We start from the raw sequence: 72,089 nt of genomic DNA, 5'->3' as shown, positions 1-72,089 counted from the left end.
CGTGCGACGGCTGAAGTCAGGGACCGTGTTACGATTTTCCGCAGTGAAACAGTTTCGGAACACTGAATTCAGTATTTCTTCCTTTCTTCGGTCGTCCTCTGTTTCGGTGCCATCGTGTCAACGAGTGACTGAATAGGGGATTTAGATCCGCTTACCGATTTTACATATGACCAAAACTTTTTAGGGTTCTTGTTTAGATTGTTTGCCAATGTTTTATGTTCGAATTCGTTGAATGCTTTTCTCATTGCTCTCTTTACGCTCTTTTTCGCTTCGTTCAGCTTTTCCTTATCAGCTATGATTCGACTACTCTTAAACCTATGATGAAGCTTTCTTTGTTTCCGTAGTACTTTTCGTACATGATTGTTATACCACGGTGGATCTTTCCCCTCGCTTTGGACCTTAGTCGGTACGAACTTATCTAAGGCGTACTGGACGATGTTTCTGAATTTTTTCCATTTTTGTTCCACATCCTCTTCCTCAGAAATGAACGTTTGATGGTGGTCACTCAGATATTCTGCGATTTGTGCCCTATCACTCTTGTTAAGCAAATATATTTTCCTTCCTTTCTTGGCATTTCTTATTACACTTGTAGTCATTGATGCAACCACTGACTTATGATCACTGATACCCTCTTCTACATTCACGGAGTCGAAAAGTTCCGGTCTATTTGTTGCTATGAGGTCTAAAACGTTAGCTTCACGAGTTGGTTCTCTAACTATCTGCTCGAAGTAATTCTCGGACAAGGCAGTCAGGATAATGTCACAAGAGTCTCTGTCCCTGGCTCCAGTTCTGATTGTGTGACTATCCCATTCTATACCTGGTAGATTGAAGTCTCCCCCTATTACAATAGTATGATCACGAAACTTCTTCACGACGTTCTGCAGGTTCTCTCTGAGGCGCTCAACTACTACGGTTGCTGATGCAGGTGGTCTATAGAAGCATCCGACTATCATATCTGACCCACCTTTGATACTTAACTTAACCCAGATTATTTCACATTCGCATTCGCTAATAACTTCACTGGATATTATTGAATTCTTTACTGCTATAAATACTCCTCCACCATTGGCGTTTATCCTATCCTTGCGGTATATATTCCATTCTGTGTCTAGGATTTCGTTACTGTTCACTTCCGGTTTTAACCAACTTTCCGTTCCTAATACTATATGCGCACTATTTCCTTCAATAAGAGATACTAATTCAGGAACCTTGCCCTGGATACTCCTGCAGTTTACCAATATTACGTTAACTTTTCCTGTTTTTGGTCTCTGAGGATGGACGATCTTTATCAACGATGATAATGTTCTCTCTGGTAAGCCGTCAGGTATTTTATCGTTTCGCCCAAGGGGGGGTCCCTCTAACCTAAAAAACCCCCGTGTGCACGCCACACGTACTCTGCTACCCTAGTAGCTGCTTCCGGTGTGTAGTGCACGCCTGACCTGTCTAGGGGGGCCCTACAGTTCTCCACCCAATAACGGAGGTCGATGAATTTGCAACCATTATAGTCGCAGAGTCGTCTGAGCCTCTGGTTTAGACCCTCCACACGGCTCCAAACCAGAGGACCGCGATCGACTCTGGGCACTATGCTGCAGATATTAAGCTCAGCTTGCACTCCGCGTGCGATGCTGGTTGTCTTCACCAAATCAGCCAGCCGCCGAAAGGAACCAAGGATGGCCTCAGAACCCAAGCGGCAGGCGTCATTCGTTCCGACATGTGCTACTATCTGCAGCCGGTCACACCCAGTGCGTTCAATAGCTGCCGGAAGGGCCTCCTCCACATTACGGACGAGACCCCCCGGCAAGCACACCGAGTGCACACTGGCATTCTTCCCCGACCTACCCGCTATTTTCCTGAGGGGCTCCATAACCCGCCTAACGTTGGAGCTCCCTATAACTAATAGGCCCGCCCTCTGTGACTGTCGGGACCTTGCCGGAGAATCGGCCACTGGCCCAACAGGCGAGGCATCCTGTAGTGGCTCGGAAACGATGTCATCACCACTAGGAAGCACCCCGTACCTGTTGGAATGCCTATACGGACCATTGGCACCAGTGCATCATACACAGATCTCCTAAAAATCATCTGCGGCCTTCAATCAAATCAAAGCCACGTGGATTGCTGTCAGCAGGTGTCCTTTTGCAACATGACAATGCAAGGCCCCACACTGCCCGTACAACAGTTGCGACAATCGCAGATCTGTATTTTGAGTGTCTTCCTTATCCACCATACTCTCCAGACCTTGCCCCAAGTGATTTCCATATGTTTGGACCACTCAAAGACGCAATGGGAGGAAAGAAGTTTCACTGTGATGAAGAGGTACGCCAGGTGGTGCATGAGTGGTTGCGCGGACTACCAAAAGAATTTTTTTCTAAAGGAATTTATGCACTTCGTAAGCACTGGAGGACTTGCATTGAGCGTGGGGGAGATTATGTTGAAAAGTGATTTAGCTTTGTACCACTTCTGCACAATAAACAATATTTAAAAAATATTTAAGGTTTTCATTTGACTCACCCTCGTAAATGCGCGCGGTTCAAACTTTGACATCTCGTTTTAAATGTTCTTAAATTTAAAACTGTGCACTTCACAAAAAGAAAAATACGTAGTACAGTATCCTATGACTGTAACATCCGTGAGTCACAGTTGGAAACAATCAACCCACACAAATACGAGGGGCGTTCAGTAAGTAATGTAACACTTTTATTTTTTTATTTCTTTTGTAAAAGCAGGTTGGTTTATACAGTATTTCAATCCACCATACTGTCCCCCACTCTTTTGGCTGCAAAACCCTACTTTTCAATATAAACTCCGTTCAGTTCGACAGCTTTACACCATCTTACTTGGAGGGCATATATCCCCACATGATACTTCTCTACTGGTCGACGTCAGAGCAAACGTTTTGCGGCATCAGTAACGCCCACATCATCTACGCACTGCATCCTGTAGAGTGCGTCCTTCATTGAGCCAAATATATGAAAGCTGGAAGGTGCGAGACCGGGTTGTACGGTGGATGAAGAAGAACAGTCCAATGAAGTTTTGTCAGCTCCTCTCGGATGCGCAGACTTGTTTGAGGCCTTGCTGAGACCTGGGAGCCAAGAAAGGCAGGATTCAGTTACGATTGTGCACGAGGCCGTAATCAGTTACTGTTGGTTTCCTTTTGCAATTACGCACATTTATTTTAAAACGGTCATTGCAGACTCAGCAATAAATAAAAAATATCACACGTTATTAATAAATTCGATTCCCGGCGGGGTCAGGGATTTTCTCTGCCTCGTGATGACTGGGTGTTGTGTGTTGTTCTTAGGTTAGTTAGGTTTAAGTAGTTCTAAGTTCTAGGGGACTTATGACCATAGTGCTCAGAGCCATACTATTAATAAAGGAATAAACAACTGGTAATTAATAGTGCTTTCAGTGCATTACACTCTAGCAAATCAGTATAAAATACAAAAAAGCAAATAATGTTCTAAAAACAAGCCAATGTGGTCCCAAATTAGAATTTTAAGGCAAGTAACCACAGTCACGGCTGAAGGCCTTTAACGCCAAGAACGGCAATCACAAAAAAAATTAAAAATCATACTGTAAAGCAGCAAATACAGTAGCAAGGTTAATTTAAAAAGACGTGGCATGGAGTTACTGGAAGTCCCCTGCTGAAATATTAAGCTATGCTGCCGCTGTAGCCGTCCATAACTTCGAAAGTGTTGCCGGTACAGGATTTTGTGCACGAACTGACCTCTCGATTACGTCACACTTTTTTTGTTGATTCATCAGTCTTCCGACTGGTTTGATACGGCCCACCACGGAACCCTCTCCTGTGCCAATCTTTTCATCTTAGCAAACGACTTGCAATCTACGTCCTCAGTTATTTATTTGGAGTGCTCCAGCCTCTGTCTTCCTCTACAGTCTTTGCCCTCTATAGCTCCCTCTACTACCATGGAGGTTATTCCCTGATGTTTTAACAAATGTCGTTATCACCCTACCCCTCCTTCTTCTCAGTGTTTTCCATAAATTCCCTCGCTCTCCGATTCTGCGCAGAATCTCCTCATTCCTAACAGTATCAGTCTACTTAATGTTCAACATTTGTCCTAAGCACCACATCTCATATGCTTCGATTCTCTTCTGTTCCCGTTTTCACACAGTCCATGTTTCTCTATAATACAATTATGTGATCCAAACGTACATTCTCAAATATTTCTTCCTCAAATTAAGGCTTACGTATGATACTAGTAGACTTCTCTTGACCAGGAATGCCGTTTTTGCCAGTGCTAGTCTGCTTTTGATGTCCACCTTGCTCCGTCTGTCATTGACTGTTTTGCTGCCTAGGTATCAGAATTTCTTAACTTGATCTACTTCGTGACTATCAATCCTGATGTTAAGTTTCTCACTTCGTTCTTAGTCGTCCGTTCTTATTATTTCCTGCTGGCTCTTGTACATATTGTACACTACCCGTCTCTCCCTACAGCTTATCACTATTTTCCTCAGAGTTTCGAACATCTTGCACCATTTTACATCGTAGAACGCTTTTTCCAGAAATTATTTCATTCTTTAGCGACTTGTATTTCTGTGTTCCTGAATTTCCCTGAACATTTTTGTACTTCCTTCTTTCACCTAACAACTGAAGTATTTCTTCTATTAGACACGGTTTCTTTGCAGTTACCTTCTTTGGATCTATGTTTTTCTTTCGAGCTTCTGTGACTGCCTGTTTTAGGTATTTCCATTTCTCTTCAACTGTAATTCCTACTGAGCTACTCCTTATTGCTGTATCTATAGCCTTTATAGGCTTAGACAACTTCAAGCGTATTTCTTCATTCCTTAGTACTTCCGTATCTCACTTGCGTATTGATTCTTCCTGAGTAATCTCTTAAACTTCAGCCTACTCTTCATCACTACTAAATTGTCATCTGAGTCTATATCTACTCCTGGTTGCATCTTACAATACAGTATCTGATTTCGGAAACTCTGTCTTACCATGATGTACTACTACTGAAATCTACCGGTATCTCCCGGCCTTTCCCAAGTATATCTCCTCCACTTGTTATCCCTGAACAGAGTATTTGCTATTACTAATTTATTAAGAATTCAATTAGTCTTTCTCCTCTCTCGTTCCTTGTCCCAATCCCATATTGACCTGTAACAATTTCTTCTACTCCTTCCACTACAACTGCATTCCAATTCCCCTTGACTATTACATTTCTATCTCCCTTTACGTATTGTATTACCCTTTCAATATCTTCATACACATATCTTCATATACTTTCTCTAGCTCTTCATCTTCAGCTTGTGACGTCGGCATGTATACCTGAACTACCTTTGTTGGTGTTGGTTTGCTGTCGATTCTGATAAGAACAACCCTATCACTGAACTGTTCACAGTAACACACTCTCTACCCCTCCTTCCTATTCATAACGAATCCTACTCCCGTTATACAATTTTCTGCTGCTGGTGATACTACAGTCATCTCGGTAGAACTGGACGGCCAAATCATTCACTCAAAATGTCCAGAATACTCTTCAAGTCAGTCGGTAACAGTTGTGGGGTTGTGGCCCGGTGGTATGGTGCACTGTCATCGATCAAGATTCCATCGTTGTTGGAACATGAAGTCCACGAATGGCTACAAATGGTCTCCAAGTTGCCGAACATGACTATTTCCAGTCAATGATCGGTACTGTTGGACCAGACGACGCAGTCCATTCCACACAAACACAGCATGTACCATTATGGAGACACCACCACCCCTCACAGTTCCTTCCTTGTTAACTAACTGGGTCCATGGCTCCATGGCTTCGTAGGATCTGCACCATACTCGGACCCTACCACCAGCTCTTACCATCTGAAACTGGCACTCATCTGATCATGCTACAGTTTTACAGTCGTCAAGGATCCAATCGATATGGTCACAAGCCCAAGAGAGGTCCCACAAGCGTTGTTGTTGTTAGCAGAGGCTGCAACGTCCTTTGAATAATAAGGTTTACGATTACGTTTAATGAATGTCTGATCTGTAGAATGGGTACTGAAAATTATCGTGCAGCGTGTTGTAAGTGCAAGTGGTGTGCTTACTCTGTGTTATTGTTAGCAAAAACTTTATACGAATAGTTTGGGCAATGCAACTCCCAATACCAATAAAGAAATATAGCCACTGCAAAATGCATTCAGCCCCTTAGGTACTGGATCCTCTGGCTCTGTTCAAAACTGGTAACTGTGGTCCCTGTGCACATGACAATAAATTAATTTGTCTTACCACCACAGCAGCAACGGTGGAATGCGATATATTCTGGTCTCTCATGAAAAAATATGCTACCCACAGACTCAGCGGTGTGCAGTGCTGGCCGTAATACTTTGAAATGCACATGAAATTCCTTTGGCTGATAAATGAAAACATTTGAGAAAATTCCAACTTCTTAGAAAATCATATGACCTGGACAGGGAGGCGGTACTTATTGTGGCGAATTACTAACACTGATTTTCTTAGTAAAATTATATTGCAAGTTAAGTTTGTCTTTTCAAAACATTTGACAATTGAATTTGTTCAGAAAAATACATCAAATTTACTAACTGATTCACGAACAATGAGTTTTATACAGCAAGTATTATCTAACCTCACTAAACCAGCATAAATGAAAATCATCAAATTACATATAGCTCTGATAATGAATCTTAGAGACATTACAAAAGTGAAAGATCTAACTAGCCTTTTTATCAAGTCAGTTTACGTACATTCTGCGGTTACTCAACAATTACAAATTATCAGCCAACTCATCTATACTAACGTGCTGGAAAAACAAAAATCATAATTGTTTAACATATTTACCTTGCTTGCATGAAAACTTCTGCTTCCATATTCAGCAATATTGCCATACCTACATTAATATAACACTTCGTGGTTTCACAAAGCGCACGACAAAAACTGCCTACTCCGTCGTCTTTCCCTTACAGACCTACAACTATGCGCCCAGCGCTCTCTTACTCTCAACACAACGATCTCAGACCAGAAACAGTATCTTTGACTCTGCGGTCGTGCAAAGTCAGCGATCTGCTTTATAAAGCCTACCAGAGACATACATCGTTTATAATATCATAGTTTCAGTTTAGTTTACATTAACATTCGTATCATATTTGGGAGCCACATACAAGTGTGCCCTACTAGACTCCTTTCAAGGCACTCGCGTCAGTCGTCTGCGACTATAATTCATTAACTACGAATTTCGCCGCACTGTCCTAACGTATATGTTCGTCGTACGTCCCACATTGATTTCTGCGGTTATTTCACGCATTGTTGCTTGTCTGTTAGCACTGACAAATCCAGGCAAACGCTGCAGCTCTCGGTCGTTAAGTCGCTGATTTTGTTGCCCGTGGTGAGAGATAATGCCTGAAGTTTGGTATTGGTATTCACGGCACTATCTTGACACTGTGGATCTCGGAATATTGAATTCCGTAACGATTTCCGAAATGGAAAGTCGCATGCGTCTATCTCCAACTACCGCCCCACCTTCAAAGCCTGTTCATTCCCACCGTGTTACCGAAATCACGTCGGAAACCTTTTCACACGAGCGCAAGTTACAGCTATACCAATGCACTGACCATTTATACCTTGTGCACTGCGATTCTACTGGCATCTGTATATGCGCATATCGCTATCCCACGGCTTTTGTCACCTCAGTGTATTTCGTAAAATAACATGTCCCAGTAAAAGTATCAACTGAACGTATCCCAATAAAAGTACACATTCATCCAGCAACAAGTACTGTAGAACAGTAATGATTAAAAAAGGTTACAAGATATAAGTGAAAAACTAAAATTCGTCTCATTACCCAATATTAATCAGTTTCGTGTACGAACGAAAATGAAAAGAAAGGCACAAGAAAAATATTACTTTCATAGATTACTTCATTTTTACGTGCCACTAAAACTGCGTTGTCGCCTCCGATGAGAGGTATTTGGCTGTTGTGTCACGTCCCGCCGGCAGTTGACTCTACCGGCGATTAGCCGAGAGACGCAGATAACCGCCCGGCGCATTCTGCCCTGAGCGTCTCCGCAGTGGACCAAACTTCGTCGCTGTCGGCATGCCGTTTCATCGACTGGCGACAGCGTGGTTGGTCTGCGCGCTGGCGCTGCAATCGCCAAATTCTCCGGTCCGTTTGCCGATGAATATCGAGGAGGTGAATTCCGGCAGGTCACGAGCTACCGGTGCTGGCCACCTCGATGAGGAACAGACGGGTTGTGTGCGCTTCACTTATGGACTTAGGAAGGAGAAGGTGCTTCGAGAGTGTAACCGACCTTGGCGAGAAAAGTCATTCGCAGATGCGGAAACCTCTGACGAAAACGGCGCGCACATTCGCCACATTAGGCGGTCGATCACGGACAAGTTTCCTTGGCTCAAGAAATGTCCTGTTAATCAGCGACTTGACAGACAGCGGAAATGCAGGCCAGTGATCAACGCTACCCGAGGTACGTAACCACAAAGATTTCTCCCCTCACTACTATAAATATTATTCCGTGACTATGATACAAATTTCCAAGAAGGTTAATTGTAAATGTATCAATGTGAGGTAAGAACCCCTGGTGCGGAGAAACTTGAGTCGCAAGTCATAAGCGGAAACCGTTCTGATAGCTCTCATACTGGAATGCATGTGCCGGTACTGTTGCTGCTAAGGTTGTAGGGTAACCTAGTTTCAGAGCTGGCCGTATGGACCAAAACAACAAAGCAAGTCTAGTAACATTGGCTCTGAAACGCGTACCTTAAGAACTATGTCCAATATAAGAGATCTCACAGCACGAAAGTGTTCGTAGCTTTTAAGGTATGCATTTTAGAGTCCCTGTTCACTAGATATCTTTTTATTGTTTTTGTTCATTCTGCCACCTGTGCCACTTCTGAAAGTTCCTACAATCTCAGAAACTGCAGTAAGGGCACATGTATTCTAGTCTCAGAGATATCAGAGCGAATTTTGCATATAACTTTCGATTCGGTCGTTTCCGGACCAGGTTCTCTTGCCTCAAATTGATACATTTACCCTTCTCGATCAACCCTGAAACTTTGTAAAATCATTACCTTTTATAAATGTATGATTACCCCAAGGAGCATTTATCATGTTGTCGGCCGGTGTGGCCGAGCGGTTTTAGGCATTTCAGTCTGGAACTGCGCGACCGCTACGGTCGCAGGTTCGAATCCTGCCTCGGGCATGGATGTGTGTGACGTCCTTAGGTTTAAGTAGTTCTAAGTTCTAGGGGACTGATGACCTCAGCAGTTAAGTCCCATAGTGCTCAGAACCATTTATCATGTTGCACCAAGTCACCTCACAATTATTTAAAGTTGATATCAATTCAAAATCACATTATTTCATTAAAAGAATCCTGGATTTATCGCAGCGCGAAATGTTCCAGTGCCGGGACTCTTCTATATGTCGTATTTTGTTTATATATAGTCACTTTCATGAAGACCACCTCAAACAATGGCCGGATAAAATAGTAGTAGACAAAGCGATTCGAAGGCTTACATTAGTTGGAAGCTTTTGAGAAAGTTCAGAAAATCTGTTAAAGTATATCGCTAGATTGATCAGGTACACGGTACTGCCCCTTATTGAGTGGTTATGACGACAGATATCCAACAAATTCAGGAAAGTGCTGCTATAAGAGTCGGGCCAGACAGCTCGTACGAAAGTGTAGCAAATATGTTCATTTAACTTAACTGTAAATCTTTGGAAGATGACGTTCTCGCGAAGCCCTGTTAGGTAAATTTAGAGAATCGGATTGTGAGGAAGGCTATAATCGTTTCTGCGAGCACTGTTGTACATGTCGCGAACGTGTCACGAGATTGTGGTAAAGCAGACGAGCGTGCATACAGAGCTAGTTTTCTCTCAGTCACTACAGTAATGCAATAGGACATAAATCAGCTAATGTTAATAAGTGTATTGTGCGGTGTGTTGCTGAATATATACGTAGATCTCGATGAAATTCACAATTTTTGAACGCGATTATTTGTTTTTGTTTGTTGCTAAATTCATCAAATCGAAGATATTAATCACTCTCTTAGCGCACTGGTTGTTTTGAAGCGTTGTAGATGTAAAACTGGTAACAGGCAGTCATGTAACTGAACTGATCTCTAGCCAGGAACCGGGAGTAGTAAAGTACTGAGCGAAAATAAAGTAATATTAGAAGTAAAATTATTTACACCAGAGGCTGACTTTTAATTACTGAAGCAATTAATATTGGCTCAACACATAAAGGAAACAGATGAGACAGTCGTCTGAGTAAATACCAAAAAATTTACGTATACAGCAGAAAAGGCAAGCAAAAAAACAATAGTTATTTAACTGGTTAGGACCGTAGGGAAGGCAGAAATCTGAGTTTTATGAGCACGTCTGTGAAGCAGACTTTTACTCCAAATGAAATCAATCCCCAGACAGGAAAATTAGTATTAAATTTTTAAAACTTTATGCACTCGACTGTGAAGCAGCCAAGAGGAAATGCGGTTTTGCTAATATGCATGTAAAATAATGTACACGTTTGTGAAGAAGACTTTTGCTTTTTGACTTTACACATACGGTTTTGAAACAGCCTATTTCACCGATATGCGTAATAATAGAAAGTGGAAAATTTAACATGTACACGCCTCTGAAGCAGACTGGGGGCTTCACTAAGTACTTTTATGAGCAACGAAATCTCAGGCAAGCGAAGGGCTTGAGGTATACAAATTAGGCAAATATAATAACGTCTCGAGTTCGACCAACCTCCCAGGCAGTTGCTCGACAAATTCTAAAACTTACACCAGAGCACAAATTAAATTTACACAGCAACTATATAAAACAGAAACAATGGGCTGAGTTGAGTCCATTTGGTCCGTTAGTATCAAAAGAAGATAAGTACTAAGAGGCACTTAGATACAGGACACAACAAACACCACAAAAAACACAAAATGCCCCCTGAAACTGGCTCCCTCTCGTAATTAAACGAATATTTCTCTTAGCTTCTGACGGCCAAGATACTGATGCACACAAAGGCAAGGGACAAACACGATCAGTGGAGTGAGATGAATCAGTTTAATGTCAAAATAACGCACGAGACTCATAAGTGACTGTACAGGCAGGGGGAGTTGTCTCGCGGATTCCGACCAACACTCAATAAACAATAAACAATAGTTCCTGCATCAGGTCGATGCAAATCAAGGACAGTATGTGAGGCCACATCCACCACTCAAGGCAGCAGGACAGACATGATAAAGTTGCAGCTCGCTAATAGGCGACAGCTCGGTCCACGAAGTAAACATCAACCTTGCAGACACAATAAGCAACCATAAAGTTGCAGCTCGCTAATAGGCGACAGCTCGGTCCGCGAAGTAAACATCAACAACCGTGCAGACACAATAAGCAACCATAAAGTTGCAGCTCGCTAATAGGCGACAGCTCGGTTCGCGAAGTAAACATCAACTGTGCAGACACAATAAGCAACCATAAAGTTGCAGCTCGCTAATAGGCGACAGCTCGGTCCGCGAAGTAAACATCAACCGTGCAGACACAATAAGCAACCATAAAGTTGCAGCTCGCTAATAGGCGGCAGCTCGGTCCGCGAAGTAAACATCAACCATGCAGACACAATAAGCAACCATAAAGTTGCAGCTCGCTAATAGGCGACAGCTCGGTCCGCGAAGTAAACATCAACCGTGCAGACACAATAAGCAACCACCCCAGCTTCGAGATACAAGACGGTATCCTACGCAAGGTTCCATCCAAACAGCAAAGCCCTTCATTGAGATGAGTGACTGCTTAATCCCCTTGCAGAGTTGCCACGAGCGCCACTACCTGGACGCGAAGAAAGCCGTAGTTTTCGATATCGTTACACGCTTTGCGGATCCCCCCCTACCTCTTCCGCCCCGTCCCCACCCATAAAGAAATACACCAGGGCGGGAGGGTGATGCGTACAAGACACCGGGATTCATGCGACACCTTGTGATTTAGCATCTCAACTGCAGTAGCTAATTTTGAGTTGACTCAAATGCGTCCTGAGTTGCTTCTTAGTGGCTCGGTCCTGGACCAGGGAATTCACTGTGAAGGTAACCCTAACGGCGTCGCACGGTCCCAGAAAACGAGGGAGCACCTCAGTAGTAGCCTTTTGCCCGGCCTTACACTGTGCCCAATATTTTGTTAAAATAAACTGCATCATTCAACTTAAGCGAGGCAGTGCACTAGGCGAATATCATTCCTAGGTGCTTCCCAGACTTGGGTTAATAACCTGATGAATGAGGTCCTTTATTGACCGCAGATTTCATATCGGTGAGTTAACTGGTAATGAAAACAGTTTGGCAGGTGTAATCTTATGGGATTCATTCACAGCTGTGTTAAACGTGAAATTAAGTCAGTTGATGGACTGAACCCATTTGGCCTGAGACTGGGAACGTAAACTAATCATGACTGATTTCAGGTAAAATTAACTCGTCTTGCGAAAGAAAGTTGCGTATAATGAGTAGTTGTGGGAAATAACACTATTCAAACCAAACCTCCTGAATTCTTGGGACGAAAAGATCGGGATATTTTCGCTTACTAAAATCTTAGGTGCCCCTAATACTGAAAATAATTTGGTTAGGTACTGAATGGTAATCATGGTTGTCATGGATTTACTCGGAAGCAACCGATCAATACTAGCAAATGGGTCCACCAACACAATTATGTACCGTTTACTATCTTTAGTGCGAGATAGTTAATAATGGTCTTGGGGTTCTCTGCCCGACTCGAATGTTGATCTCCCCTGCGGGCAGTAGATTTAGGTTTAGCCACTTTGCATTCTTGGCATTAGCCAAGCAATTTCCTTACACCGCCAGTCAAAGTCGGACAAGTCAGATGCTGTTTAGTAAGCATAGTGGTTTTGTAATTACCGAGATGTCCCCCACATAGAGGTTGACGAAAGTATTTGAAGACTTCTGCAGACAATTCCTTCGGGAGACAAATGTTAGTCTTCCCGCCATAGCGGGTATGGTAGCATAAGAGACCTCTATTTACAGAACAACCTAGCACCTGTTTACCGCCTCTAATCTATTCTTTGGGGTGGTTTAAGCGAACATACTCTTTCTGTTTTTCACCTAAGTTACCAAGCATAGAGGAAATGTCTCCCAGGCCAGCAGAAACACATACAGACTCCTGGCGAACTTGCTGGAATGTCAGCTATTTCCAACTGGCACTTTAAAAATGCGACTGATTGTGGGAGCATCAGTCACTAGATTCTCCGCTCCTCTAATACGCTTTACACGAAAACAGAAAGCCACTGGGCGATCGTTCCTGTTTTACATCGAATATCCAGTACCCAGTTCAAAGCTTGGTTATCCGTATTTGGATGACATGGCCAGATTTGGGAAGTCTAAGTTACCATCTCCGCGTCTTCAACTTTACAATTCATACAATCACCTGCCATCTGCGATTTCTAACGTGTCGCATCACACATATATGTGTGTTGATCGTGAAACATACTGTACATACAAAATATAAGTTGAATGCAGAGACTATTGTCATGTAAATCAATACTTTACTACCGATCTTGGCTGTTTGGAGTTTTTCCGGCGTTAACTACTTTACTTCAACAGGAGACAGAGACCGCAGGACGCAGGTGACCGGCTTAGGCTTCCCCTCAAGTTCTTGGAGTAACACAGCGGATATCCCTGAATTAGAGGCATCGGTTTCTAAAATAAACTGGCTTTAATGCGATCCTGATCAATCTTGATTCCTTCAGCTGACAGGATGTCTACCAGAAAGAAAATGTTCTTGCAGGCTAAATTTACTATGGATGGATTGACAGTCAGCTCGACTTCGAGCAAATGACGCGAGACATAGCGTAGAAGATCTTACTGTATATTGCAGTTCATCTAAATCGTTATCAACGCACTTAAATTTGAGTTCCTCAACAATGAATGCAGCAAACGCGACAATAAACTGCTCCAGTGGCTAGTCCAAAATAAACACGATTTTGTTCAGACCGCAGTCCATACAAAACACAGTGAGGGGCTTTGACCCTTCGGCCAATGGCACCTGTTGATAGGCCTAGTTAAGATTTAGTATGATAAATTATCGAGCTACTGTAAACCAGGAAAATAATTATGCAGGTAAGTTAATGGCACAAATTCTAATACTACTTTCTGATTAAGGGAATGGTAGTCAATTAGTAGGCGATAACCCTCACCAATGGACTTAGGGACTAGAAAATTAGGGGTTGCGCATGGAGAGACTGACACATAATCACACCATTCTCCGGCAAATGATGGGTGATTTACGCAACATCTTCATTTTAGGAAGGGACAACCTACACCATGATTGGCGGACAGGGATTTGATCCTTTAGTTGAACTTTGTACTTAATCTTATCAGTGACTCCTGATCTATCGGCTACATTGGAAGACTCCCCAAGGACCTCCAACACTTGCCGAGCCACAATCTCTCTCAAATGATCGACATTAAAAGTAACAACTTTCTCTTTGAAGTAACACACCACTTGAATGTCTGCTGAAGGGCTGAAGAAACTGGTATAGGCATGAGATATGAAAAAAGAGGCAGAATACGGCACTGCGGTCGGCAACACCTATATAAGACAAGTGTCTGGAGCAGTTGTTAGGTCCACTGCTGCTACAATGGCAGGTTATCAAGATTTATGTGAGTTTAAACTTGGCGTTATAGTCGGTGCACGAGCGATGTGACACAGCATCTCCGAGGTAGCGATGAATTGGGGATTTCCCCTTACGACCATTTCACGTGCGTACTGTGAATATCCGGATTTCGGTAAAACACCAAATCTTCGACATCGCTGGGGCCGGAAAAAGATCCATCAAAAACCAGACCAACGACGACTGAAGAGAATCGTTCAGCGTGACAGAAGTGCAACCCTTCCGCAAACTGCCGTAGGTTTGAATGCTGGGCCATCCACAAGTGTCCGCGAGCGAACCATTCAACAAAACATCATCGATATGGACTTTCGGAGCCGAAAGCCCAATCGTGTAACCTTGATGACTGCACGACTCAAAACTTTACGCCTCGTCTTGGCCCATCAACACCAAAATTGGTCTGTTGATGATTGGAAACATGTTGCCTGGTCGAACGAGTCTTGTTTCATATTGTATCGAGCGGATGGACGTGTACAGGTATGGAGACAACATCATGAATGCATGGACTCTGCATGTCAGCAGGAAACTGTTCAAGCTGCTATAGGGTCTGTAACGGAGTGGGGTGTGTGCAGTTGGAGTGATATGGGACCCCTGATACGTCTAGATACGTCTCTGAAGGTGACACGTACTTAAGCATCCTGTCTGATCACCTCGCATCCATTCCTTTTTACTGTGCATTACGACGAACTTGGGCAATTTCAGCAGGACAATGCGACACCCCACACGTCCAGAATTGCTACAGAGTGGCTCCAGGAACACTCTTCTTAGTTTAAACACTTCTGCTGGCCGCCAAAGTCTCCAATCATGAACATTATTGAGCATATCTGGGATACCTTGTGCTGTTCTGAAGAGATCTCCACCCCCCCCCCCCCTCTACTCTTACGGATTTACGGACAGCCCTACAGGATGCATGGTGTCAATTCCCTCCAGCACTACTTCAGACATTAGTCGAGTCCATGAGGCGTCGTGTTGCGTCACTTCTGCGTGCTCGTGAGGGCCCCGCACGATATTAGGTAGGTGTATCAGTTTCTTTGGCTGTTCAGTTCAAAAATGGTTCAAATGGCTCTGAGCACTATGGGACTCAACTGCTGCGGTCATAAGCCCCCTAGAACTTAGAACTACTTAAACCTAACTAACCTAAGGACAACACACACATCCATGCCCGAGGCAGGATTCGAACCTGCGACCGTAGCGGTCGTGCGGTTCCAGACTGCAGCGCCAGAACAGCTCGGCCACCAGCGGCCGGCGGCTGTTCAGTGTAATTATGTTTACACAGTAGATACCTTTTGCTAAGCTGAAACAGGAAAAAGTACTCTCTACTTGCATAGTCTAGAACACATCCAATCTTCTTTACAAAATCGCAGCCGAGCAATAGGTCAGTCGACAGACCTGTGACAATAGTCAAATTTATTGGCCATGGTGGTCAGCGAATCCCCGGATTGACACGAATTTCGCCCGACACCGGCAGCAACTTGCCGTTAGCGGTAAGATGTTGCTTGAATACTTTCTGTAAAGGGGGAAGCCTACAAATCTGAACTTGCTTGCTATACTGCTGATACTCGAGAAAAGAGATGTTGCTGCGTGAGTCACGTACAACACATACTGGCTCGTGATTTAAAGTGGTACAAGCAATTGGAAAACTTGCGCCGGAAACGACTCTTATTTTACTGCAGCCCTCAGGCGGTCCCAGGCATTTTCTGACACGCCGACCGATGGCGTCGGCTCCGTTTAGTGCGTCCGATTCTGGCTCGGCCACGTTTTGCTGCAAGAGCAGAAGCCTTTGGCTTATCCTTCAGGAGCGTTGTCAGCTGCTGGAATAATTTACTCCCTTTACGAGCTGGAGGTACTGACCGTCCCCTGCTCTAAAAAAAGTTAAAATGTTACCTGGAGCATTATAAATTTAGATCTGAAATTGATAAGCAGCCAAGGTGTTGGATTCTTGCTAGGGCCCGTAACACAAAAAAAATTTGTGCAATATATGGTCCGAATAGTGACCTTCTAATTTTAAGTAGTACGTATCTCGGAGGCACATAATCAAGCCGTGGATGTGCATAGTCTCATGTTTCAGGAGAACTTGTCGGAATCCACCAATAAAGGAAAGTGCACTGGATGTTGTGGTAGGCACATCAGTCTTTCTAAGATTCCTTCATTGTTTGTTAATGTTAAGGGGAGACACCAACAAGATAGTGAGATAGATGAAATTCGGTGGAGACTGGAGGAATGTGAGTTGATGGATGGCTGTTCGTCGGAGGAGCGCGTGCTGTGTTACCGTATACATTATGATAGGAAACTCAAGAGTTGTATTCTTGAAGGCTTAGTCCCTGTTGTCTGAAAATTAACCCTCGCAATACCATGAGCGAGGGGAGGGAGAGGAGGGCTATTTTATCGCGACCTTTTGAAAATTTCGAAATATAGTCAGATTTGAAAAAAAAAATTTTTAATGTGTTCTTCTACCAGATTGGATGAATATTTTAAATTTAAATCTTAGTGGTGGATGTCACTTTCACCATTGAAAGTCATATTCAATGTTTCCAGTTTCAGCGCTTTATATATATATATATATATATATATATATATATATATATATATATATATATATATATATATATATATATATATATATAGGCGCTTCAGTCTGGAACCGCGGGACCGCTACGGTCGCAGGTTCGAATCCTGCCTCGGGCATGGATGTGTGTGATGTCCTTAGGTTAGGTTTAAGTAGTTCTAAGTTCTAGGGGACTGATGACCACAGATGTTAAGTCCCATAGTACTCAGAGCCATTTGAACCATTTGAAGAATGTGCTAAAAGATATTTTCGGGTTCTGGTCCCTATTTACAAACAATGGTTCAAATGGCTCTAAGCAGTATGAGATTTAACATTTGAGGTCATCAGTCCACTGGACTCAGAACTACTTGAACCTAACTAACCTAAGGACATCACACACATCCATGCCATTCGAACCTGCGACCGTAGCAGTTCCGGACTGAAGCGCCTAGAACCGCTCGGCCACAGCGGCCGCCCTCTATTTACACGTCAGTACCTCCTTAATAGTTACGTTGTTACTATAAGTCAACAACAGTTAACGAGTTTTTCTTTTTTTTCAATTTTTTTATGGTTGACGTAAAGTATCCTTCCTCCTCCCCAATGCGCTTTTGGAAAATGCGTTGGTCCTGCCAGGGCTAAGGCACACCGACCGGGTAAAGCATGAACTCGTGAATTAAGAAATTAGTACGTCAATGCGAAGGATGTAAGATCGCTAAGCCAAACGCGAGCACTAGAAGGATTATTTTGGTGTACACCAAGAAACGTCAGCCATGGATAAACTATTTATTGATTATCTGGGGGCCCTCAAACATACCAAAACTGGTAGTAGGTACATTTTCGTAATGCTAAACTCCTTTACGAGGTTTGTTTGGTTTGTACCTACTAAAGAATTGGCGACCACCATTAGTAAGTGACAATGCTTCTGCATTTACCTCATGGGAATTTAAAAACAATTATTTTGATAATGGCATTTCTCAAGTGTCGATTACCGCGTGTTACTCTCAGCAGTCTTCTGCGAATGTATCAATAGAAATCTGAAATCTGCCTTAACAGTTTATTATTCTCATGCACAGAAACGTCTGGAACAGTTTCGAGAATTGGTTTAGTCTTGCCTTTAATACCGCCTGTCATGAAGTACATAAGAAGACCCGTTCCAAACATATGTTCACATCTCCCTTAATTGGCCACTGAGTAATTTGTGGGCATTGAATGAACTATTATCAGAGCGTATTGATCCTGAGGATATCACGGCTAAATGCAACGTGTCGAAGAAAACATTTCTTCCACACATCAGAGAGAAGTTCGTAGAAGTTGTCGGGGGCACACGCGCGCCTTCATTGGCAGTGGGGGTGTAAGTAGGCTGTTTAGGGTTTTATGTTGGTAAGGTCACGTAGCACTCTGTATGAAAATCACTGGCTGTGCTGTGTGCAGTTTGTGACTGATTGGCATTGTTGGAATATTCGCTATTGTAGTGTTGGGCTGTTGGCTGTTAACAGCGTGTAGCGTTGCGCAGTTAGAGGTGAGCCGCCAACAGTGGTGGATGTGGGGAGAGAGATGGCAGAATTTTGAGAGCGGACGATCTGGACGTGTGTCCATCAGAAAGAGTAAATTTGTAATACTGTATATCATGAAATGATATATATAGGATGACTTTTGAATATTATTAAGGTAAATACATTGTTTGTTCTCTATCAAAATCTTTCATTTGCTAACTATGCCTATAGTAGTTAGTGCATTCAGTAGTTAGAATCTTTTATTTAGCTGGCAGTATTGGCGCTAGCTGTATTGCAGTAGTTCGAGTAACGAAGATTTTTGTGAGGTAAGTGATTCATGAAGGTATAGGTTACTGTTAGCCAGGGCCATTCTTTTGTAGGGATTATTGAAAATCAGATTGCGTTGCGCTAAGAAATACTGTGTGCCAGTTTAGTGCTGATCAGAATAAGTAAAGAGAGAAATGTCTGAGTACGTTCAGTTCAGCTCAGGTGTTTGAAACTTAAATAACGTAAGAGGTTTACCAGTACTGTCATTCTTAATTTTTCTAAGGGGATGTTTCAGGGGTACTGTTTATGTGGAGAAAATCTGGGTGGAACTTAAGGGGAACAGGGGATCACAGGGAAACTATTCACTTCATTTCCCTGGCCATTTATGGTCATTAAGAGTTATTCTCCTGCCAGCTTCGTGCTCCAAGATGTTACAACGCATAAGAAAATCAGGTCACATTTGAGTCAGCTGAAATTACGAAGTGCCAAAGTAGAGGCTGATACGTAATCGACCAAAAATAAACTAGGCTGCCCAACCCAGCTTTTCATTTAAAGGGGGAGGAGGGAGAATGATATGCTTGCATCGATATCCTGTAAGCTAACGACAATGCCTCGACCAGTTGGGACTTTTACTTGCTCCATCGCGAGAGACTGTGAGTTATGCATGTGCCGATTTCAGCACCGTGTGGAAGCGCGGGGCAGAAGATGGGGTTTTGTTACGTCATTGGCCACAGAGCGAGACCTACGAGAAAGACACCGCGGCGCGCAAGTCACGAGGGTAGGCTTGAACTCGCTCGCTCGCTCAGCTCATCAGAGGAAATACGTTTCTAATCGTTTTAACTGGTAGCTTGGTGTTTACGTACTGACGAGAATTGCATATTATACTGAAATCTGCTTTTATAGAGTCTTACTGATTACTAGTACTACAACAAAATACACAACTGTGCAGTAGCTGTAATTTATGTGCTGCGATTGTTTATAGCACTTAGTCTCTACCGCTTGGAAGTCCTCATTTTGTACAAGATGTAGTGCCTCAGCCTACCAATAAAATTTTATTGAACGCAGTACAGCCGTAACAAATTATTAGTAGGCATATGGACTTTCTATCGTTGTGGGACTAATAAACAATAAGAGCCCATAATAGCGATTGCAGTAGAAGAAGCAATTCTCATATGTAGTTAACACGCAATCACGAGTTAACAGGTGCAGCAGCGTAGTTTGCTGAGCTGATCGAGCGAGCGGGTCAGGTCTACCTTCGTGACGTATGCGCAGTGCGGCCTGTCTTTCTCGTGGGCCTCGCCACTCTCTCCTGGCAGCGGCGAGCGCGTCAACATTGCCCACGCTTGGCAACGGTCGCCAACTTGGAAGGGCGACGAGTTTTTCATTTCGGAGTTGGCTTTGGGATTGGTTCCTTCCTGGTCTTCTATTAATGGTCTAGAACACTTTCACGTCGTAGACCCAGCACTGATCCGGTCACGAAGGTAGTTTACCGAGGTGAAACTGCTGTGAGAGCATTGGAACAGTCTTTACCAGCGTCTGACGGGAGATGACGCTCAGCATACGTTGGCTCAGTTCCATCATAATGGTGCTTAGGGGTACCTATTCGGTTGAACGTAACCACTTACGTGGGTAAAATCTGACAATGATTGTACGTGATTGGCTGTCCCATCACTCGCGTATAGTCCAAGACTAGTGTTGTGTTTGATTTATAGAAATCAGGTGCCAAGCATTGTGGTACAATGTGTTAGATATATGTGTTCCTTTTATTTTAATTTCCTAAAGGGGCTGGTAATAGAAATTTGTGTGCTCCGCTCAGTTAATTTACGCTGGAAATGCCGCAACCCTGGGTGGGATCTTGCCGCAACTTCACCTTGTTTTGCTAACTTAGTATACGCTGTTGAGTTATGAAAAAAGCTCAACTCCGGTACCTTCTCACACTGAGGTAACAAAAGTCGTAGGGTACCTCTTAATATCGTGTCGGACCTCCTTTTGCCCGGAGGATTGCAGCAACTCGACGAGGCGTTGATTCAACAAGTCAGAAGCCCCCTGCAGAAATAGTGAGCCACGATGCCTCTATAGCCGTCCGTAATTGCGAAAGTATTGCTGGTGCAGGAGTTTGTGCCCGATGTGACCTCTCGGTTATGTCCCACAAATGTTCGATGGGGTTCATGTTGGGCGATCTAGGTGACCAAATCGTTCGCTCGAATGGTCCAAAATGTTCTTCAAACCAATCGCAAACAACTGTGGCCCGATGATATGACGAATTGTCATACATAAAAAATTCGTCGTTGTCCAGGTACGTGAAGTCCACGAACGGCTGCAAGTGGTATGCAAGTGGCAGAACATAACCATTTGCAGTCAACGATCGGTTGGGTAGACACAGCCCAGACTTTTATGGAGCCATCAACAGCTTAGACAGTCGTTTGTTGTCAACTTGGGTCCATGGCTTCGTGGGGTCTGCGCTACATTCGAACCCTACTTGCACCTCTTACCAGCTGAAGACGTGACCCATTTGACCAGGCCACGGTTTTCCAGTTGTTTGGGGGTATGGTCACGAGGCCAGGAGAGGAGGTTCAGGTTGTCGTGCTGTTAGCGAAGGCACTCTCGCGGTCGTCTGCTGCCATTGCCCATTAGCACCAAATTTCGCAGCACTGTCCGAGCGGATACGTTCGTGATACGTCCCACACCCATTTCTGCAGTTATTTCACGCAGCGTTGCTTGTCTGTTCGAACTGACAAATCTACCCGAACGCCGTAGCTCCCTGTGGTTAAGTGAAGTCCGTCGCCCACTACATTGTCCGTGGTGAGAGATAATGCCTGAAATTTGGTAATGGTATTTTCGACAGACTTTTGACAATGTGGGTCTCGGATATTGAATTCCGGAACGATTTCCGAAATGGAATGTCCCATGCGTCTGGCTCCAACAACTATTCCTCGTTCAAAGTCTGTTAATCCACGTCCTGGGGCAATAATCACGCCAGAAACTTTTTCACACGAATCACCTGAGTGCAAATGGCAGCTCGGCCAATGCACTATTTTATACCTTGTGTACCTTATACTATCGCCATCTGTATGCGTAAATATCGATATCCAATGACTTTTGCCACCTCAATGTATCATTATTTTAAGGTGTTAGGGCATGGGGAGTATATTGTTGTTTTTTTTTTTCTGTTGTAGGACGCTAAAACGTAACTGTTTCATTGTATGTGTCTGGTGCGATAGCTGGTTGGAACCTGTGAAAATGTTAATATGCTTTTAATAGCTTCTGAACAAAGTCATTGGCGTTCTTCGTCGTATATTTTCCTGCTCTTGGAATTTTAAATAAGTTCGGGTTATAATTTAAATCTTGTTAAGGAATTCTGTAAGAAACTAAGCGTAAGGCACAGAGACTCGTTGACAGGAAAGTTTTGGAAGTTTCTATTGTCTGTTTTACATATTGACGCCTTTAAATATTATTTGAGGCTTACAATGTCTGATACATTTATAGGCATTTTTAAATATTTTTTTTGGTGTTATATTGTCTGTTTTACTGATTGGCGTCTTCAAAACATTACTGAGAATTACAGATCTTGTTAATTTTTGGCGTTCTTTAATGATTACCTTACGAGTGCTCGACTGAATAATCGACGTTCCCAGCGAGAGCCTTATCTGTAAGGGCAATCAAATGAAAACGAAACAGACGGAAAAGAGTAAGTTAATTGTTTATTACGAGAAAAGTCATCGTCATAACTGTTGATAGATTTATCTTATTGTTAGACAAGACAATCGTGGGAAAATGCGGATGTCTCCGGAACCATGATTGTGGACAGGCGTGCACCTTTTCGTCTGAAGCTAATCTACTGCGACGCAAGTCTGTCTTCAGTGCTCCAAAAAATAGAAATCGCATTAGGAGAAATCAGGGCTGTATATAAGATTTGAAAGGGCTTCCCAACGAATATTCTGCAGCTTGTGGCTCTGAGCACTATGGGACTCAACTGCTGAGGTCATTAGTCTTCTGCAGCGTGTCAGACACACACTTGCAAGATGTGACCTTGTCCGAATCGTCTACCCGATATACGAAAGGCCACGCTCGTACAATCCTGGAAAACTGCATGGAACACCATAGATGCACTTGACACTTACAGCCCAATAAATCGGCTGTTGCAGATCAGTGCGTCGACACTCTATGCGGTAAGAAATGTCGAAATTCTAGCGTCGACTTCACTGTTTTTGTATTCGATGGTGAAGGAGACAGCTGAATTCGTCTGGCGAAGAATTTTATTAACAAAGATATCGGTTTACACCTTGACAAATAATGCATCCGACGCTTTCTCGAATAAACTCGCAAAGCCATCGCCACAATGCAGGTAATAATGACATGTAGATATACCAACATGTATCGACCGCGTAGCCACAGATTAAATTTATGCGTACCCTGTGCCACCGATCAGTGTCTCTGGTGCTTGTTTCTTCTGTGTTTTAAAGTACTGTAGCGTATTGTAGATTCAGTGGGGTCACTCTGAAGATGGGCGGAAAATAGACGGCCGAAATATCAGAAAAAGAAGAAATAAAGTTTATGTAGCAGCGCACCCGAAATTTGATTGAATCCTTGACACTTCTTTGCACACTCTGTCTTTCGCCTTGTGAAAGACATGCTTCCATGCTCGAATCCTGCTCCGGAGCAGAGTTTTAATATAATACGAAGTTTTCGAAACAGAGCACACGCCGCTGCATTATGAAAGATCCGTTGTCGACATTGAGGACTGCCTTTATCTCTGCTGTTGTACGTACAGCCTGCACTCGCTTCCTCCAGCAATGAACTCCACTAAGGGTCATCGTGTGGGACCGGCGATAACTTTCTGACTGCTGCTCCTGAGCGACACGGTTTGTAGTGCGACTCGCCTTCGGAAGCGGGCAAGTTACGCAGCCGATACATGGCTGTTTGGCGCCTGGCACCGTTGCTCTCGATCTGTGCGCTGGCGTTCGTTTCCGCGTCGCTGGCCTCTCCCAACCAGCTTCTGCAGGTGTTTATCGATCTCGTGGTGGCTGCGTCAGGGAGTCCACGGTCGAATGGCACCGGCTGCAGCCCGCCGTACCACCGCTACCACGAAGCGGAGAAGACGGAGTACCTTCAGATGTTGAAGGCCTTGTCGAAGGTAGCCAAGGTCGTGGATCACGAGGGACGACAGCTCGAGGAACCGCTCGAAGATGACGCAGGGCCTGGCAGTGACGCGACTGCGACGTCTCGTCACAGCAAGTCGTTTATCAATCGGATTCCAAGTTTCAAGAAGTGTCCTCCAGGTCAACAGCTGGACAGGATAGGAAAATGTCGGAAAGTGATCAACGACTCAAAAGGTAGGAGCTTCGTTAACAGGAGGATCTGCTTCTGTTAATCCACTTGCTTCTCCATCTGACTGTACAAGATATACACCCGAAACTTCTACTTATTTTATTTCGTGAACGATTCATGGTATACAAACGAGGTTTCTGGCAAACATACCGGACAGAGACACACGTAACTCTGTCGTAAGATAATATTCTTGTATCTGTAGGGACTTGAAAACAAGGCTATTCACATTACGTAACGGCTCACCATATTCTTGGTCCATGGCGTGGTCCTCTTGCCTATCTAGCAGCTTCCAGGGGCAACAAAATTCCGATTATCAATATTTAATGTACTTTCTACATCTACATCTACATCTACATGGATACCTTGCAAATCACATTTAAGTGCCTGGCAGAGGGTTCATCGAATCACCTTCACAATTCTCTGTTATTCCAATGTCGTATAGCGCGCGGAAAGAACGAACACCTATATCTTTCCACACGAGCTCTGATTTCCCTTATTTTATCGTGGTGATCGTTTCTCCCTATGTAGCTCGGTATCCACAAAACATTTTCGCATTCGGAGAAGAAAGTTGGTGATTGGAATTTCGTGAGAAGACTCCGTCGCAATGAAAAACTCTTTTAATGATTTCCAGCCCAAATCCTGTATCATTTCACTGACACTCTCTCCCATATTTCACGATAATACAAAATGTGATGCCCTTTTTTGAACTTTTTTGATGTACTCCGTCAGTCCTATCAGGTAAGGATCCCACACCGCGCAGCAGTATTCTAATAGAGGACGGACAAGCGTAGTGTAGGCAGTCTATTTACTAGATCTGTTACATTTTCTAAGTGTCATGCCAACAAAACGCAGTCTTTGGTTAGCCTTCCCCACAACATTTTCTATGTGTTCTTTCCAATTTAAGTTATTCGTAATTGTAATACCTAGGTATTTAGTCGAATTTACGGTTTTTAGATTAGACTGATTTATCGTGTAACGGAAGTTTAATGAATTCCTGTTAGCACTCGTGTGGATGACCTTACACTTTTCGTTATTTAGGGTCAACTGCCAATTTTCGCACCATTCAGATATCTTTTCTAAATCGTTTTACAATTTGTTTTGATCTTCTGATGACTTTATTAGTCGATAAACGACAGAGTCATCTGCAAACAACCTAAGACGGCTGCTCAGATTGTCTCTCAAATAGTTTATATATATAAGCAACAGCAAAGGGCCTGTAACACTACCTTGGGGAACGCCAGAAATCACTTCTGTTTTACTCGATGACTTTCCGTCAATTACTACGAACTGTGACCTCTCTGACAGGAAATCACAAATCCAGTCACATTACTGAGACGATATTCCATAAGCACGCAATTTCACTACAAGCCGCTTGTGTGGTACCGTGTCAAAAGCCTTCCGGAATTCCAGATATACGGAATCGATCTGAATCCCTTGTCAATAGCACTCAACACTTCGTGTGAATAAAGACCTAGTTATTAAATAAATTTAGAAACTTAATATGTTCTCATAATCTGTTCATTAAGAGATATAATTTTGTAGCAAAGAATTAGCATAGTAATACAAGTATTACTAATAGTAACTGTCTAAACGTCTTGAGGAAGAGTAGCACACGACGAGCAAATGACCCACACTTTAGGCGATCAGTATTTGAGAACGAGAGTACTTAGCGACTTTAAATAAACTTCAAACATAATTTCAAACCTTTTCTGAACTTCTATCTTACACGCTTAACGTCAAACATTTAATACATTAACCCATCTGATATCAGACGTTTTACCCATATATTCCTAGAAATTTTTTTAAGAGTTTTATGATTTTCACGTAAGTAATTTACTCGTGACCACAGACAGTAGCTGAAATAGTAATTTATTGTTGCGACTTCTGAAAGGAGCTTTTTTCAGTGATCGACAATGACTCTATGGGCACGTAAGATCGCACACTACTGTAGAATAGGAATAGCCAAAATAAAACATATTGTACTCTAACCAGTGTCTATTATTAGGAATTTGATAATCAGTCGTCATTATTGCAAGTTATGAACTATTAAGTAATCATATTAGGTACGCAGCTCTTTTGGCCCTAATGGCCTGTTCGGGCTGAGTTTAGAGTTTTAGTTTAAACATGGGAGGTGGATTCTTTAAGAAATCGGAGGTTTACTAGTAGTGATATAATGCTTGTTAATGTTGGTGTTCGAACTAATCGCAAAAGTATCCAGGAAACGTCGCCTGGCTTCGTCGTTATATGCAGAAAGAAGATAGTCCTATGTTTCCAAGATAATATGTATTTCCTCTTGGCCTTGCTTTGTGCGAGATAGATACAAAATGAACTACGATTTGTTGTAGATGAAGCTGCGTGTTAAATTGTAGTGTTCCTTAGGGTATGGGTCCACTACTCATAGTAGCGTCTAAATGATGAAACCATTTTAAAAACCACTGTAGATTGTCAGTCTTATTACGCAAAGTGTCTTTATTGCACAATGTATATGTTTTAGATTACTGACCAGTTTTGGTCTTTGGCCATTACTAAAGGTATAGCATTGATAATGAGTGTGCCACATTTAAAAGCCTTTCCGCGCCGTGTAGGGACGACCTTTGTTCAGACACACACACACACACACACACACACCAATCGAGCATTATATGATACAACTCGTGATCTCAGTAAAAACACTATTAACAGCTGGTTCACTGATCCTTGTAAATATATTTAACGGTGCAACGTGTCCTTTTGCTTCCTCATACATAAACATATCCGTTACAAAAAGGCGTGAAACATGCATCATCAAAACATTATACATTAACACGCTCTTTTGCAGGGAGTCAAAGTTTATCGAAAGAGAGAGCTACAGTCATGCGATCACAGCATAATCTTAATAAAACTATTACACACATTACAGCCACTACTAGTGTAATCAAATATTCGTTTCTGTTATACAGAAGTTTAAATAAATAAAAGGGTTTAATAACACATCGAATCATCTCTGTACCAGTAATCAACAAATGATTTTTCTACCAATGATTGTAAGTAATTTCAAAGTTGAATGCGCAATATATTTGTTAAGATTTAACGGAAAGTACGCAATGTTGTGGTTGCATGACGAGAGCTCGCTCTGTCGATAAACTTTGACTCTCTGCAAAATGACTTTGCTGAGCATAGTCTTTGGGTGATGCATGATTACCGAGATTTGTAACAGATATGTTACGTATGCTGAGAGAGACAGAGACAGATAGGGAGAGAGAGAGAGAGAGAACAATTGTCAGTCCCCACATAGCATGGAACAGGTTTCAGATGTGGCACACACATCACCAACGCTACAGGTTTCAAATATGACACACACATCATCAGCGCTATGAAAGTAATTTAACAACATTCTTGTACTGCCCTTCTTAAGGACCGGAGGCAGACGCTGTTGAGGCAATCGCTATCAAAATTTTAGCATACAACGACTTATAACATATATTTCTAATGTTAGTGGGTGCACGCTAAAATATTTATAATGAATAATAATTTAACAACAGTTGTAATATGCAAGCGTAATGATATTTAGCAATATATCTAACCTTTTAGTGTTCTTTTGGTACTGTATTCACAGACATTTTCAAATGGTCATAAGAGTGAAACTGGCTAGTAATGTGAAATATGTACATTGTGGAATAAAGGCACATTAGATAATAAAACCGGCAGCTTCTGGTGGTTTTTAAAATGGTTTCATCATTTATAAACTTCTAGTGTAACAGAAGGTGCCCAGGAAGGCTATTTGCTGAGGTTTAGGCAAAAATTGTTGAAATGGCACTGAGCACTATGGGACTTAACTGCTGAGGGCATCAGTCCCCTAGAACTTAGAACTACTTAAACCTAACTAACCTAAGTACATCACACACGTCCATGCCCAAGGCAGGATTCGAACCTGCGACCGCAGCGGTCACGCGGTTCCAGACTGTAGCGCTCGGCCACTCCGGCCGGAGACGTTTAGGCGGAGAGCTTTTGTGGAAAGAAGTAATCAATTCAAAAGCTTCATATAACGGCGGAGCCTGACATTAACGACTCAATTGACGGTGTTTACAACATAACAGCCGATTCCGGCGTCGTCGCCTTTCAATTTTAGAATATTAATTCGATATTTTTGCGAAGACATTCAACACCATCATTAACAATGTTTATAGACCTGTACTCAGGTATTGAAGACCTTTTTAATTATATTAAAAAGAAGTTGCCCTGATAGAGTTTTACACATAAATCGAAATTAAGAACCTCTCTAGCTACTATCATTTGCCGAAAACCGCTTTTCGATATCTTGTACCGTTCATGAAATAAAACAGGATCACATTTCAGGTCATTCATGCTGTATACCTGTTCAACTACGTAACTTGCACAACCGGAATGCTTAGTAAACCGGAATGCTTAGAAACTAAGTTTCTGGGAAATGGTATCACCGAAAGGAGGAAGTACTCGTAATTTGTTGCATTGGTAACTCTTCTATCTCTTTTATCTACCAAGGTACTGAAACAACTTCGTTTTACGAGACGATATAATTGTTTGTTAGTTTTGGAAATGTCTTGGTAAAAGGGATTCACTGATGTAATTTTTATTAAGGCTTGCAGTAGAATTACAGCAGAAAACATCGAGGTAATTCAGAACACAAGTACCACGACAGTTATTAATAAACATCTGGAGAAGGTGTTTGCCAAAACATGGCATAAGAATGTGATTTGTTAGTTGTGCGTACCCCGTCTATGAACCCACAAGAACTCAGAAACGTTTGGATATGAGACATATACTATACTCGATAGGCAGACACTCAACTCTCGTAGAGTCACATGTGAATTTCCTCAAATGTGTAAAACTAGTTAATCATTTGAACAAATACCTGACACATGTAGCGTATCACAGAGATTTTGCGGGGAATCCTTATTTCGCTAAAATCATCGCATCCTGTTGTCTTTTTCAGGATTTGTTCAAGTCTCGTGGGTTTTTTCCTCTTCCGTGACCTTTACGGCTTATATAAGCTGGACGCGTACTTCAGCTAAACGAAGATCAAATGTGGTTTTTAAAGTCACTGATTTCTGATCTTCAGAAACTGGCGCTTTTTTGTGCATTTATTTATTTAATACAATTCGACCTTTACCATACTGCAGATTACTTACTCGAAGAACAAGTGATAAGCCTGTCACGTCGTCACTTACCTTTGTTTTTTTCGTCCAAAATGTTTGTCCTCCATCGTGACTGTCGATCACGAAACAATAACAGTGTCTGAGAGTTCTTGCGTTGTTTTATTCCTAATCATGCTGTTCCTCCCATAAGATTCTTCGCCGACCGCGGTGGCCGAGCGGTTCTAGGCACTTCAGTCCGGAACAGCGCGACTGCTACGGTCGCAGGTTCGAATCCTGCCTCGGGCATGGATGTGTGTGATGTCCTTACGTTAGTAAGGTTCAAGTTGTTCTAAGTTCTAAGGGACTGATGATCTCAGATGTTAAGTCCCATAGTGCTCAGAGCCATTTGAACCATTTTTTAAGATTTTTCCGGTTTTACGAAGACATCACTGTCACAGAAATAATTGTGTTACTGTAAAAGATACTCACGCTACTACTGCACATCACTTTTTCTGTGCCATATGAAATTTTCTTACAAGTTGTATGTTTTCAGACAATGCACCTGTTTTTAGCTGCAAGAAAATTTCCTTGTCTTGGATCTGTGTCTCAGCAGCACGTACATCCTGCATGTATTGTTCGCCATTTAATTTATTTACCGATGTAATCCCCTCCAATTGTTAGGTAACCCAGGAAATCTTTACGCTGATTCTTAATCTCTCTCCGAAGCGTCCTCCCTTTTTTCGTATATCGCAGTCCACGATTTCGCGAAAAAGCGTTCGTCATATCTCGTTTTTACTGTGACCGCTGTGTTAACTTTGCTGCAGTAACTAGAAGTTGTGTAACTATGCGAGAGGAGAGCGCCGAACAGGGGAGCGTATTCACTGCGTTGTGCGTCATGGGACTTCTGGAGCGGTGGCTCATTTACACGGAACTTGTTTTTCACAGTCGATGAACTCCAATGAGGGTCATCAGCAGAGGCAGCGATAAGTGTGCCGCGTCTGCTGCTCTGACTCCTCTCGGCACTGCAGTACGTTTTCGGAAGTCACCGCAATCCCTAGATAAAGCATGCTCGCTCGCAGAACGGAGACCTATGCGCTCTGCGTGGTGCTGTTGAGTTTCCTGACGCTGTCATTGGCCGCCCACCTCCGCCAGTCGTCCACAGTTGTCGCCTGGGACCGCGAGGAGTCCGGGCTAGGTGACGCACCTTCGAACGACGCAGAGTCTAGCAGCGAGACTGAGCTGACTGACCTGGTCAGCAGGTCGTTCATAGCCATGCCGGGCATCAAGGCGTGTCCGCCCGGTCAGCAGATGGACTGGATAGGCAAGTGCAGGACGGCGATTCGATCCTCCAGAGGTACGGTCTCTCACCCCAGAAAGAATCTCCTATTTTACTAATTCCTGCTTCGACTAACATCAGATTGTAGGCCTTATTAAACGTTTCCGTGCAGATGGGGCCTAGTCAAAAATGGTTCAAATGGCTCTGAGCACTATGGGACTTAACTTCTGAGGTCGTCAGTCCCGTAGACTTAGAACTACTTAAACCTAACTAACCTAAGGACATCACACACATCCATGCCCGAGGGAGGATTCGAACCTGCGACCGTAGCGGTCGCGCCGTTCCAGACTGTAGCGCCTAGGACCGCTCGGCCACTTCGGCCGGCTGTGGCCTAGTCAAATGTTGGATAACTTTTATTAGAGCTGTAAACTTTAACTTATAAAGTTAGTTTGGTTTCACATCAGTAAACAACCCCATTCCTTAAAGAATGGAGCTCCAACGTACAAAACAACTTCAGGCTTCTGATTACTAATTACCTTACCAATGAGTTAGTATATTAAGTATCTGACGTTAAACTTGTAAGCGAGAAAAATGTTAGAAAAGCTTTGAAATTATATTTAAAGTTCGTAGCCGCTGAGTTCTCTCATTATAAAACACTGTATGAGTATAATCCAAGTAACTTGCACTCCTTTTTCAGCAAAAGCTAGTTTTTCACGCATCTCAATGTTTATGACGTCATATTTCCTGATATTATACGACATTACGTGCTATATGTGGACACTGTCTGCAAAATGTGTTGCGAATAGAGTTGGTAGTTGAGAAGAAATAAATTAATGTCTCATCCTTCAAGTGTCAATTTTACTGCACGAGGGCTGAAAACGTAGTGAGTGATAATCGTTTTTCCTTTCATCATTTTGTGTTTGGTATCGGCCGAAGGTTTGAAATTATGTGTAAAGTTTGATGGAAGTCAGTAAGCGTTCTCATTCCCAGATACTGGACGAGTATAGTCTGGGTATTTGCGCGCCTTGAGTTACACTGGCTCAAGTCATATACATAGTTTATATCTGTAATACTTGTCTTACTGTGCTCAACCTTTCATATAAGAGAGCACATCTTAATGAGTAATTTATGTCAGCATTCTCAATTTTTAAAATCGGTTTATATAGGGTGGTCCCATTGATAGTGACTGGGCCAAATATCTCACGAAATAAGCATCAAACGAAAAAAACACAAAGAACGAAACTTGTCCAGCTTGAAGGGGGAAACCAGCGGCGATATGGTAGGCCCGCTAGATGGCGCTGCCATAGGTCAAAAGGATATCAACCGCGATTTTTAAACAGCAACCCCAATTTTTTATTACATATTCGTGTAGTACGTAAAGAAATATGCTTGTTTTAGTTGGACCACTTTTTTCGCTTTGTGACAGATGGCGCTGTAATAGTCACAAACGTATAAGTACGTGGTATCACGTAACATTCCGCCAGTGCGGACGGTATTTGCTTCGTGATACAATACCCGTGTTAAAATGGACCGTTTACCAATTGCGGTTAAGGTCGATATCATGTTGATGTATGGCTATTGTGATCAAAATGCCCAACGGGCCTCTGCTACGTATGCTGCTCGGCATCCTGGACGACAGCATCCAAGTGTCCGTACCGTTCGCCGGATAGTTACGTTATTTAAGGAAACAGGAAGTGTTCAGCCACATGTGAAACGTCAGCCACGACCTGCAAGAAATGATGATGCCCAAATAAGTGTTTTGGCTGCTGTCGTGGCTAATCCGCACATCAGTAGCAGACAAATTGCACGAGAATCGGGAATCTCAAAAACGTCGGTGTTGAGAATGCTACATCAACATCAACTGCACGCGTACCATATTTCTATGCACCAGGAATTGCATGCCGACGACTTTGAACGTCGTGTACAGTTCATTTTTTGCATGCGTTCTATTTAGCGACGAAGCGTCATTCACCAATAGCGGTAACGTAAACCGGCATAATATGCACTATTGGGCAACGGAAAATCCACGATGGCTGCGACAAGTGGAACATCAGCGACGTTGGCGGGTTAATGTATGGGGCGGCATAATGGCAGGAAGGATAATTGGCCCCCAGTCTATCGATGGCAATCTAAATGGTGCAATGTATGCTGATTTCGTACGTAATGTTCTACCGATGTTACTACAAGATGTTTCAATGCATGAGAGAATGGCGATGTACTTCCAACATGATGAATGTGCGGCACATAGCTCGCGTGCGGTTGAAGCGGTATTGAATAGCATATTTCATGACAGGTGGATTGGTCGTCGAAGCACCATTCCATGGCCCGCACGTTCACCGGATCTGACGTCCCCGTATTTCTTTATGTGGGGAAAGTTGAAGGATATTTGCTATCGTGATCCACCGACAACGCCTGACCACATGCGTCAGCGCATTGTCAGTGCATGTGCGAACATTACGGAAGGCGAACTACTCGCTGTTGAGAGGAATGTCGTTACACGTATTGCCAAATACATTTAGGTTGACGGACACCATTCTGAGCATTTATTGCATTAATGTGGTATTTACAGGCGATCACGCTGTAACAGCGTGCGCTCTCAAAAATGATAAGTTCACACAGGTACATGTATCACATTGAAACAACCGAAATAAAATGTTCAAACGTACCTACGTTCTGTATTTTAATTTAAAAAACCTACCTGTTACCAACTGTTCGTCTAAAATTGTTAGCCATACGTTTGTGACTATTACAGCGCCATCTATCACAAAAGGGAAAAAAGTGGTCCAACTAAAACATTCATATTTCTTTACGTACTACACGAATATGTAATAAAAATGGGGGTTCCTATTTTAAAAAACGCAATTGATATCCGTTTGATCTATGGCAGAGCCATCTAGTGGGCCAACCATAGCGCCATCTGGTTTCCCCCTTCAAGCTAGACAAGTTTCGTTCTTTGTAGTTTTTTTGTTTGACGCTTATTTCGTGAGATATTTGGCCCGGTCACGATCAATAGACCACCCTGTATACTTGTAACATTGCAAATCGAATTTTTGTTGCCCCTCGAAGCCATTAGATAGGCAACTTACTACACTCCTGGAAATTGAAATAAGAACACCGTGAATTCATTGTCCCAGGAAGGGGAAACTTTATTGACACATTCCTGGGGTCAGATACATCACATAATCACACTGACAGAACCACAGGCACATAGACACAGGCAACAGAGCATGCACAATGTCGGCACTAGTACAGTGTATATCCACCTTTCGCAGCAATGCAGGCTGCTATTCTCCCATGGAGACGATCGTAGAGATGCTGGATGTAGTCCTGTGGAACGGCTTGCCATGCCATTTCCACCTGGCGCCTCAGTTGGACCAGCGTTCGTGCTGGACGTGCAGACCGCGTGAGACGACGCTTCATCCAGTCCCAAACATGCTCAATGGGGGACAGATCCGGAGATCTTGCTGGCCAGGGTAGTTGACTTACACCTTCTAGAGCACGTTGGGTGGCACGGGATACATGCGGACGTGCATTGTCCTGTTGGAACAGCAAGTTCCCTTGCCGGTCTAGGAATGGTAGAACGATGGGTTCGATGACGGTTTGGATGTACCGTGCACTATTCAGTGTCCCCTCGACGATCACCAGTGGTGTACGGCCAGTGTAGGAGATCGCTCCCCACACCATGATGCCGGGTGTTGGCCCTGTGTGCCTCGGTTGTATGCAGTCCTGATTGTGGCGCTCACCTGCACGGCGCCAAACACGCATACGACCATCATTGGCACCAAGGCAGAAGCGACTCTCATCGCTGAAGACGACACGTCTCTATTCGTCCCTCCATTCACGCCTGTCGCGACACCACTGGAGGCGGGCTGCACGATGTTGGGGCGTGAGCGGAAGACGGCCTAACGGTGTGCGGGACCGTAGCCCAGCTTCATGGAGACAGTTGCGAATGGTCCTCGCCGATACCCCAGGAGCAACAGTGTCCCTAATTTGCTGGGAAGTGGCGGTGCGGTCCCCTACGGCACTGCGTAGGATCCTACGGTCTTGGCGTGCATCCGTGCGTCGCTGCGGTCCGGTCCCAGGTCGACGGGCACGTGCACCTTCCGCCGACCACTGGCGACAACATCGATGTACTGTGGAGACCTCACGCCCCACGTGTTGAGCAATTCGGCGGTACGTCCACCCGGCCTCCCGCATGCCCACTATACGCCCTCGCTCAAAGTCCGTCAACTGCACATACGGTTCACGTCCACGCTGTCGCGGCATGCTACCAGTGTTAAAGACTGCGATGGAGCTCCGTATGCCACGGCAAACTGGCTGACACTGACGGCGGCGGTGCACAAATGTTGCGCAGCTAGCGCCATTCGACGGCCAACACCGCGGTTCCTGGTGTGTCCGCTGTGCCGTGCGTGTGATCATTGCTTGTACAGCCCTCTCGCAGTGTCCGGAGCAAGTATGGTGGGTCTGACACACCGATGTCAATGTGTTCTTTTTTCCATTTCCAGGAGTGTATTAGGTTTGGGTTCCGACAGTCGATAGTCGGTTAGTAATATAGACGTGTTGAAAAGTCTCTGTTGGATTCCTTTCATGTTAATTTCTTAAATCTGTTGTCATTTACGGCATAAATTTCTCTTCTAAATTTACTGTGGTGTTTCTGGCTATCTGGGAGGAGACTGAGCAGTGAAACGTGTTACTTTTACACATAAACAAGAACGATCTGTCACACTACTACACTTTAAAACACAGTTTATATGTAATTCATGTCACACAGTCTCATACGGAACCTACATCCGCTTTCTTTTATATACTAAATATGATAAGATACTGTCATCCCCCTTCCCTTCTGTGTGAGAGGATGAATGAGCAAATGTATTTCTAGTTGCATACTTGATGGTAGCAGACAAGCCTGTCTGCTAGAGAACAGTAGGACCAACGTCGGAACAGGTAGCTACACTTTCTAAAAGCAGAGAGGTTTCTATTCTTAGTATGTTGTATAGGAAGCTGCCTCTATGGTCACTTCCGTTTGTATCTGTGAAGCACCCTCGGTAGAGACCCACGCCAGTCTGTCCGTGGCGAGCGTCTGAAGTGGTAAGATCTCCAGCTAAGCGCGTCTCTGCTAAGTCCGTAGGACAATGGCTTTCTTAAATTCAGCCTAACTGAAAATTTAATCACCTTTATTTCAGGTTTAGCTCTAAAATATCTAATGTTATCTTAAGTTGCAACGCAGTGTAATTCGAGTGTAAAGTTCAGAATATCTTCCGATAGTTGCTTTGTCACTGCTTTGTGAGTAAAGTGGAACCACGTGTTGATCAGTAACTCTAACTATGATCATCAATCTTAAATGCGAATGTGCGTGAGATTTTTCAATATAGCAACTTTTCTTTATGTTCAACCCACATGGGGTGTACTTTGTGAGACCAGTACCACGTGCTTATACCACTGTTTTACCCATCAGGTTAATAGTAAGACGATAGCAACCAGTTCAAGATTTTTCTTTTGTAAATTGCGTTTCGATGTAATTTATTTTAATTATCAAAATTATTGAGGAGTTACACTCTTTGTGTAAACCAAGTTGACCACGTGAAGAATATGGTGTAAGCAGCAAAGTAGCCCTCAGCTATTCTTTTCGGGAAGATTTCACAGAGAGTTAGTATGAATTTAGTATAGCAGTGTGTGGTAATTTCATGACGGACAGGACTGCGCTACGAACGTAACTTCTTTGGGTAAAAATTGATCGGTTGGTTGTGGTTAATTTCCTCTTGCTTATGTTTCAACGTTCTTCGTGTGTTATTTTATGAATGCAGTGTTGTATGTAGTCTCCCAATCTTGGCTCCCTATTTGATGTGTTCCGTAAGATTACAAACTCACATTTACACAATCCTAAATAAGGCACCAGTTTAGTTATGAATCAAGTTTGATATGCTGAAATTTTAACGGAACAATGATCAATGTTAAAATAAATGTCCAAATATAAACTGATTTATTTATTTTGATTTAAATTGTCTTTTTATAAATATATCACCGGTTATCGTAAGATGAGTACTAAAAGATTATAATTAATGTTAGTCTGGTTGGAAATTTGGTAAGCTAGACTGGATACCTGGTGAAACAGTTGCACAGTAATGCAAGGTTAACTTCCTCAGATAGCTCACAGCTCTTAAACCACTTTTATGGTCTTGAACATCAGCACCGCCAGAACAAATTAAGCAACAACGTTACAGTGTTCACTCAAAGTTAAGGGAGAATGTCAGATATTTCATTATTATTTGGACAGTTGTATACTTCCACTGAGATAACCGACGTATCTTTGTGGGCCCCAAGATCGACTGCAATATTATTCAGTTTTTATACCTAAACGACTGCTTTGCCTTTGTCTGTGACCCGTCCTATCTTATATAAACAACAACAATATACAGGGTGTTCATTTTAATTGAAGACATTGAAATATCTCGAAAGCTACACATTGGATCAGAAAAAGTTATGGTTCCTATTTGTTTTTCTCGGAGGCGGACATTCACCGATACCACAGTCGAATCGCCATCCAACTAGGTGCGTAGGTGGCGGGGCTGGGAACTTTGAAATCTTTAAGGGAACCACTGTTTTTTATTGCGTATTGCAATTCTACAACAAAATCTACATACGTTTTGTCTGAAGCTTTTTCTTTGTTTCGCCACAGATGGCGCTGTAATCGGAGGAACAGAATTGGGTATACAATCATAATTTACGACGTGCTACTCAATGACCCTTGAATATCCCATGGCACATGAGACTCTACCTCGATGTTGCGAGGGTAGGACAGGCGAGTATTTCATTACTCCCGACAGGAAGCCCCCTTCGCACGGTTGTATTCTTCCTACGTATCGAACAGGGGACTACCTGACGCACCACTTTGGCCGTTAGCGAACTATGACGTGTTATAACAGGCAGTACACCGCGACCGGAGCTCACATGTCGTCCTGACGTAGAACGCATGGCGGTTCCTAAACATTTCAGTACTTGCGCAGTGTTTATTGCCTGCACATCTACCTGTCATGTAGAGAACAGACGTGCAAGTGGACGAAGAAAAAACTGAAAAGATCCTGCTTTACGGAAAATGTAGGAGAAATGTTGAGGCTGCTGTTGGCTTAAACGGCGAGTGTTTTCAGACAAAGCTCGCTCTCGTTCACTCTATTACAAGGTTGTGAAGGTAACTAACTATGTCTGGTGGCAGCGTACAGACCGGCAAAACGAAACGAAGCAAACCTGTTACAGGAGAAGCTAATGAATTAGCTGTACTAGCGGCAGTGAACCACAACCCACGGATAAGCGTCCGGAAATTAAAAAGCGATTCCGGTATGTTCGTATCTAGTATTCTCAAAATACTGCATCGTCATAAGTATCATCCATACCACGTAGTACTGGATCAAGAATTTCATGGCGCCGATTTCCATAACAGGATAACGTTTTGTGAATGGGCACATCAACATATGCAAACGACTCCCACATTCTTTGCCGAGGTACCATTTTCCGATGAGTCTACATTAGCCAACCATGATAGGATTAACATACGGTGTGGCATCATGGGGAACAAATTCGTTAATCCATATTTTATCGATAGCAGGTTGAATGGACGCAAATATCGAACGGTTTTGGAACAGAAATTACTGCAGAATGTTGCCCTGGAGGTTCGATAAAGTATGTGGTTTCAGCATGACAGTTGCCCAGCGCATTACGCAATTGAAGTACAGAAGTTACTACACCGTGTTTACAGTGGTCAGTGGATTGGCAGAGGTGGCCCTATTAATAGGTCCACAAGATCACCGGATTTGACGTCACCACATTTCTTCTCTGCGGGGATATTTAAAAGGTAAGGTGTACTAGGAAATGCCAACAGACCGCGAAGACACGGTGACGGCTTTAGAAACGCCTGTGCTGACATTCCCGCAGACACGGGTTCACAGGTAGATGCCGTGTTTCTTGACTTCCGCAAGGCGTTCGATACAGTTCCCCACAGTCGTTTAATGAAAAAAGTAAGAGCATATGGACTATCAGACCAATTGTGTGATTCGATTGAGGAGTTCCTAGATAACAGAACGCAGCATGTCATTCTCAATGGAGAGAAGTCTTCCGAAGTAAGAGTGATTTCAGGTGTGCCGCAGGGGAGTGTCATAGGACCGTTGCTATTCACAATATACATAAATGACCTGGTGGATGACATTGGAAGTTCACTGAGGCTTTTTGCAGATGATGCTGTGGTGTATCGAGAGGTTGTAACAATGGAAAATTGTACTGAAATGCAGGAGGATCTGCAGCGAATTGACGCATGGTGCAGAGAGTGGCAATTGAATCTCAATGTAGACAAGTGTAATGTGCTGCGAATACATAGAATGATAGATCCCTTATCATTTAGCTACAAAATAGCAGGTCAGCAACTGGAAGCAGTTAATTCCATAAATTATCTGGGAGTATGCATTAGGAGTGATTTAAAATGGAATGATCATATAAAGTTGATCGTCGGTAAAGCAGATGCCAGACTGAGATTCATTGGAAGAATCCTAAGGAAATGCAATCCGAAAACAAAGGAAGTAGGTTACAGTACGCTTGTTCGCCCACTGCTTGAATACTGCTCAGCAGTGTGGGATCCGTACCAGATAGGGTTGATAGAAGAGATAGAAAAGATCCAACGGAGAGCAGCGCGTTTCGTTACAGGATCATTTAGTAATCGCGAAAGCGTTACGGAGATGATAGATAAACTCCAGTGGAAGACTCCGCAGGAGAGACGCTCAGTAGCTCGGTACGGGCTTTTGTTAAAGTTTAGAGTACATACCTTCACCGAAGAGTCAAGCAGTATATTGCTCCCTCCTACGTATATCTCGCGAAGAGACCATGAGGATAAAATCAGAGAGATTAGAGCCCACACAGAAGCATACCGACAATCCTTCTTTCCACGAACAATACGAGACTGGAATAGAAGGGAGAACCGATAGAGGTAGTCAGGGTACCCTCCGCCACACACCGTCAGGTGGCTTGCGGAGTATGGATGTAGATGTAGATGTAGATATAGATAAGCTTCTGACCTGTGTACGGTCATTTGAAACGCGGATCACTAAGTGTATTGAACTTGGCGGTACTACGTTTGAACACTTACTCTAATTGGAAAAGTAGAGTAGCGTCCGCTTCGAGCCACGGCCACAGCGGCGCGTCGAGTATGTCAAAGGAATACAAAGTTGCAATGAAGTTTCCAATTTGAAGTTACGAAATACTGTCCTGTCCTTCCCGTAGCAGCATACAGGAGAGGTGCTACGTGCCATTGGATATTCAAGGGTCATTGAGTAGCGTGTCGTAAATTACGATTGTGTACCCATTTCCTGATTACAGTACCATCTGTGGCGAAACGAAGCAAATGCTTCATATAAAACGTAAGCAGATTTTGCCGTAGAATCGTAATCTGCAATAAAATAGATGGTTCCCACTGAAGACTTGAAAGTTGCCTCCCGCCGACCACGCACTGGGTGGGGTAGGGGTCGACTGTGTTATCACTGGATGTCCACCTCCGAGAGAAACAAACCGTAATTATAACTTTTTTTGATTCGGTGTGTTCCGCTATGATCATTCTCAGACTTTATTCCATTATTGAAATTTCCGTCTAACAGAAACAATACAAGTTTAAGAGACATGCAACATGTTGATCGTTTTATTTTGTTCAGCTTTAAGATTGGTGCTGTCATTTAAAGTTTAGTTCCACTCAGATTTTATTTTCTTCGGTTTTCAAATTTTTGTTGTCATCAACAATTTAGTTTCATTCAAATTCAAAATAAAAGTAGTTACTTAATAGGAATCTGAGCCTGTAACATTTCAGTGGGATGGAGAAATGATCTAAACGATGTTTTAGGAAATTTGTGCCCTGCACTCGTTACAAGATTCTAGAAAAAGGGTGAGGATATTCATTTTAATATACGGGAAAATGATCGCAAATCACACTTGTTAGTAGTTCCGTAGCAAAGCACATGATGAACTTCATGTACGCACTTAATGCAGAAAAGAATCGCGTTCGTGTCCTACAGTGCTTAGTCACATTAATATGACCACTTGCCAAAAGCCTGAATAATCACCTTTTGCATCGTGGACCGGTGCGAGACGTAGAGGGAGAGACTCACTTAGGTCCTGGAAGGTACCGACAGGGATGCAGAGCCATGCCTACTCCACTGTCGTGGCCAGCTCTTTTAGGTTTCTCGTTTGAGAAGAGCCCGATCGAGGTGGCTCCTAAAGGTCTCCATCGGGTTTAAGTACGGTGGCCAGGGAAGTACGGTGAACTCACCCTATTACTCTTCGAACCATGGACGTATTGTATTGTATTATTGTATTTAAAAAATACCGTTACTAGTTTCTATTTTACAAAATTCATCTTCAGACGGCTTACATAACTTTATGTTCAAAACCCTTTTTACGTCGTTTTACAGGTATTTTGCCATCAAATGACTGCCTGGAATGTTTGTTTTGAACCTATTTAGCGAGTGAATAACATTCATGTTGTCTTTGAGGTGTAGTTCGTCATACCAGTGGTCCTATTATTGTTACGTACTTTCTGGATATTGCACATCATGAATATCATGGTACGAACAAAAATTTCCTTAATTTCCATTATGGACTGCGCTGTGAACTGAACGCTAAAGATCCGTACCCAAAGACCGGAAAGTTGCACAGGTCACACCAATATTCAAGAAAGGTAGTACGAGTAATCCACTAAATTACAGGCCCATATCATTAACGTCGATATGCAGCAGGATTTTGGAACATATATTCTGTTTGAACATTATGAATTACCTCGAAGAAAATGGTTCAAATGGCTCTGAGCACTATGGGACTCAACATCTTAGGTCATAAGTCCCCTAGAACTTAGAACTACTTAAACCTAACTAACCTAAGGACATCACACACACCCATGCCCGAGGCAGGATTCGAACCTGCGACGGTAGCAGCCCCGCGGTTCCGGACTGCAGCGCCAGAACCGCAAGGCCACCGCGGCCGGCAATTACCTCGAAGAAAACGGTTTATTGACACACAGTCAACATGGGCTTGGAAAACATCGTTCCTGTGAAACGCAATTAGCTCTTTATTCACATGAAGTGTTGAGTGCTATCGACAAGGGATTTCAGATCCATTCCGTATTTCCGGATTTCCCGAAGGCTTTTGACACGGTACCACATAAGAGGCTCGTAGTGAAATTGCGTGCTTATGGAATATCGTCTCAGTTATATGACTGGATTTGTGATTTCCTGTCAGAGAGCTTACAGGTCGTAGCAATTGACGGAAAGTCATCGAGTAAAACTGAAGTGATTTCTAGCGTTCCCCAGGGTATAGTGTTAAAGTTGTTCCTTATCTATATAAACGATTTGGGATACAATCTGAGCAGCCGTCTTAGGTTGTTTGCAGATGAGGCTGTCGTTTATCGACTAATAAAGTCATCAGAAGATCAAAAGAAACTGAAAAACGATTTAGAAAAAATATCTGAATGTTGCGAAAAGTGGCAGTTGACCCTATATAACGAAAAGTTTGAGGTCATCAACATGAGTGCTAAAAGGAACTCGTTAAACATCAGTGTAATCTAAAAGCCGTAAATTGAACTAAATACCTAGGTATCACAACTACGAACAGCTTAAATTGGAAGGAATACATAGAAAATGTTGTGGGGAAGGCTAACCAAGGACTGCGTTTTATTGGCAGGACACTTAGAAAATGTAACAGATCTAATAAGGAGGCTGCCTACACTACGCTTGTCCGTCCTCTTTTAGGATACTGCTGCGCGGTGTGGGTTCCTTACCAGGTAGGACTGACGGAGTACATGGAAGAAGTTGAAAGAAAGGCAGCACGTTTTGTATTATCGCGTAATATGGGAGAGAGTGTCACAGATATGATACAGGATTTGGGCTGGACATCATTAAAAGAAAGGCGTTTTTCGTTGCGACGAAATCTTCTCACGAAATCCCAATCACCAAATTTCTCATCCGAATGCGAAAATATTTTGTTGACACCGACCTACATAGGGAGGAACGATCACCACGATAAAATAAGGAAATCAGAGCTCGTACGGAAATCTGAATGGTGCGCTATACGAGATTTGAATAATAGAGAACTGGAAGGTGGTTCGATGAACCCTCTGCCAGGCACTTAAATGTGATTTGCAGAATATCCATGTAGATGTAGAACTGTATGTAGCGGCCGAATATCCACATCTGGGGGGGTAGAAAAAATGATTGGGTCACCAACATTTGGATCTCGTGCATACTTCCGTCTTTCACCAGCTTCTTTTTATTTGTGTGTGTGGTGTAGTGGTGATTTATTCGCACTGACTTGGTAGTCTGATGTCATAAATGATGATGATAACTGATGTGCTGAAAATGCAGCCGTTTACTCACATCTGCGCTAACACTTTTATGAAAGTTCGCTGACGAGTGTGTTGAAAGCGCATTCCCCTGTTTATTAAGGCTGTGCTTTATCTACATTGCCACCCGTTCAGACCGCACTTGTTTTCTCCATCGGTGAACCAGAAGCAAGGTCACCACCGATAAGGTGGCTGTCGCTCGTCAGACGGTCTCGACAGAGTAGTTTGCTTGGGGAAGTAAGTAGTCAGAATTCGCGTTCAACACATGCAGCACCCACGCGTATCGGTGGCGTGTATGATTTGTTTTCTAGCGCTGGTTCCCCAGACGCTGACGTCACCGGACCAGCTTCTCCACATATTCATCAGCGTGGTGGAGGCGGTCTCAGGTAGGCCGCGATCGAATGGTACCGGCTGCAACTCGCCGCATAATGAGTCCGACGACGCGTTGATTGAAGAGTTCCTCGAGCTCGTAAGAAACGTCTCGGAGGTGGCGGTCGTTCTTGATGACGAAGGACGCCGACCACGACAGGAGCCTCCGAATACTGCGGATTCCGGGAATGAAACGGAATCTGGCCTTCTGGACAGGTCGCTGGTAAACGCGACACCGACGCTGAAGACATGTCCTCCTGGCCAGCAACGCGACCGGCTGGGCAAGTGCAGGACCGCAATACCTTCCGCTAAAGGTAACTTGCAGCTCTTCAACACGTGAGTTCTAGTTCCTTCTTGGCGGTTCCCAGTACATAATTGCTGCACACGGAGCGGATATTCCGGAACTCCACGTTTCTCGCCATCCCATTCAGTGTCTTCCACTTGGCCCGGCTGGAATAGGGTGAGCAACAAGCTGTTTGGTGATGACGCTATAAGGAACAAGAAAGTGTCATCTTTGGGTGACTGTAGGAGGATACAGTACGGTTGGGAAGGAATTTCGATTTGGTGTAATGAATGGCAGCTTGTTCTAAAAGTGGAAAAATCTAAGCTAATGTAGATAGTAGAAAAAACAATCTTATAATATTGGAATACTCTATTCGAAATAAACTGCTTGAAAAAGTATAGTCAAATAAATATCTAGGTGTAACGTTGCAAATCGGCGCAAAAGAGATCGTGTACAGGACGCTTATACGACCCACTGCTCGAGTGTTTGATATTCCAATCAGATCCGATTAAGGAAAGACATCGAAGCAAGTCAGAGGCGCGGTAGGATCGAACAGCAAATCAGAGGCGCGGTAGGATCGATCAGTACGCGAGTATTGCTGAACTGCTTCTTGAACTCAAGTGGTAAACCCTGGGGGGAGGGGAAGGAAGAAAATGTTCTTTTCGCACCAACATAACTCTCGCGTAATGGCCACAAAGACAAGATATATCAGAGCTCGAACACAAGCATCCGGACAGTCGTTTCTTCGCACGCTGTATTTGTGAGCGGAACAGGAAAGGCGACGACTATCAGTGGGACAAGGTACCCTCCATTATACACCATGTAGGGGCTTGCGGAATGTGTTATACCCCAGAAGTGCCTTAAGTTCAAATCGGGCAATCGAGCTGACTCGACTCTGTTAACGCCAAAAAATTTTTTGGTGGTTCTCTCAAATTTTTTCTTCAACTTGCGGGTTTTTTGCTCGTTTTGTAAAAATCGTGCTACCTCCAAAACAATTAATTTTTTGTTTTACTGATGAGTTAATACATTTTACGTAATAAACATTAAATTATTTTCGACGGAGCTAATAAAGATGAGAACACTTCTTTCCTTCAAACTTTTATGAGTGAAAATAAAAGTTATTGTTCACAAAAGACAGAGCAGCAGCTGCACGAGGTCTTGTAACGCGTCTTCTTACGGTCTTTCGCCGGCGTGGCAGACATAATATTGGTGAGTTTGCGGACCACAGTGAGCGGAATTCAGTCGGCTGCGAGATTCGCTTGCTTCATATGAAAATAAAAATGACATTAGCGTATAATCAATCCTTATAAAAATAAAAACTTAAGAAAATTAAAAAACAAGTTTATTATAATCTTAGTGCACTCAAATAGAAAATGTATAAATTTCAAAATAATATACTGAATTATAAAACGTGACATTGCATAAGCGGCAGAAAATCAGCGCCAACATTTTCGTGACTCTGTATTTTGATACATGTGGGGGCAAAGATCTTCAGTAGTTATCATATTGGTGCGCATTTAAGAGGGATTAGAAAACCAAAGCAGAAGAAAATTGTTGAGAATCGACCAACAGTCTTTGGATTGCATGAGACTAAACGTCCAGATTCATAATACTGAACTGCATATTAGAACTCTCTTTGTCTTTAGCACGATTTAAACAGATCAAGATGATGAAATTGTTGGAAGCGTATGGAGAGGCTTGAAGTTCGCGACTGAATTTAAAGTAACATGAATAGTGTTAGCTTTTACGCGTAAATCAGGAAAATTAAATTAAGAACAATGAAATACATGTTTGTGTGTGGGATTCCGCAGAGTCAGTGAACGTAAAAGGTCCCGGGGCATAGAAGGTCGTCATATTGTAGTAGATCTGTCACCGACACTTCGGCCCCTGTTGCAAAGACCGTCCTGTGGTTCTGCTGGTGTACTGTGCCGACGATGGTCCGCTCGTATCTCGTCGCAACCCTTCTACTGGCGATGGTATTACGTCACAATTTAGAAAAAAAGATATTATTGGTCTGCTGTGTCAGAAGGAGTGGGAAGATTTAACGTAATTGGTCTTTCTGGAGTGAAAATAGTGTGGATCTGATGTTATTTGTTGCCCTAGTAGTGTTGGTCATGTGGGATAACCGTGCACGGAACGTCGGTGACAGTTATCTTACTGTGCGATGCGAATGTAAGCCCAGAATAGTTTCACAGTAAATGAAATACATGTTTTTCTCTGTGGCAATAAAGAAGTATTCGTAGGTCAGGATAAAACAATTTACTGAAATTATACTTGTAATAAGTCATACAGATAATCATTTACACACAAGGAAGAAAAATTATTTCTGCTTTGATTTTTGAAAATATCTGCTACACATCTTGTCTTCATTTTGAAACGAGCAAATTAACTCTGTCTTCAGTTTGAAGGATGACATGAACACCTCAGTGTCCAGAAATTCAAGTATTTCAACGTCTCCACGACACTCTCTCGTGAGTGAAGCAAACCTGTAACCATTCGTGACGCCCTTCTTCACGTACGTTCAGTGCCCCCGTGGGCGGTCTGTCTTGACAATCGCTATGATGTATCGAGTGCAGTAAAACACATATAATTTCTTCGAATTATCGAGGTTTTTTCAGGAGATCGCACAACTATTTCGATTTACCGAGGTTTACATGCCACTACATTTCGTATGTTTTACTAACAATGTCAGTGCAATTTATATTTTAAACTTCCCAGAAAGTGTAGAAAAAATAGATTGATGATTTCAAAGGACAGGCAACCCACTAACTTTAGACTGACTGTGTTTGTATACTGAAAGGCCAATAAATAATAATGACAATAATAGTAATTATTATAATTATTATTATAGTAATAATAATAATAACAATCATCAACATCTTCACTTCATGGAGTAGGCTGCACAGCCTGTTTCGCAATCCAACCATCTTCTCCTTGGACAGTCAGCACCACTACCCAGTGGATTTGTAGTCCATGTCGATCCTAGACAGACGGTCTTGCTGTATTCTTTCAAAATGGTTACACCAATTGATTTTGCATTGTTCAGTTTTGTTTTCGATATCGACAATCTGTCGTTCTTGTCTTATTTCTGTTTTCCTCTGTAATAACAGTAGTAGTAGTAGTAAACGTGAAGGAAAGCAGTAGTTGACCGTCTCAATGACAACCACTGCTCTACATAAGAGTCTCATTCACATAAATGTAACGTTATTTACGAAGGCTAACCGGAACGCAAACTTCGTTGAACTGTAAACAAATTAACGAAAGAGTACAAACACGTTTATTAGAAAAAAGTTGTACTAGACCTTCGTATTACTTCTCTACACAATCACCATTCATACAGACGGATTATTATACCTCTTAACAGGCTGACAAATTCCCTCTGCTTAATATACTACCCATCGAGGTTGGTGAACCCGTGAGAGCATTCTGAAATTCTTGACCGGATTCAAAGGCTTGGGAGGAAAGATGTTTAGATTACATCAGATGATTTTCGTACAATAGATCCACAATGAGGGCATTCTTAATGGCGTAGAACACGCCAGAAAAACAAGAACATACAGTACGGACTTACAAAGGAAAAGATATATGCTAAATAAATGGAAATGTCGTGTGACTAGGGCCTCCCGTCGGGTAGACCGTTCGCCGGGTGCAAGTCTTTCGATTTGACGCCACTTTGGCAACTTACGTGTCGGTGGGGATGAAATTATGATGATTAGCACAACACAACACCCAGTACCTAAGCGGAGAAAATCTCCGACCCCGCCGGCAATCGATCCCGGGCTCTTAGGATTGACGTTCTGTCGCGCTGACCACTCAACTACCGGGGGCGGACAAGATATATGCTACATAACTTCCACAGACAGGACCTGGAAGGGCACTCGTGGCTATGGAGTAAGTAAAAATGAAAGGTAAGGACAAATTAGTCACAAAACGAGGAAATGTTAAATACACTGAGGTGCATATTGTAATTCTTACTCTGTTATAACCATGGATCCTCAAAGAGAAAAATCAGTATACAATATTTATTTACATTCATCGCATTACTGCAGTGAAATCGCACAGAGGTCAGATTTTACGTGTACTCACATTATTTGATATTATTGGTAATGGATACACAGCAGTCGCCTCTTCAAAGAAGTTCGCCATTGGAGTAGAAGGAGCTGGCCGCCAACAAATCCCCTACGCTACTCCCAAAAAACTCATTCACAACGTAGTCAGATTTATTATAATCGCTGGCAAGCCACTGAATATGTGCGTCGCTTTATATTCGACACTTTTGCAGGCCAAATTGACTTTCAATCTTTGTGAAGATGGTTCTGACTTCTAGTATCGATGGCATGAACCGAGCTGTTGGCCCGAGAAAGAGCTATACCACTAGTGACAAACATCATTAACAAATAAATACACTCAGTTCTTTCATGTGAGTGAACAAATAAATGCACTCAGTTCTTTCATGTGAGTGAAGAAATGAAAATTACCAGGGGCCAACTCCTGGCTGCAGTGCGGATATTCAAAAGCCACCCACCTGAAATGACGCAACAATGCTTGTATTTTTTTGGGCAGTGTGCGGCCGGGCATTATCGTGAAGCGAGCTGAGACTGGTAGTTAACAGCTCGGGTCACTTTTCTGGAATGGCTCCCTTCAGTATTCAAAATGTCACTGAGTAGGCCTCGGAATCAGTTATCCGTCTACCTTCCGCTAAATCGACGAACTGGCGTAACGCCAGAAGGAGAACCCCAATTGCACAACCACCTCGCTCCTTACTCTGATGCCTTCTGGTCTTTTTGTCAGGGCAGATCAAAAGCCTCGTATACGTGACAGAAACTCCCGACGAAGAAACGTTTCTCACCGAGTTACTTGCACCGCCTGATGAGATTCGTGCGAAACCTGGTGGTGTGTGCCAAAGTGTTCTACGAAGATGTTTTGTCTGTGCTGAAAGAGGTGGTCGCCATTTTGAACACCTTCTGAAATGTAAGACATTATTGAGTAAACAGTACATTATGTTTGCGAACTTAACCCTAACAATACCAACGAATTTTCCGTAATGCGCCTTACCAACAGGGAGGGGGTTGGGACGTACGGGGGACTTTATGCCCACCTTAAAAAAAAAAAAAAATAAAAGAAACAAACAAAATTCGTTACTTGTCGTTGACTTAGATTTACGACATTCTTTTTAAAGAGGTACTGATGCTGATGTGTTGACAGGTATAGTACATGAATATACTTTTTATCACAGACTTTGCAATATCAGCTCACTTTCAATAACTTGTACTAGTTGTATGCCGACCCTAAAAAAATTGAAAAATACAAAATTCGTTGATTTTTGTTGACTTTTTCTCAAATCATTATTTTAAAAGAACTATTGATGTGCGAGTAAGATCCTGAACTTCAAAAATTTAAGTAAGACGTTCACTGGGGAAAATAACTTCTAATAGGACTTAAATTTTTGGATGAAGTCTAACTGAAAAATTTAAAACATTTATGGAATCTGGTAGAAGAATTCATTAAAGACAATAAACACTTTATTCAGAATTTTAAAATATAGGGTAACTGATTAGATTAAAGTATGTTCAAAACGTGAGCATAAAGAATCTTCTCTTGCTCCCTTTTGCATTGTAAGGTTTAGGTTGCGAGTGCATCGATTGTCCTTGGTACACCTAACACTACAAAGCTTTCACTGGCCCAGAAATTCCTAATCCAAAGTTGTACTTCGGCCACCGTATCATGTCGTTCAGTTTGAATGGAACCTTTTGTACCACCCCGTATTCTTCTTGAATTCTGATGGAATTTGCGTGTCTTATACAGCGTTCGTACTAGGTAGAATAATTTTGCTGTGGTGCTTCTTCCAAGGATCTTATTAACTCTTAGGGAATGTCGGTTGCTCTAGGTCATTTATCAAGCATTAAGTCTTTCATTGTTATCACACGTTTAAGTTATCTTATGTAAATCGACCACATTATGAACACGTGTGTGTGTGTGTGTGTGTGTGTGTGTGTGTTTCGTAAGGCAAAGCGTCTGTTAAATACGGAAAAGTAGGCATAGTGCGAGAGGGAACATTGTACATAGAAATGGCTCAAAATTCTGAACGATGGTTGTCAAATTCAGCGATCTAGGCCCCTACTTTGGACAACAAAACATTTTGAACCAGACAGGATATTTCGTTTGAGAGTACATTCCGTTTTGTCATAATTAAGAGAAAATGAACTGTTAATGAAGTAATCGCAAGTAAAGTTGAATCAGTTCCAAAAGACATTGCAATATTTGAAAGCAGCGCTGATATTAAGCATTAACAGAGATCAGTTTCCTCTTTTCCTTCTTTCTTTTATGGACTAAGACAACGAAACTGGCTTTCAACCGCGTAAAATAAATTGCCTTACAGAAAGTTCTTTATTTCAGTCTGAGATGCAACAAAATATTTAACATGCTTTGCTTTCAGGTCGTTAGATATGTATTACACTATTGTATCTGCATTAACATTAACCTCTTGATTTCCTTATGAAAGTTGTTTTGGTCCTTATACAATGCTATAGAACTGCATTATTTTTAACAAACAAGAAACATCGTTAACAAATAAAAACATTAATGAATAGACAGAGTTTTTCAGATGCCCTTGCTATGGGTTTTATATAAGCCACTATGACTTCAAATAGCACAAGCAAGATTTTCATATTCTCTCCCTCACCATGCGCAAACTATTAGTACTACAGAAAAAAAAATGAACAGAACACTTTTGTAGGAAATTTAATGTAGTTAAAATTTGTACTGTGATGCTTTTTCGCTAGAGGCCACACTTCTCAAATTATTCAGGGAAAACGCACAATGGTGACCTTCAAATGCATGCACTCTAGCGGAAACATACCATACTCCAAAATTCAACTACATTAAATTTCCTGCGAAATGGTCTTGCTCACTTTTTCTGCAGGACTAATAGTCTGCACGTGGTAAGCGATAGAATATAAAGATCTAGCGCGTGGTTTTTGAAGGCATTGCAGGTTGCATAAAACCTATCAGTAGCGGCAGCAGTATTTGTTAAGCAGTTGTCAAAATACCAGTATTTTTGCAGGCTGTTCTAGAATTAACATCAGCTATAATTCTTATAATAGTCTTTTGTATTCTGAAAATAATGTAGTAAGTTGAAACTCGTACATTAAATCTATTTTTGCTAAACACACAAATTACGTTTTATGTTAACATAGGTTTTAAGTGAAATTAAAAAAATAGTCTTCTTATACACTGAAATAACCAGTTAGTTTATTTTTAGACAGGTTCATATGCTGTTGTGTGCAGCACTATCATGTAGATGTTTTACCAACATTAGTTCGGCTACAGTTATGTTCCCATGGCGTTCCAAATGAACTATTCCTTTGTGCAGCTGCGCTGTTGCTTCTGTATGACGTCATACTGTCTTCATAATGGTTGCCAACTTCTTCAGATAATCCGTCATCACTAATGTAATATTTGTAGATGAACAACTGGAAGTAACTCCATCCTCAGGAAACGTAATTTTGGAACAAAAATCTTCAATTTCCTTCCATTCTGACAACTTTGCAGTTCAGCGACATTTTTTTCAACAACTCTTCTTTATCCATTCTACGCAATATATCTAACTTCTTGCTCGTAATCACTACCACCTTCTTTCTCTTCGACGTCATTTTACACTGAGGATTACAGTACCGTACAACTCAACGTTAGCTTGGTATCTGACACAGCGCAAGCATCAGTGAATGGTGGTTGGCTAAATTTAAATTTAACGAGTGTTACCTTCGATTCTGGTTTATAAAATACTGTACAGTTGCTGTACTGAAAAAAAAAATCGATCAAGATGAATCGAATATCGGGATAAATGAGAGCCGGATAAACGAGGGTCGACTGAATAAATTTTTCCCAAAACTGTTCTTCTAGGCATCTGGGTAGACCGGTCGGGTTGTAGCACACATCCGAAGGTGAACTGTGAGTCGCCGGCCGGAGTGGCCGAGTGTTTCTAGGCGTCACAGTCTGGAACCGCTCGACCGCTACGGTCGCAGGTTCGAATCCTGCCTCGGGCATGGATGTGTGTGATGTCCTTAGGTTAGTTAGGTTTAAGTAGTTCTAAGTTCTAGGGGACTGATAACCGCAGAAGTTAAGTCCCATAGTGCTCAAAGCAATTTGAACCATTTTTTTGAACTGTGAGTTTCTGAATATGGGGCCAGTTTGTTTCTAAGAATGCCACGTTTCCTTTTGGTCTCTTTACATATATCTATAAATGAAATGACATAATTTCAGAGACTTGACTGGTCTGATACAGATATCACTTTACAAGGCCAGGAATCGAACCCGTGTCTTCTGCTTACTAGGCAGGTGTGTTAGCCACTAAGCCACCTTGGTACAGAATTTGGATTCAAGAGAGAGCGAGTGTTCAAGGGTAATCCGTGTGTTTACGTGAACACACCCGCCTAGGAAGAGGGAGACCAGGGTTCGATCCCCAGCCTTGGTACTAATTTTCACGCGCCACATCAGTCTATATACATAGAAACATATATTTCTTTTGTCTTCTTCTTAACTTCGTACATTAGGCAAACTGCCTGTTACTGTACTCCATTTCTTGTATAGCCTTTATCGTGAGTGTTACTCCATTCAAATGGTTACCTATTCCACCCATTTTGTCTTATTTTACTTTATTTTTTCGTTTAGCTTACATATTCGTAAATACTTACTTACATCGTCATCCCTTTTACGACCTTTTGTTGTTACGTAAAGGTTTATACGCCTACAATTTTGTAAAACTTCAATTCGGTTTCTTTCCTGACTTTATTCTGCAAAATTTTTTATAATCGTTCCATATACGGAAGTAGATATATTTAATTTTTGGTCCACGTCATAGTTGTATTCATAAGTGATGTCGCAACCTAGATATTTGAAACGTATAACTTGTTCCAAGATTTTATTATTCGAGATCACATTTGGGCTTACAGGTTGTATGGCTTGAAATGTCGTCCATTTCGTTTCATTTACAGACCATTTTAGGTTTTAGTTTGATGCTTACTACTGCAACTTATAGACTCATATGTAAAGATCGTCTTCAATTTCTGCAATCAGTGTTACGACATCGGCATATGGAACTGCTTTTGTCCTAAAGTCAGGATCTAAAGTTGTTCCTTTTTTTTTATATACCATTTTCCATTTACTGATCACTTTATCTACCTGTATATCTAACAGCGTCTAGGAAATACAGAATCCTTGTCTTACCACTTTGTTGGTGATCATTGACTCTGTGATTTTGTTTCCCATATCTATAGCAATTTCGGTGTTTGTGTATAGACTGTTAATAACTTTTATGGGATGAGTAGATAACTTCGTTCAACCATTATATTCAATAGCATATCTCTTTTGTGTCGAATAAATGAGATTACGATGATGGCATGTGTGATGTTCTTTAAATTTTATCTTGAACGAATATTCAGCCGCGGAGAGGACATTGTTTAATATTTCGAACAGTGTGGGTCATACGCATGATTGTAAGACCACGATATGAATTTTCTTCGATATATTATCCCATTCGTATATCGGGCCTTTCATTTCAGTGAGGTTTCCTAGGCACAGCTACCGTGCTATTCACCTAAATTTTACATATATTTGTGAAATTATCTTGCTAATACGTTTCAGTGTCTTTGATGTGGTATCAAACGTCCATTAAAAAAAAAAAAAAAAAACCGGCGCAGTTCAGTCGCCAAGAGCTTCTAATGCAAACTTCTTTATTCACAACTGGTTCCGATCTTCTAAACGTCATCAGGTAACTGGACGCCATTTACAACAGCTTGTTGTTGTTATTGTGATGATCTTCAATCCGAAGACTGCTTTGCAGCAGCTCTCTATCCTGTGCAAGCTTCTTCATCTCCGAATAACTACTGCATCTTATGTCCTTCTGAATCTGCTTACTGTATTCATCTCTAGGTCTTCCTTTACAATTTTTACATACCTACCTCACACACTTCCATCCAATACTAACTTGTTGATGTCTCAGAATGTGTCCTATCAACCGAGTCCATCCTCTAATCAGGTGTTCCAAATATTTCTTTTCTCCCCAGTTCTCTTCAGTACCTCCTCATTCATTACGTGATTTACTCAGCTAATCTTCAGCATTCTTCTGTAGCACAACATTTCAAAAGTTTCTATTCCTTTCTTGTCTAAACTGCTTATCGTCCATGTTTCACTACCATGCACGGCTACACTTCATACAAATACTTTGAGAAAAGACTTCTTAGCTCTTAAATCTGTATTCCATATTAACAAATTTCTCTTCTTAAGAAACCCTTTTCTTGCCATTACATTCTACATTCTATATCCTCACCACTTCGGTCATCATCAGTTATTTTGCTGGCCAAATAACAAAACTCATCGCCTACTTTGTCTCGTTTCCTAATCTAATTCTCTCTGCATCATCTGATTTAATTCGCCTACATTCCATTATTCTTGTTTTGATTTTGTTGGTATTCATTTTACAAACTCCTTCCAAGACGCTGTTCATTCAGTTCAACTGTTCTTCCAAGTCCTTTGCTGTCTGCGACAGAATTACCACGTCATTGGCAAATCTTAAAGTTTTTATTTCTTCTCCCTGAACTTTAATTCCCACTCTAAATTTTTCGCTGGGTTCCTTTACTCCTTACTCAATCTATAGATTGCATAACATCGGCGATAGATTACAACCCTGTCTCACTTCTTCTCAAACACCGCTCCCCTTTCGTGCTCCTGTACTCTTATAACTGCCGTTTGGTTTTTATACAAGTTGTAAATAGCATTACGCTCTCTATAGTTTACCCCTCTGCTATACTCAGCATTTCAGAAAGCATATTCCACTCAACAGTGTCAACAGCTTACAAAACAATATTAAAACCATGACATCAGATGATCTAAAATACATTCTCCGTCACTGCCACAATTTTAACATGGACGTGTAAGCTGTTGTAAATGACTAAGACACCTGATTAGCTAAAGATGGAAGCCGGTTGTGGATAAAGAGGTATTAATTAGTATTAGCAACTCTTGGGAATTGACCTACGTCGTTCTCAAATGTTTACGAACTCCAGGCACCACCTTCACTAAATATATTTAAATATAACCTTTCATAAGCTATCGTCGATTTATTTTCGCAGTGGTTTGTACGCGTTATCGTTGTTAACTTTAAAAGGAAACTAGGATACTGCGTCCTGTCAGCAGCGAGGTCAGCAACAAACGATGCTCTATCTCGGAATGGACAAGAATAACGCAATAAATGAGTTGTAGCTTTTCTAAGGTACCGTCCTAGCCCTCTCTGTAAGTGGTTTGTACAGATCACGGAAGACAAATCTGGAGGACCACTAAGGAGACCATTCTACTCTGACTAGCGTTTATAATGTTTCCTTCTTATTCTATAATCTTCTGAATCTCCGTCTGTACTTTATTTATGTTATACCACAGATGCGTAGTGAAACATATTTGTACGTGCCTGCGGTGCACACATTATCTTCCCTCAGCTCCTTCTGTGATACCGAAATACGAGATTAATTTCGGTAGCTGGCAGCAAATAGCAGAGCGGAAGTTTACGTTGGCTTCCGCCACACAATTACCGCACGGAAGAAGATAACCGAAACGATAGTCGAGCGCCGAAAGCTGCGAAGACCGCGATACTGAGCCGCCTGCATCTCACACGTGTCCAATCCCCACATAAAACTCTGAAGGTCAGCGGCGCTTAGCTTGTGTCACCGCTGGCCATTCCGGGAACATTTGATTCACCGTTAGTCAGTTGCACTGAGCCTGGATTTTCTGCCTGGATGTGGGCAACCCCTATAAAAGGCGACCATTCGACCCAGAGATATTGTTTTCTGTAGGGCAGCCATCCAGTCCGTCAGTGCAGTATACTACATCTGTTTGCAACTGTAACGGTAAGCACACCTACGTAGTAAGATCACAGTAGTTCTTTGCTATTCAGAAAATAGAAAAGACAGAGGTGCTAAATTTCATCCTATCCCCGATAAATGTCTGTCTTCCAGTGAAATGATATCGCGAAGCTCTAGTCAGTGTAGAATTAGTTTTAAAGCTATGTGCAACATAATAATAGGCTTGTTTCTAATTATCGTAAATTCCGACAGTATTGTACCTTATGTTTTGTACAGTTGCACATAGAGGCGTGTGAAATACCTTTTTTTTAGTGATTCCGCCAGTGAAAATTGTGATGGGATGAGTCACACACCACAAACAATATCCTTTTGTCTACTTATTCATAACTTTAATCAGGGATGTCTACTCTCTACATAGTGTTAAGACTGAACTTATATTGAAAGGAATTTAGCCTCTAGGAAAGAATACCAGTTTCCAACATGTTGAAATGGAGTAATCCTGATTTAGAATGTAATTAAATTTCAAATAAATGGCTGGAAACTTTAGTGGTAGGGGTGTTTTGTTGCAAAATATTTTTACCTTCGTCGAATCTCCTCCATGACGATCGAAAAATTTTAGGGTCGAAAGAATTAAGTTCAACAGAGAGTTGAACAAGGATGTGGAAAATAATCCTATACTAGATCTGCGGAGCTTGGTGTTTGCAGTCATTAAACGATTCTGTTTCATTTACTGATTTCTTCTTTCAGAGGCCCAGTAACGCCTTGGGAACATTGATTACAAATACTTTTATTGAAATCAGTTCAGCCAAGATCTCAATAATTTTTATGTTACCCGTGTCAGTCTGAAACAGATTATTTTCACATAAAATGCTACAGAAGCATTACGTCATACATTTCATAGAGACGCATGCTTTTAATGCTGAAGCTACCTTTAACTGCACACGATTTGAAACCTGTAGGTTTTGACATCAATATGTTCTGTGTTACGGACTGAAACCTGATGACCAACTACAAAACGTTTGGTGATCCTAAGTAGATGATTTAAAAAAGCCTCATTGTTCTTGCTTGTGTCGTGTATTCGCAGGTGCGTGTACTGAATCAGATGGATTACGCTGATCAGTCAAATGTGGAAAGGTAGTACGAGCATAACGCTACCATTTGGGGACGATGTGACTATATTCTCTTCTTAATGACTGTTGTAAATTTTGGTATAGAAAAATCCTCGAGGGACATTACCAATACGTTCACGCTAAACAAACTGCTGCAAACATATCGACTTGGTCTACGCTAGCCACTCAAAACAGTAGATACAGCTCTATTCACAGTTATAGGAACGTTATTTTCATCTCTACTGATTTGTTTGAAATTGGAAATAAGAATATAAAATCAAATTCGTGGATGCTGTTTCCAGTCATGAAGAATACTACATTTCTTGAGGCGAACCATAAGCTGACACTACTTTCCACAATCTATCTGTGATGTGAAGCACTTATTTATGTTGTTGGAAATCTGTCCATAGGAAGTCAGGTTAGATATGTCAGGTTGAAATTTAATTGGCGGTATGATGTTCCCCGTAACACTGCTCTACGTTCTCGTATTGAGCTTTGAGACCTCAGCCAACTCTTGTTGAAGTAACGAAAAACATTAATCCTACTGTCTTGGTCGTTTTTAGTCGTCGAAGTTATCAAGTCGTTCGACGTAATAAAAGAGGTACTTCTGTTAATCGTAGTCTCGAAATCAAATCGTTCTGTTTGTGCACAAAATTCTGTATCATTACAGAAGACTGCGGTGTAGTAACATCGGGGTAATCATTTCATAAAATAATACTCTTCTTTCATAAATTCAGAGCTTATTTGTTTATCGTAATAGGTGCAGATATGCAGAAAAAAGCAGTCTTCGCAGTAACAGAATACGGTCATAGGTGTTCTGAAATAAAAATCGTACCAATAGAACCTCGACTTGGTACAGGTTAATTAGCGATTAAATTAAAAAAAAAATATACAGTTGTCGTCATTATCATCACCACCATTTCACAAACTGTAGTTTCCCGGTTTCTGTGTGTATTCCGCTTTCATAACTTGCTATGTGGTCTAGAGGTGAAGCGCATACCCGCAAGTCGCAGAATCGAGTCCCGTTCGGACCACGGATTTGTTAACTAAGTATTTAATTTAATCTTCACTTCTCAACGCTGCAAACATTTCCCAGGAGTGAGACGTGATTCAGATTCTACGTAAAATGTAGTTCCTCTTTTCCCGGCAGGATTACTTGAGCAGGTTAGGGGCATAAAAGTCACCGAAATCCAATTTAATGGCTCACACCAGCTACTAGAGCCGGAACAAATTATTATTGTTATTACGACTCCTACTGCTCACTACATCGTCCAGTGCCCCTTCTATTCCTGCAATGTCCATGTTTATGATATCCGTCTAGCGTAATCTTGTTCTTCCTGCGCGCTGAGCTCTTCAGCTACCCTCTCTAGATTTACTCGTTGGTTTCGTCTTTAACGTGTGGTCACACGGCTTAAACCTAGGTGTTATGATCTGCTGTAGCAGTGTTATCTGAAACACCAGCCCTCTCTTTCGCCTCTTCATTTCTAAATTCATGAGAAAGTCCACGTCTGAATGATCCTCCCACCGTATGTGACAGTAGATGTTGGCAACGGCGAATGTATGGCAGAGGGTCACACGGCCATTGCCAAACGTATCAGATTAAAAGACGACCAACGGTTGCAAGCCGAGGAATTCTCATTTAGATGTTCTGTTGGGTAGAAAATGACAGACAAATTAACGAAAAACCTGCTACCTCCTCAGCAGAACAAATGACTGTTAAAGACATTTGGCCACACCTGATACATAATCCAGTCTGGCATTAGACTTAGCAAACCCGCTAGAAGGTCTGAATTGAATGCGTCGAAAAGTAAAGCAAACTACACTACTGGCTATTAAAATTGCTACACCAAGAAGAAATGCAAATGATAAACTGGTATTCATTGGACAAACTTATTATACTAGAACTGACATGTGATTACATTTTTACGTAATTTGGGTGCATAGATCCTGAGAAATCAGAACCCAGAACAACAACCTCTGGCCGTAATAACGGCGTTGATACGCCTGGGCATTGAGTCAAACAGAGCTTGGATGGCGTGTACAGATACATGATGTTCATGCAGCTTCAACATGATACCACAGTTTATCAAGAGTAGTGGCTGGCGTATTGTGACGAGCCAGTTGCTCGGCCACCATTGACCAGACGTTTTCAATTGGTGAGAGATCTGGAGAATGTGCTGGCCAGGGCAGCAGTGGAACATTTTCTGTATCCAGAAAGGCCCGTACAGGACCTGCAACATGCGGTCGTGCATTATCCTGCAGAAATGTAGGGTTCCGCGGGGATCGAATGAAGGGGAGAGCCACGGGTCTTAACACATCTGAAATGTAACGTCCACTGTTCAAAGTGCCGTCAATGAGAACAAGAGGTCACCGAGACGTGTAACCAATGGCACCACATACCATCACACCGGGTGATACGCCAGTATGTCGATGACGAATACACGCTTCCAATGTGCGTTCACCGCGATGTCGCCAAACACGGATGTGACCATCATGATGCTGTAAACAGAACCTGGACTCATCCGAAAAAATGACGTTTTGCCATTCGCGCACCCAGGTTCGTCGTTGAGTACACCATAGCAGGCGCTCCTGTCTGTGATGCAGCGTCAAGGGTAACCGCGGCCATGGTCTACGAGCTGATAGTCCATGCTGCTGCAAACGTCGTCGAACTGTTCGTGCAGATGGTTGTTGTCTTGCAAACGTCCCCATCTGTTGACTCAGGGATCGAGAGGGGCTGTACGATCCATTACAGCCATGCGGATAAGACGCCTGTCATCTCGATTGTTAGTGATACGAGGCCGTTGGGATCCAGCACGACGTTCCGTATTACCATCCTGAACCCACCGATTCCATATTCTGCTAACAGTCATTGGATCTCGACCAACTCTAGCAGCAATGTCGCGATACGATAAACCGCAATCGCCATAGGCTACAATCCGACCTTTATCAAAGTCGGAAAGGTGATGGTACATATTTCTCCTCCTTACACGATGGTTCAAATGGTTCAAATGGCTCTGAGCACTATGGGACTCAACTGCTGTGGTCATAAATCCCCTAGAACTTAGAACTACTTAAACCTAACTAACCTAAGGACAGCACACAACACCCAGCCATCACGAGGCAGAGAAAATCCCCGACCCCGCCGGGAATCGAACCCGGGAACCCGGGCATGGGAAGCGAGAACGCTACCGCACGACCACGATATGCGGGCCCTTACACGATGCATCACAACGACGTTTCACCAGGCAACGCCGGTCAACCGCTGTTTGTGTATGAGAAATCGGTTGGAAACTTTGCTCGTGTCAGCGCGCTGTAAGTGTCACCACCGGCGGCAACCTTGTGTGAATGTTCTGAAAACCTAATCATTTGCATATCAGAGTAACTACTACCTGTCGGTTAAATTTCTGCGTCTGTAGCACATCATCTTCGTGGGGTAGAAATTTTAATGTCCAGTAGTGTAATTCTCAAATTAGGCAGTAGTACCTTCATACACAAGACCGGTACGATGGTACAAATCTGAATAAGAAGCTGGATCTTGCGATGATGTAAAGATCACGAATACAAGGAACACGAGTAGGGACAATAAATATAGTGACGCTGACTGGGAAAGTTCAGACTATTACGCTGAAATTATGTTCGGAGAAAGTTTTGCGGAAACATGAGTGATGGAAAGCCTACGTAGGTTGCCGTCTCGGCAAGCGCTCTAGCGACCGGAAGCCATGTCACGCGGATGCCAGCTGTCGAGAAGTCAAGGGCAAACCGCGAAGGTTACTCCCAGTGCATTTTCCACGAACTGAGCAGAGGAGCGTAAATTGGAACGAATCTTTTACGCTTCAATAATAAACATGATATAGTATTTCTTACATGTCAAGACGAGGCGTTAGGCAGAGCGGAATGGAAGGCTAATCTAGAAAAGCTAGATTTTCCTAAAAAGGGAAGCACGAATGACCTTTCTAGTACGGTTCGACTCTATCATTTATGTCTGCAAAATGCTGCAAATTATTTCCGATTAATAACGTATGAACGTATGCACGATGAAAATAGCGTTCACGTTTAAGTGACGTTTCTTTTCATTTTCTTTCAGAGCTGCATACGCTGGGATCTTAAATAGAACATCACTTAACAACTTGCTATGAGAGGAACTAATGGCTATTCTGGTATGAGTATGATTATTGCTCATCGTGAGGAATCAGAAAAATTCCTCGATAAATTGTAAATTGTAAATTTGGCTCCCAGTCTGTTAGAAGCCTTTCGATTTTAAAGCACTGTGGTAGTTAGTAGTTAACGCGTCACACTCGATGATTATTGAATCGAGTTGTTCCCCTTCGTGTCTTCACATCCAAAAAATAATTTGTCGTTAGCGGCAATCAAACCCATGGCTTTGACCGCGGTAACCAGGGACGCTAATTCCCTATTCAAGCGCCGCTATTTTTCTGAAAGAACCTTACAGAAAAACGTATGTTGGATCGGGACTCGAACCTAGAACCTTGACTTCCGCGTGTAATGCTCTTACCGACTTTTTCTCTCTGTTTCTTCGTCGTCTGAGTGAGCTACCTTGGTACAAGTCACAACGCGCCCTTATTGTTTATTTCTGACAATATATCGCTCCTACTATCCAAACTGTGCTTAAGTTCTCCTGCGTACCTTGTGGGTCTATCACCACTGGAAGAAAGGATATTACGTATACATGACTTTTCAAGATGACTCTTTCACACTGCAGCTACTTCATCTTCATTCAACACATCGGACGACTGTCTCTAGTTTTATTTTTATTTATGACGGACGCCAATCTCTGATTTTATTTTTGCAGTAACTAACTTTTGCTAAATTTGTTCCTTAATTATAGACTGCAGACGGATTAAGATCACAGCTCAATTTGGTAGTTGTAACAATAAAACTAGCTATATTCGGCTATTATAACAATTCAATCTAGACATCTTCTATAACAAGAAATTATTAAACAGCATTTCAAAAAATACTGCTTTCTTTCCAGTAATATAGACAACGTTTTGGAGAGTGAGACGTCATGTGTCTGCCCTCGCTGGAACCACTGGATTCTATCCTACCACACTTCACCACTTGTTGGGAAACTATACCTATTTCCTTATGACCGGTTTCGATCTGATGGACATTAATGTTACAACGTCATGCTTGATACCATTTTGCACAAACTGCCTTTTGCAACACTGCAGTTAAAAACGATCTCAAAGAAAAAGTCATGCAGTTTTAATTACGCATCAATTAAAAAAAGTAACATAATGAATTTTTTATTTATTTGTAGCCACATGTCTGCAGTCCTGGTACACATTAAAGTCCCCACGACCCGCCAGGGTAGCCGAGAGCACTGCTTCTTGGCTAGGCGCGCCAGCCCCAGATCGAATCCGCCTGGCGGCTTAACGATGGAGGCCAGTGTACCGGTCAGCCTGGATGTTGTTTTTAGGCGGTTTTCCACATCCCACTAGGTGAATACCGGGCTGTTCCCCACGTCCCGCCTCAGTTCCACGGTTGACGTCCGAAGGACTCCTGGTATGAAATGAAATGGCACCCGAGACCAACAGGGACGGTACGGAGGGGCGTCAGGCAGATTGATATCCCACTGGTGTCTGGGGCGTCTTCAGACATGTCTTCGGCCTAGAATCTCGTGGACTGGAGTACAACTGTCGTCAGTGATGAGTCCCGCTTCTGACTGAGCCCCGATGTCCAGCGGAGACGTGCCTGGAGACGCCGTGGACAATGGTGGAGCACCAAATTGATTGTCACTCGCCATAGGGCCCGACAACCAACAGTGATGGTCTGCGGTCCAGTTTCAGTACAGCGGTAAGTCGACGATGTTCTCTGGGGAACATTAATGTGGGCGCCCATGGATCCAGTGGAGCTCGTGCAAGGCACCATGACGACCAAGGAGTATCGTACACTGGTTGCAGACAATGCATATCCATTTATGATTGGCCGGATGTGGTAGCCGAGTGGTTCTAGGCGCTTCAGTCTGGAACCACGGAGCTGCTGCGGTCGCAGGTTCGAATCCTGCCTCGGGCATGGATGTGTGTGATGTCCTTAGGTTTAAGTAGTTCTAAGTCTAGGGGATTGATGACCTCTGATGTTAAGTCCCATAGTGCCTAGAGCCAGCCCTTTATGATTATCATGTTTCCCGTCGGCAGTGATATTCTTCAACAAGATAAAGTGGATGCTACAAGGCGAGGAGTGTAATGAACTCGTTCGAGGAACATAGTGGCGAGTTCCGGTTGATATGCTGGCCCCCCAGCTTCCAGATCTGATCCCAATCGAACTCGTTTGGAATGTGATTGAACGTGGCGTCAGAGCTCATCGCCCACCTTCCCGGAATTTACGGGAATTAGGTGATGTGTGTGCAGATATAGTGTCAACTCCTTCAAGCAACCTACAAAGTCCTCATTGCTTCCATGCCATGACGTGGCGCAGCTGTTATCTGTGCTAAAGGTGGAAATATCGGCTATTAGTTAGGTGGTCATAATGATCTGGCTGATCAATGTATATATTATGTATAATAAAAACTCATACTCGAGATCTGTCCAAATGTTTATTAGAGTATCGTGCAAAAATTTGATGTAAATCAGGCAAGTGCTTCTCAAGATTTTTGGTAACAACGTTTTCCTTATGTATATCACATATGTTTTTATATTACACATATTTAAGAAACTGTAGGCTGTGTCTGTCAAAACGTTCATTAGAGTATTCTGTAAAAAAGTGAAGTAAATAGGTCAACCACTTGTGGAGAATTTTGATAACAAAGTTAAACAACGACTTGTTTTTATATTGGGTGATTCAGATGCCACTACAACTGGTTCTTATGCAGCCGACAATCCCTTCAAATATCATTCGCAAGATTTTCTCGCTTGCTACGTGGAAACTATTAGTCATACAAAAGTAATTAATGGGACCTTTTGTAAAAAATTTGATGTGGCTAAATTTTATACTGCTATATGTTTTCACTGTCTAACAACCCTACCACAACTAAGGTCAAAAATTAATTATGATTGTAGTGTTGCTCACGCTACTAAATATTGCATTTTCGGGCAATAACAACGTTATATTATGTGGCAGGTGTCATTAGAGCACAGTTAATAAAGTCATTTCATGAAATAATGGATAAACTAGGCACTCATCTTTTCGTGTTTCCCACGCTGGTCTCGTTGTGAACTCATGGCTCAATCGTCTAAAATCTAGGTGGTGATGATTCCATGCTCGGATGCAAAGAGGCCTAGGTGTAATTCTGCGATATTCAAAAGTTTTATAGATGCGATTCACAAACCATTCTTAAAGAGTAAACTTTTGCAAGTTAGTACAATGGTGATGTAAAAAAAAGTAATCAGCACTCCGAATTTAAGTTACACTTCTTTTTTATTACTTTTGTTGCAATATCACGTAACTCACAAAACATCACTTCCCAATATAAAACGTACTTGAAAATATCTTCCTCACTGTTAAAGTTCACATTTCATAAACTGACTACAATTTGCGTCTTTTCAACATGACGTCAAGACTTGACTCCCTAATAACCGCTTACGCGGCCAAAAATCAGAGTTCCGTGTTACCCTCCTGAACCTACCGATTCCATATTCTGCTAACAGTCATTGGATCTCGACCAACTCTAGCAGAAATGTCGCGATACGATAAACCGCAATCGCGATAGACTACAATCCGACTTTTATCAAAGTCGGAAATGTGATGGTACGCATTTCTCTTCCTTACAAGAGGCACCACAACAACGTTTCACCAGGCAACGCCGGTCAACTGCTGTTTGTGTATGAGAAATCGGTTGGAAGCTTTCCTCATGTCAGCACGTTGTAGGTGTCACCACCGGCGCCAACCTTGTGTGAATGCTCTGAAAAGCTAATCATTTGCATATCACAGCATCTTCTTCCTGTCGGTTAAATTTCGGGTCTGTAGCACGTCGCTTCGTGATGTAGCAATTTTAATGGCCATTAGTGTAGATCAGTGCTTTGTAATGAAAGGGAACTGTTGATCACCTTTAAACTGATCATGAAAAAGTTAAATATAGTGAACGTGTGGGTGTTTTAATTTTTTCTATTTTTTTCTGGTTTTGGGAGCAGTCTTACAGGGACAGGTAATCCTGTGACAATCCTCGTCTTCTGTTTGACAGTGTGGGCGACATGAGCTGCAGTCGTGGACCTATCCCCGCGTCGACGCTGGCGCTGCTGCTGCTGGTGCTGGTGGCCACGACGGTGCTGCCGCCACCGGCAGAGGCGGGCTTCTTCTTCGGCAGGCGGCAGCAGAGCCCTGCGCTCAGTTGGTGGCCGCAGCGTTCGCGGGTGGCCCCTGCCACCACCGCCACCACCACCGGCGCACCCCCTGCGTCCGACCAGCCCGGGAGTAAGGCCATGCTGAACTCGATGCCCAGCTTCAAGTCCTGCCCGTACGGCCAGCAGCGCGGACACGACGGCAAATGCCGGAGACAGATCTTCGGATAGTCCCACTGCACAATCCACGTGCTCCCCCATTGCCGTCGTTTGGCGTCCTGAGCCTCAATCGCGTCTCTTCCGTTATACTGTTAGTGAAGTGTCTTGCTCACTTTTTGTACAAACTTATTTTTTACTCGCAAATAAAACGTGCTGTATTGAAACGAGACACTCGTTCATTCCTCTTCCCACATCTCAGTTACTGTCCTGTTAAAATACCTTTACAGGAATATTTTGCTAAGTGATACCACACAGCTCATTCGTGCTGTATTAAGCTCGAATTGTATACACACAACGACATCTCCTACATGAACTGTTTCTATTTTACACTGAGCTTCGGTCTTTGGAAATATTTTTGGGTACAAAAGATACACTATTTGCATATATCTACATATCTATATGTGATCATGCTGAAATTTCCAATAGCTGTCGGTGATGTATCTATAAATGTTTTCATACTATCCATTTTTTAGGAATAAAATCTTTGAGGTTTGCTGATGAGGTAATTCTGTCAGAGTCGGCAAAGGAGGTCATCTACATCTACCTTTATACTCCGCAAGCCACCCAGTGGCGTGTGGCGGAGGTCACTTTACGTGTCACTGTCATTACTTCCCTTTCCTGTTCCAGTCGCGTATGGTTCGCGGGAAGAACGATTGCCGGAAAGCCTCCGTGCGCGCTCGAATCTCTCTAATTTTACATTCGTGATCTCCTCGGGAGGTATAAGTAGGGGGAAGCAATATATTCGATACCTCATCCAGAAACGCACCCTCTCGAAGCCTGGACAGCAAGCTGCACAGTGATGCAGAGCGCCTCTCTTGCAGAGTCTGCCACTTGAGTTTGCTAAACATCTCCGTAACGCTATCACGCTTACCAAATAACCCTGTGACGAAACGCGCCGCTCTTCTTTGGACCTTCTCTATCTCCTCTGTCAACCCGACGTACGGATCCCACACTGATGAGCGATACTCAAGTATAGGTCGAACGAGTGTTTTGTAAGCCACCTCTTTAGTTGATGGACTGCATTTTCAGGGGACTCTCCCAATGAATCTCAACCTGGCACCCGCCTTACCAACAATTAATTTTATATAATCATTCCACTTCAAATCGTTCCGCTCGCATCCTCCCAGATATTTTGGAGAAGTAACTGATACCAGTGTTTGTTCCGCTATCATATAATCATACAATAAAAGACCCTTCTTTCTATGTATTCGCAATACATTACATTTGTCGATGTTATGTGTCAGTTGCGACTACCTGCACCAAGTGCCTATCCGCTGAAGATCTTCCTGTATTTCGCTGCAATTTTCTAATGCTGCAACTTCTCTGTATACTACAGCATCATCCGCGAAAAGCCGCGTAGAATCCCGACATTATCTCCTAGGTCATGTATATATATTGTGAAAAGAAATGGTCCCATAACACTCCCCCATGGCACGCCAGTGGTTACTTTAACGTCTGTAGACGTCTCTCCATTGAGAACAACATGCTGTGTTCTGTTTGCTAAAAACTCTTCAATCCAGTCACACAGCTGGTCCGATATTCCGTAGGCTCTCACTTTGTTTATCAGGCGACAGTGCGGAACTGTATCGAACGCCTTCCGGAAGTCAAGGAAAATGGGATCTACCTGGGAGCCTGTATCTAATATTTTCTGGGTCTCGTGAACAAATAAAGCGAGTTGGGTCTCACACTATCGCTGTTTCCGGAATAAATGTTGATTCCTACAGAGTAGATTCTGGGTTTCCAGAAATGACATGATACGCAAGCAAAAAACATGTTCTAAAATTCTACAACAGTTCGATGTCAGAGATATAGGTATAAAGTTTTGCGCATCTGCTCGACGACCCTTCTTGAAGACTGGGACTACATGTGCTCTTTTCCAATCATTTGGAATCTACCGTTCCTCTAGAGACTTGCGGTACACGGCTGTTAGAAGACCAGCTGCGTGGAATGAACAGTCTTTTGGAAGGAGATTATAAAATGAACATCACTAAGAGTAAAACCAGGGTATTGGAATGTAGTCGAAACAAATGAGGCAATGCTGAGGAAATTAGATGAGCAAATGACACACTAAAAGTAGGGATGAGTTTTGTTATTTGGGTAGCAAAATAATGGTTTCTGGTCGTTGTGGGTAGATACAAAATGCAGACTTGGAATAGCAATAGAAGCATTTTTGTAAAAGAGAAATTTGTTAACAACTAATGTAAATTCAAGTGTTAGGAAGTCTGGAGTGAAGTCTTTATGGAAGTGGAATGTGGACAGTAGGGAATTCGAACAAGAAGAAGCTGTACTATGGAAGAATGCTGAACATTAGATGGGTAGATGGAATAAGAAATGGGTAGTTATTGTATTGAAACTGAGAAAAAAAATTGCTGCACAACTTGACTAAAAGAAGGGATCAATTGATAGGACACGTCCTGAGGCATGCTGAGGAATGTGTAAATCGTCAGTTTGGTAACGGGAGGGAAGTGGGGAGGGGGGGCGGAAGGGGGAGAGAACACTAGAACTGCGGAGTTTCTGACATCCCTAAAACGGCGGAAAGGTGTCATTTTGACCCAACATAAGATATTTTCATATTTGACTGAAACAAGTACTTTTTTAGGTGTTTGTTAATCCATACTTTATTTCTAGAAATCACAACAATTATTTACAATTATAAATAATAAGTACTAATTTATTTGAACAACAATCCGTCATACAGATTTATTGTTGTTATTGCTAACAAGTTACTTAACTATAGCTTTTAATTTATTAACTATTCATACAACCTTCTACACACATTTAGTGTATTTGGTCCATTTGACTCTCACATGAGTTTTACAAAAAGCTCTGTATTATTTTTCACTCAAGTCATTTCAAGCTGCTAGACGCACTTAGCACAGGTAATTTCTGTTTCACGTGCATATTTTCTGCACATGACTTTGTGTCACTTTTCACAGTTTTCTCTGGTCTTGTTGCCTTTTCAGAGACTGATTTGGCACTTCCTCCACTTTCTAGCTGATCTCAGTCCCATATCCTCTTCCTTTGCCTAATGTTCTTGCTCTTTCGTTCCCTTGAGTTCATTTGCCAGTTCAAGTATGAACTTCTTCCTTTCCATTTTCTTGTTTATTACTATATTATAGATGACCCATGCATTTATTGCCGCCATGTCCAATATGTTGTAGAAGACATGCATTGACCATCTCCTACATGCAACCTTCGTAGTATATTTACGGCTCACTTAATCAACCACTTCCACCCTTTACTTTGTTGCATTGTACATAGAGTGTTACGGTTTCAGGCTTTTTCTTTCCTTCCCTTCTTATTGTTACTTCAGCAAGCAGCGTACTCAGAAGAATGATTTTTTATTCTTCTTTTCTTTGTACACAGTCAAGTTGCAGTCTGCGTTGCTACTGTTGTGCAGTATTGCACAGTCTCTGCGGCTTCCTTACATCAACGGGGATTTCACCACGGCGTATCTTGTTCATTGTACCAACTAATGAAGTTTTCTTTTCTTTGAGTTTTTAGCAAGTTGAAGAGACGAAAAGAAGTTGTCTGTGGTCACATGTCTTCCTTGATTTACAAAAGGCTCCATGAGATGAAGAACGACACTCTCCAAGTGGTTGTTTCTCTCTATGCCTGACCTCTTTGCCAAGGCATGAGAAAGCATTACATACATACTTTGCCATTACATCAACAGCCAACGAGAATTTGAGACCATATTTGTCTGGTTTGTTGGACGTAAATTGAGTGGACCTGCATCTTGCTTTGCTTGGTAACAGTTGCTCGTTAATGATCATATTTTGTGCAGGGCGGTAAGCGCCAATACTGTTTTCGATGGACTTTCCCAAAATTTCAGATGCTAAGCGAATTTGTTGGCTGCCAGGCGTTCAGCCGGGGTTGATTTTTCATCAAAACGGAGAAATATGAGAAGCTACTGAAATCTGTCCCTTGGCATATTGTCCTTGATAAAAGCAGGCCCCCAAGAGTGCGACCAGAGATCTTCTACAGACATACCATTTGTGCACAATACATGATGGCTATAGTTCCTCCAGTTCCTCAAGTGACACAGTCCAGTCATTGTTTTTTGGTACTTTTCAAGCATTTGATTCTGTGTATTTCTTCATGAGACGTAGCATCGCTTCATGAAAAATAAGACGGAAGGCACTGATGATGGAGCTGTCTACTAGTTTGCAAGTGTACGCAGTGGGTCCTCCTCCCCCCTTCAGAACATTCTTACCTGACCGCCTTCCAGAAGATGAATAATTTCCGATGTCCCACATGGTTACATCCCTTGCTATCATCTTTGTAGACGCTTTCAATTGTATCTGCTGTGGTGAAAGAGATGATGATTGACGTATATCAGCATCTGAATCCTCTTCCACTAATCGCCCCTCGTTCACAATGTCTTCATCTTCATTAGTGAAGTCAATTTCTGATTCAACTTCGTGATTCTTTAAGAGAAGTAACACTTCATCAGAAAGTCGACACTGACGATACACGTTCGAAAACGTGTTTCATGGACAAATACTGCCTGAGAGACGCAACATAAGCTGCGACGGACTGGAATAAACACGTGCCAAGTCACAACAATGAGAATCAACTGCTCAGCTTTACTGCTCACTGTTGCCACTGTATTGTTGGATAATTTGTTTACATTCGGAAGAGAAATTACGATGTGGTCAATTTGACCCCTTCCGCCGTTCTAGGTTACTGAATTAAATGGCGAAGAAAACTAAAATATTTTGTAATTACTAAAAGATCTTCAAAAAGAGGAGAAAAAATTAGAAAAAGTCACATAATTTCACTAACGAAGTAAATAAATTGGATATGACAATGAACGAAAAATGTATGCCAGGGGTCATTTTGACCCCTTCCGCCGTTCTATTGTTAAATAGATGTTGGTAGTATGCAGAGATGAAGAGATCTATGTAAGATAGACCAGCAAGGAAAGCTGCATCACTCCAGTTTTTGGACTGATGATCACAGCAACAACAATAACAACAATCCTTTTAAAGAATTACCCCTTGGCAATTATTGCAATTTTATGTTGTCCAGGCATTATATTACTATATTTTCAGCTAATGTAGGATTGTGTGCATTGTCATCAACATGCATAAATATGACTAATTTTCAAACAAAAGTATTCTTATTTTATTTATATTCGTAGTACATGGGAAACTTGATGACAGAATTTTTACGCAAGTTTATACAATTTTATAGATCGTGACCTGTATTCAGCTAATCGATGACTTTTTAGTTGCAATGTAACCTCCCAATAGAAAAAATAATATAAATAATATTCACATTTAGTGTAACCTCCCAACAGAAAAAAATAAGTATATAATTCACATTCAGCGTAACTTCCCACATATAAATTCCGTAACCTTGGAACAATAAAATGTGACTATTCTCCTAATAAAAAAATGTCACTCATAGATAACCTTTCAATAATTGACTGTGAATTTAAACTGGAAAGTTTTGGACGTCAGCAGTGGTGCGTCATAGCCCTGAAAGATCATACTGAATAAATTGAAAATTCTTACCTCAATAAGGTCGCTGGATAACGCGTATGTATCTGCTCCTATAAGAAATTTTTCTGGCACAGCCCTGTGCAATGCTGGCCGATAGATTTGTCATGTGTAAAAAGAAACAACTGATTTTTCTTTACAATAATCGGGATGACCATGGATTGGAGAAATTAGTAAGTTTTTTAAATTGAGATGAATGATTAACAAATAATAATTTTTTATAAGAAAGATTATTATTAAGAGATTTTTTAAAAATATTTACATGGGGCTTGACATAACAATAGTACATATGCGCGAGGCTGCTTTTACCTTATATTATATCACTCAGGCTCCGCCATTGCTCCCCATGACCGGCCCAGCCAACTCCACACACACAACTGCTTGCTAGCAACTACTTACTCCTACTGCTACAGACACTGCTGTTACTGCATACAACACTGCTCCCTGGTTTGAGATTCTCTTATAGCTTACATATCACAGGCAGCGCGTGAGCAATCCATCGAAATTACATCTGCTCGAGTGCGCTAGCAACAAATTCCTTAATCATGGACCTCTTACATAACCCTCCACTGGGGGGGGGGCAAAAATTTGGCAGCAATGGTGAGTCAATTGGACTTGGCATGAGCAACAAATTTTTGTACAAACTATTTAGTTTACTAAGTCTACAGTCACAAAGTATATACATATATATAACATTAAGTACAGAATGTATTAAGAAATGAAATAGAGTGCACACACACTGAGTTCAGAACGTATTAAGAAATGACGAAATGTATATGCAATGAGTACAAAATATATTAACAAATGAGATAAGGTGCACACGCACTGTATAAGTCTTTACCATTTTACAAGAACTTAAACATGAAGAAATGAAATAAAGTGCACACACACTGTAAAAGTCTTTAGCATATTTAGGACAACTGATCATATTAACAATGAAATGAAGTGCACACACACTGTAAAAGTCTTTAGCATTTTTTTACAGGAACTGAATACATTAACAAATGAAGTAAAGTGCACATGTACTGTAAAAGTCGTTGGCGTTTTACAAGAACTGAATACATTAAGAAATGAAATAAAGTGCACATGTACTGTAAAAGTCTTTACTATTTTACAAGAATTGAAACATGTTGAGAAATGAAATAAAGTGCACATGCATTGAATAAGTCTTTACCATTTTACAAGAATTTAAATATATTGAGAAATGAAATAAAGTGCACACACACTGTATAAGTCTCTAACATTTTTACATGAACTGATCTCATTAAGAGATGAAATAAAGTGCACATGCACTGCAAAAGTCTTTAGCATATTTAGGAGAACTGATCATATTAACAAATGAAATGAAGTGCACACGCACTGTATAAGTCTCTAGCATTTTTTTACAAGAACTGAATACATTAAAAAAGAAATTAAGTGCACACGCACTGTAAAACGTTTCAGTATTTTGTACAAGAACTGATTACATTAAGAGATGAAATAATGTGCACACGCACTGTATAAGTCTTTAACATTTTACAAGAACTAG

At 42.1% G+C, this 72,089-nt stretch overlaps 1 protein-coding gene across 5 annotated transcripts; it reads left to right on the top strand.

Moving 5' to 3' along the window:
- The first annotated feature begins 23,759 nt into the window (after positions 1-23,759).
- On the top strand, positions 23,760-65,221 carry LOC126253276 (uncharacterized). Of its 5 annotated transcripts, none has more exons than XM_049954493.1 (2): positions 23,760-24,260; positions 64,739-65,221. In XM_049954493.1, the coding sequence occupies exons 1-2, from the start codon at positions 24,232-24,234 to the stop codon at positions 65,064-65,066; spliced, it is 357 nt and encodes a 118-aa protein (XP_049810450.1). In that variant the 5' UTR covers positions 23,760-24,231; the 3' UTR covers positions 65,067-65,221. The 5 variants fall into 5 exon arrangements, with proteins under 5 accessions (XP_049810450.1, XP_049810452.1, XP_049810449.1 ...); XM_049954495.1 differs by lacking the exon at positions 23,760-24,260 and adding an exon at positions 30,336-30,702; XM_049954492.1 differs by lacking the exon at positions 23,760-24,260 and adding an exon at positions 43,193-43,668.
- The last annotated feature ends 6,868 nt before the right edge of the window (positions 65,222-72,089 follow it).

The sequence above is a fragment of the Schistocerca nitens genome, chromosome 4 (assembly GCF_023898315.1).
Source record: "Schistocerca nitens isolate TAMUIC-IGC-003100 chromosome 4, iqSchNite1.1, whole genome shotgun sequence".
In the NCBI taxonomy this organism is placed as follows: domain Eukaryota; kingdom Metazoa; phylum Arthropoda; class Insecta; order Orthoptera; family Acrididae; genus Schistocerca; species Schistocerca nitens.
This window is presented reverse-complemented; position numbering and strand designations above follow the sequence as displayed.

Bases quoted from the DNA above. Each gene is read 5' to 3' on its own strand.
- LOC126253276 (XM_049954492.1), top strand. From the start codon at position 43,251: ATGCAGCACCCACGCGTATCGGTGGCGTGTATGATTTGTTTTCTAGCG.